The 71897-nt window shown below is 34.8% G+C and overlaps 6 protein-coding genes and 1 non-coding gene across 16 annotated transcripts; 4 read left to right on the top strand and 3 right to left on the bottom strand.

The window, feature by feature from the left end:
* Positions 1-3231: 3231 nt before the first annotated feature.
* Positions 3232-9044, bottom strand: LOC122277172. 2 transcript variants are annotated; one of them, XM_043087068.1, is made up of 11 exons: positions 8565-9039; positions 7482-7626; positions 6956-7023; positions 6426-6496; positions 6048-6314; positions 4805-4968; positions 4662-4717; positions 4500-4552; positions 3896-4064; positions 3723-3820; positions 3232-3640 (listed from the first exon to the last, which is right to left on the bottom strand). In XM_043087068.1, the coding sequence occupies exons 1-11, from the start codon at positions 8755-8757 to the stop codon at positions 3536-3538; spliced, it is 1389 nt and encodes a 462-aa protein (XP_042943002.1). In that variant the 5' UTR covers positions 8758-9039; the 3' UTR covers positions 3232-3535. The 2 variants fall into 2 exon arrangements, with proteins under 2 accessions (XP_042943002.1, XP_042943003.1); XM_043087069.1 differs by lacking the exon at positions 3232-3640 and having other exon boundaries at positions 3721-3831; positions 8565-9044.
* A 4690-nt stretch (positions 9045-13734) lies between these two features.
* On the top strand, positions 13735-16940 carry LOC122276027. The gene is made up of 3 exons (XM_043085438.1): positions 13735-13980; positions 14598-16154; positions 16323-16940. Exons 1-3 carry the CDS (start codon positions 13735-13737, stop codon positions 16938-16940), a joined length of 2421 nt encoding a protein of 806 aa, XP_042941372.1.
* A 17-nt stretch (positions 16941-16957) lies between these two features.
* On the bottom strand, positions 16958-18938 carry LOC122277221 (heavy metal-associated isoprenylated plant protein 28). Its single transcript, XM_043087148.1, has 3 exons — positions 18769-18938; positions 18134-18209; positions 16958-17544 (listed from the first exon to the last, which is right to left on the bottom strand). Exons 1-3 carry the CDS (start codon positions 18772-18774, stop codon positions 17177-17179), a joined length of 450 nt encoding a protein of 149 aa, XP_042943082.1. The 5' UTR covers positions 18775-18938; the 3' UTR covers positions 16958-17176.
* Positions 18939-33160: 14222 nt separating this feature from the next.
* On the top strand, positions 33161-37176 carry LOC122275631 (putative transcription factor bHLH107). Its single transcript, XM_043084769.1, has 2 exons — positions 33161-34006; positions 36535-37176. Exons 1-2 carry the CDS (start codon positions 33680-33682, stop codon positions 37000-37002), a joined length of 795 nt encoding a protein of 264 aa, XP_042940703.1. The 5' UTR covers positions 33161-33679; the 3' UTR covers positions 37003-37176.
* A 1432-nt stretch (positions 37177-38608) lies between these two features.
* On the top strand, positions 38609-38679 carry TRNAG-GCC. The gene has a single exon. It is a non-coding gene; the product is annotated as a tRNA-Gly (tRNA).
* Positions 38680-43572: 4893 nt separating this feature from the next.
* Positions 43573-47102, top strand: LOC122275384 (U-box domain-containing protein 7-like). Its single transcript, XM_043084413.1, has 2 exons — positions 43573-44462; positions 45966-47102. The coding sequence occupies exons 1-2, from the start codon at positions 43972-43974 to the stop codon at positions 46810-46812; spliced, it is 1338 nt and encodes a 445-aa protein (XP_042940347.1). The 5' UTR covers positions 43573-43971; the 3' UTR covers positions 46813-47102.
* Positions 47103-48725: 1623 nt separating this feature from the next.
* Positions 48726-56456, bottom strand: LOC122276173 (long chain base biosynthesis protein 1). Of its 9 annotated transcripts, XM_043085733.1 has the most exons (15): positions 55798-56254; positions 55468-55549; positions 55319-55384; positions 55130-55224; positions 54620-54723; positions 53939-54030; positions 53406-53499; positions 53238-53310; positions 52987-53119; positions 51260-51434; positions 50531-50671; positions 50348-50443; positions 49931-50072; positions 49301-49428; positions 48726-49215 (listed from the first exon to the last, which is right to left on the bottom strand). In XM_043085733.1, the coding sequence occupies exons 5-15, from the start codon at positions 54674-54676 to the stop codon at positions 49045-49047; spliced, it is 1302 nt and encodes a 433-aa protein (XP_042941667.1). In that variant the 5' UTR covers positions 54677-54723; positions 55130-55224; positions 55319-55384; positions 55468-55549; positions 55798-56254; the 3' UTR covers positions 48726-49044. The 9 variants fall into 9 exon arrangements, 8 of the variants coding, with proteins under 8 accessions (XP_042941667.1, XP_042941659.1, XP_042941664.1 ...); XM_043085725.1 differs by lacking the exon at positions 54620-54723 and adding an exon at positions 56297-56456 and having other exon boundaries at positions 55319-55549; positions 55798-55963; XM_043085730.1 differs by lacking the exon at positions 54620-54723 and adding an exon at positions 56297-56435 and having other exon boundaries at positions 55319-55549; positions 55798-55937.
* Positions 56457-71897: the final 15441 nt, after the last annotated feature.

The raw sequence follows: 71897 nt of genomic DNA, 5'->3' as shown, positions 1-71897 counted from the left end.
TAGTGTTATTATTTACTATGATATCAGAAGTGTGTTTTTGATTATTGGAGATAGTTAGAAGTGTCAAAATGTATTATGATCTGTGCCATTAGACTCGGAGGGTTATTTAAAGTCTTATGGCGCAATAACATTTTTTCATATTTTCGGACAAAACGTCTGTTCAAAACTGTAGATATTATTGGATAAAAAGAAATATCTTGAGGTAATTTTCGTGAATATTATTAGGTAAAAATATTTTGAGTTGATTTTTATAGATATTATTAGATAAAAATATCTTAAGTTGTTTTTTTTGTAGATATTATTGGATAGAATATTATGAGATAGTCTTTTATAGATATTTTGGATAGGAGAAAAACACACTCAACTCTCAACTCCAGCCTTATCACCTCCCTTATATCGTCCATAAATACGTCCAGCCAGCACCCATGAACTTATCTTCAATTACACCTTCCAATAAAAGATTATCAAACACTCTCTCTCGGACAGTTTTTAGGAGTTCTTTTGCATGCCCATTTCGAAGCTGTTGTAAGTGTTTTATCATAAAGTCTCCTTCATATAAGTTGTTCCTTTTTGAGTCTAGTTTACATGAATATCTTATTTGCCCCATTTGAAGATCATTTGGTTAGTCAAATATTGTGTAAACTATAGAAAGGTCATTCTGGGAGATAAATTGGAGAATATGTTATAGTTTGGAGTTTTTGACCAAGCTAATGGATAGATATTGGTCCAAAATTTTTATGGAGTATTTTTAACATGTATATGTGACTATTGGTTGAGGATTTTTGCATGATTAAAGGTTTTGATGAAAGATTTTCTTAGATTTAGAAACTTAGAAACTGGAAGAAGAAAAACAGTTTCTGTTTTGAGAAAGTTTAACTCTTTGGTGGTCTAAACCTATTCTAATGACTTTAATAATTTTATTGGAGGATCCTAAGTATCTTATATACATGTTATATTATTATTTTGAAGATATTTGATATTAGTTTCAAAGATATGAAATTTTATGCAAAGAGATATTCAAATAAGCCAAAGTGTGGATATTCTTGGCTAAATTTATGTTTTGGTTAATTTCTAACCAAGTGATCCTGAATTAGAAGCTTATATATGTTTTAGGACATCTTTTTAAACCATGTGATGGTTTGGTTTGAAGATCATATATTTATAAGTCATAGATCAAGAGATTTATCAAAACTAGTTGAGGAAAAAGTTTCTGTTTTTGGACTAAGTGTAAAACCAAAAACTCCAAATGTTATTTTGTGATTTTGGTGACTTTGGTTTGATGATTTAAAGCATGGTTGATGTTAGGATGATATTATGAATATGTTAGAAGTAAGATTTGATTTTTGAAACTCTTGGAGATGTTTTGATTTAAGGTCAAAACTTGTGATTCAAGTGCTTGGATCTTTTTACAAAAAAAGTTTGGTGTTGATTATTAGCTTTTTCTAAATGGATGTTTTAAGTATGGTTTTGAACTTAGGATTGGAAGATGTTTGTTGTAAAATTTTGGTTTAAGCATGAGTTTTGAAGTTGAAAAGAATTGCAACAAAAAAATCAAGGGAAATGGCTTATGGATGTTTCGGTCATAGTGTGTTTTCCATAGTTGTGTTTTGTTTTAAATTTTTCTGAGTTGATATTTAAGTTTATGACAAAATTTACATGAGGAATGTAAATTTTGGAAACTTTTAGAGTTAGTATGCAAAATCCTTAAGTTATGGGTAAAACGGTCATTTTCCCACATGTAGAGAGTAAAATGAAAATTTTACTCTTTAAATTAGTATTTTCCATATTTCAAATTATTAGTGATTTAGTCCTAACTTTTAGAATCACTAATTACAGTTCCTCGTGATCGCACTTGAAGTTTTATAAGAAACGCGGAGATCGAAGTAAGTTAGCTTTTAACTTACTAGCAGTCTACTGTGTATGTGTGCTAAGTAAAGGAACTACAGTGTATGTATGTATGTTATCATATATGTCATGCCATATCAAGTTATCACGTAATTATCTATTATACAGAATTTATTCTGTCATCAATTTTTATCTGTTACATAATATATTCTGTCATGTATTACTGTACATTACAAGTATGTCATGTTAAATATGTTGTCTATTATATGTTATGCCATGTTACGAAATGTTTCTATCTCAAGTTGGTCATGTATTTCAAGTTATGTTCAAATCACAATATGTTACGTCAGGGCTCCAGTCCTTTCGTTTTCCAATCACGTTTCATCTTGAGTACATTCAGTTTGTGTAGAATACATGGGGTCACAACAACTGTGGAGTATGTATTTACACGTAGAATACATGGGGCCACAACAACTGTGGAGTATGTATTTTTCATGTTAAGTCAAGTTTGCGTAGAATACATGGGGCCACAATAACTGTGGAGTATGTATTTACACGTGGAATACATGGGACCACAACAACTGTGGAGTATGTATTTTTCATGTTAATTCAAGTTTCAGAGTAAGTTCATACTAAGTCAAGTTTCAGATCAAGTTCATGTCAAGTCAAGTTCAGTTCATGTTTCAATTTAAGTTATATCAATTATGCTATGTTGTACGCTAAGTTATGCTTTAATTATTTATGAATTTGATTATGCATTTATGCTTTTACTGTCATCCATGCATCATTAGCATGTGTGGAAGTTTTTTGTTAACTTGCTGAGATTTGAAATCAAATCTCACTGTGGTAGTCCCAACTACCATTCCCCCCGAATGGTAGATCTTGTTACAGGACCTGAAGGAGGATCAGGAGCTGACCAACTAGACACAGTCGATTGAACGACGGTGCATCGTTAATGTTAATATAGTAGTTAAATTACTACTTGTACGATGGAGTTGCATCTCCAGTACTTTTGGATCATAACTATTTTGGACTAGTGTTGTGATTTTAGTTGTTCAATAGGTTTTTATGTATGGAGTATATTTTAAGCATTTGAGATATTTTCAATTTGGTACATAGTATTGCTAAAGAAAAAAAAAATTATCCGCTGCGAATATTGCATATTGTTAGATACAGGTAGGAACATTGCATCTTATATGTCATGACCAGGGGCAGGTAACCTTGTGTTGCATGTCTCGATGCTTCAAATTTCCGTTCGATCCCAAACGAAATTTGGGAACATCACATCAACATTGTCAAGAAACTTGAAAATAAAAATCGAATGAATCGTCTTTTCCTCAGAGGTAAAAATCTTTAGCTGCTAGACAAGAGGATAACAATAGCAAGTTACAAATTCTGTTTTGGTAGGTCGCGTATTTCTATTACCATGAAATTCGTAAATGAGCGTCATGGTTTCATCGAATTAACACCGTGCATTCCACATGGAAGTCTATATTGGATAACAAGAGGTAGAAAAAGTCATGCCAATGACCAATGGAAGTGCTTCCCTTTTACATTGAATTGTGTGATTATTTCACAAGTCTCAGCTAAGTTGTACTTAGCGGACCCCAAAAAAAAAAAAAAAAAAAAGAACTGACGAAGGAATATATAGGAGGGGTTTAAGGCGCTATAATGCACGTATCTATGTATGTTATAGGCTGGCAGCAATGAATGAGGAAGATTCTTGTTGTTTTAGGCTGTCTGCAACATGAGCAACCACCCCAGCACCAGCGTTGTGTAGCCACTCATTTTTCACCTAAATTCAGGCAACGAATCAAATTAATGACTAAAACCGAGGAGCAAACATCTCCAAATGAAAAGTTGGGTCGAGTCCGTACATGAATGTTGTTATGGGCGAAAAAGGGCCAGAATGCAGAATGAAAGCTGACATCGACCTTTTTCCATCCTAATTGCTGTAATCCACGTATCATTTCCTCTGTTAACAAACTAAAACCACCATTAGTAGGAATCCCGGCCGTGAATTGACACATCTGTGGCAAATTGATGTTACCTTCCATAATTTCATGGTATTCCACTGTATGCTGTATGCTGGGTTCCTTTTGTGCCGCTTCCTTTGCTTTGGCTGCTTCCGGAGGAAAATGGGGGCCATCAGAGGCAACTGGGGGACAGTACTCTACGTCCACAACATGCTTATAACCATCCAAAGATCGGCGAGGAGGCTTCCAATTAAGTATAAACTTTCAGGATGATATATATAAACAGGAAGATAGATGCAAAAGTTTCCATCACCAAAATAAGGAACTGCTTTTTCTAGCATGGGAAACACTTGCAATGAACCTTTTCAAATTGCTGGTTTCCAACTATAAAGGGATTAAACAACTTAAGAGCTTGTAATGCCAGTTAAAAAAACTTGTCACATATTTTAAGATTTATCAAGCATAGTATTTCTAGCAGCAAACAGCTCCTTCATAAATTCACCAGACCATGGGGACTTCACAAGGAAGTCCACATAGATTTGACACAAAAAATGAATAATAATAATAAGTCGAGAAGTGTGTATGAGTGCACCAACCAATTAATCTTCTCGTAACTAATTAAGGGGGAAAAACCCATCAGCACATCATGTAGTTCAAGAAGAGAATTCAAAAACTCACCTTAGAAAGTTCTGACTCCCTCCTTATGGAGGATGTACGCCAACCAACCATATCTATATGATGTTAAAGATACAAATGCAGAAAGAACAAATGACAAAAAAGTCAACAAAGCCAGCTCATTGACATTAAAAATAAAAGAAGGTATATGCTGCAGTAGGATACGATCATAAGATACATTAGCATAAAGAATACGGCATCGAAAAGTGCCTAGGGAGGATCTGCAAAGCAAAACAGATTAAAAACGTTGACTGCTGTGGCATAGAACAAAATGTGTTTACGAACAATAAAAACCTTTGTCAACTTACATAAATTTTCCATCTTCACAATCAGATGCCATTCGTAGAAGAAGAGGTGGTCTATCAGGTTTACCATCAGTGAGGAACAGCTGACTACCGGTTCGGCCAACAATTATAGGAGCTAGTGGTGGAGCTAGTTTCTCTAAGATGGGAACTCCAAACAAAAATGGAAGCTGAAGAACAACCATGAAAGATTGAATTTGGAAAAATAAAAAAAGCAAACTGAACTGTGTGGAATCAGGTGCTACTAGTTGCACTACTAAGCATGAACAATAATTAACTCTTCAATAATAGATTGATGACTTGGATGAAATTCAATAAAAATGAAATTCAATAAGCATAACGTAAAAGATAATGGGGATACACAACATTATTGACTGCTTGCAATTTAAGAAAGAAAAAATATACTGTTGTTTCTAACATTTTGGTTTCTCACTAATGGAATCCAGTACAACTGATCAAGAAGGAATATTAATATTAATAATTTCTTTAAGAGATGGTAATTATCAGTGTCATCATCTTTGCATTTTTAGTTAATTTCACAGCAGCATATTTCTTCAGTGTCATAATATGAATCCTGATTTCTTTTATCAGTAGACCACTATATTTTAAATAGTTTGGAATTATTTATTCTTCATTTAATATATATATATATTTACTTTTTAAGGATCAGACAAAAGCGTTTTAAGAATTATTGATCATACTAATTGCTATGAGGTATAGACTGAATCTCCTTTTTTTCAGAAAAGAATAGACTAAATATCCTTTCCTTGTAGAAATAGAATGAGGGACGAGATCATGAGTTCAAGATAGAGGGTACAAGGACAAACTGCCAATGATAAAAATAAAATAAAAAATAAAAAAAATGTACCACTTTGGGATAAGACGTAAGAAAAAAGGGTCAAGCAACCAAGCAAATAAACAACTTGAACATTTGGCCATTTGTTTCTGCATGTACGCTTCTCAATATTCCGATACGATGATATTTAATAAAACCACTACCTTGACAGCTATAGATTTAACCTAAAAAAACCATTTACCCCATGGTCTTGAGAAATTGGCAAACAGAAACGAGATGTAATTTAATCTTCTCCTACAGAAAATATTTTTTACTTCTCAGAAATGTAAATTTATCTTCTCTATCCACACAAACAAGCAGACAATCCCATAACACAATAAGATGACCACATACATATAGGAAATATATAAGTGTGAAAGAATGACATGATGAGCTATACCCTCAGGGACAAACCTGTTTTCTCCCTCTCACCCCAAGATGTGGAGTTGCCAAGGTAATAAAATTGATTGGCTCCAATCCAGCAATCATACCTCGTCTTGAAGAGCATGCTGTTTGTGAATTTGCCACTGTAGAACTGGCAGGATCATCAGGTTTGCCACCACTTAAGCCACGTGGTGTATAAAGAACAGCAACAGCATATCTTGCAAACAAGCCACCAAGAGAATGAGCCAAAAATGAGATCTTTTTCAGGCTGTCAGTCTTTTGCACAACTTGCATGACCTGTTCATGACAGTGCAATACCAAGTCATTTTGAAGAAAGCTACAGGTTACATTCGAAATAAATGGAGCTGAAATTTTTGAACACGTTTTTGTATAGATTTGAATACTCACTTCATCAGCTAATCGCTTTCCAGCTCCATCAATTCCAGTAAAGGTTTTAGTATATGTGTTACAAGAACTTGCTGCACACAGATAAAAAAACAAAAACATTAACATTAGGCTTTCAAAAGGAAAATCTTATACCTAAACAGTTTTTGCTATTGTTCATAGAGAACAAAGTTTAAGTATAAGGTTTTTGTCTCATCTTTTATTTTTCTTTCATGCTAACTCTAACCCGGTCCTTTCGAGTTTTCTGTTCCAAATAAAACCATCAAATTCGCCATTAACACCCTTTGACTGATGTATTTATCATTCTTCTTTTATGGTGCCTAACATATCCTAATCAGTTGTGCCTCTTAATTCGAAGGAAAAAAATGGGTTGAACCTCTTAATTTGATACAATTCAGCTCAACTGAGACTTATTGAGTTGATTTTAGAGTAATTAGGAGGTCCAAATGGCCCTATCTCAACTCACTCATTACCAATGGATGAACTTCCCCCAGAAAAGGGGGCAAAAACAGAGCGAGAGAGAGAGGACATGCCATAAATTAAGAAGTTTCTTCCGAGACGCTTTTTTAACTCTGCTTCTACATATATCCAGTCACTTGGGCTGCACTACAGAGAAATCAGTCAACTAAATATACACTTAAAGAGATAAAAGGCCCAAAAAAAAAAAACATAACCATGAAGACATTAGCGGGAACACAACCATGAAATTAGGAAGGTACTGATGAACTAGAGCATCGTTAGTAGTTCATAGATGAAAAGGCTTTTTCACATTTTGAACACAAACATTTAATGTTCGAAGTAGCAACTGAAACAAAAAGAAAAAAGAAAATAAAAGTGGAATATGATCAGGGAAATTTAGAGCAGAAGATGGTTAATGAATGCTAATGCGCACAATTTCCAATGAAGACAGAAGTTTGAAGTCTTTTCTTCAACCGAACAACAACTATACCAAATACGAATAGCGTATGCCACCCCTCAATTACTTTCTTCTATATATTAGCTTTAACTTCCTCAATCTACACTCTCCATGCAATCTTTCATCAAAATATAGTCATATACCTTGCCAAGATGCCATGAACCAGTACAAGAAGATGATCAGGTTCATTTTTTGCATTCGCAATGCCCCTGGATGATGCGGCATTTCCCTGGGTGGTGGTACCCATAGCTTGAGCTTTAAGGCCTTGATGTCTCCAACTATTTGTGCCTGCACAAGTTTATCTAACGTCCTCAATCAAAATGAAAATCGGAGCCCACTCCCTCAAGGTATGACTGGATAATACATCCAAGGCATGCAGACATACACAAACTGACGCACGGGATTTAGTGTTTCAATTTGGGTATACGAAGGTTTACTCGAGTAATTGACCTTGTCAGTGTTGATAATCAAGAACCAGAAAAGCATTCATTGGTCTACAAAAGGAATAAAATGCCCACATTTTGATCAAATGCTCCCCCTACACCAAATTTATAGTACTAATTATTGATGTCCCCTTTTTGAACCGACGTTTTTCTCTACTGATCAATGTTTGACCGATGGAAGCTGTCAAACTAATTTTGTGCCACCTGGAACACAAGTCTACAAGCAATAAAAAAAAGATGGGAGGAGAAGAAGGGAAGATACAATATGAGAAAGGACAAGTTCGGAGGAAGAAATTGGTTACGGCAACAGGGTCCAAAAGTCCAAAGTTCCTGTCAGACTATAAGCTAACGTTTTGAATTTGAAATCTGGAAGGTCGGAATGTTCCTAACAGACCAATAAAAGTGGGCAAAACTCTGGTCTCAAATTCAATTAACCAGTAATCAAGCATTTCCCTAGAGAATGAGTAGATTAATCTAACTTACGGTGTGAATCCCAGAACGACTTCTCTAATATCCCAGACAAACAGATATTGTAGTCAGAAAATATCGCGATTTTTTTCTCCTCGCTTATCTAATATCGACTAATTTGCCAAAAAATACCCCTCTCAATACTTCTATCTCTAGGTAAAAGCTGAGAAAATACATACAAAAAAAAAAAAAAAAAAAGAGTAAAAAATCCTATTTGAAATCCAGTGATTATAACTGTAACCACTCAAGTCTCTTAATGAAATTCTCTTCAATTCAACCAGAGAGAGAAGAAAATATAGAAAAGGAAGTTATTACCGGAAGAAAGGCTCAATCCCTGACCATGATTGAAGGACGAAGACGAACAACACGAAGAAGACGAGGAACACGGCGTCGTTGAGGAGGAAGGATAGGCGGGAGAGCCTAGAGGTCCATGTGTCCCATTCCTTCGGTTAGCATTAAACCTCGGGGAATAACCACACCGCGCGTGAATCAAAGGCGCGGAAGCCATGCACTGCCTATATATATTTATATATATAAGGAGACGATATGCAGAGAGATAATCCTATTTTCTCGATTGAATCAAAGCGAGGTCAGCATCGACGCCATAATGCTCTTTATCAGGCGAAGTCCATGCCCTGCCTGCGCTGCAGCTGCGCGATAGGGTCGACAGTAAGCCAAGCTTGCGGGGTCGGAGGCGTAATTTGCTGCAACGTTGGGCCCTATTTTCTCGATGCGCTGTAGACTCGGACAGATCCGACGGAGAGCGAAAGGGAAAAATCTGGTGCTTCGGGACAAAACCCATTTCGTTGATCCAGAAACGGGGACTGGTGGTAAAGGGTAGACAGTCACGCCGAAGTCTGGTCACCAACCAATGGGATTTGGTGGTTGCGGATAATCGAGGGACCGTTTCAGTAATTTCGAACTCGGTGTCCAATGAGATAACGTCACGTGAAGTAATTGAGGGTAAAAGTTTCCTAACCTCGTCAAGTGTGTGCTGACGTCGTCATTTTGTCTTGGTAGGAAAGCGAGTCGGGTGGCGCCAGATGGACCGGGCCCATTATTGTTGAGAATTTGCTTTCGGCCAGATTTGAAAGGGGGAAAAAAATAATCGGGAAATTGAAAAATCAGCCCGAACCGATTGGGACTGGTTTTTTTGGTTTCAAAACTGGTCAATATTATCCAATTTCGGTTCTATATTTTTTAAGACCATTAGATCGGTTTGCTATATTATATATTTTAAATTAATTTTTTTATATTATATATAATTTATATTATTATATATATTAATGATATAATTATATATTATTACATATATTAATTATATATAAGATAATGTTATTATAATTTATAATATAAAATTTTAATCTTAAATATGAAAATTTATTTGATCATGAGTTTTAATCATAAAATATATATTAATAACATTTTATGGCCTAATAAATTCTAAATATATATTTTTTTATAAGTAGATTAGTAAATTAGTAATACTAAATGCATTAGTATATAATGTATATTAATTAAAATTTACATTTTAAGGCCTAATACTAATAGTCTAATACTATATTCCACTTAGTAATATATTTTAAGTCTATATTTAAATTAGTATATAAATCACTATACTAAATAATTATATATGAAATAATGATATACTAATATTAATACTATCACTATCAATGATATAGTTATAATAAATTAAAATCACTATAATAAATACTAATATATAGTTATTATAATTAATATAAATAATACTAATTTGTATACTAATACTATTAAAAAAGGAAAACCGGACCAAAACTGGTAAAACTGGAGGTATCAGTTTAAAAGAGTAATTGGTCCGTCATCGATTTTTAAAAATGTAAAACCGGTGTATACCAATTTGGTCTCGAATTTTATCCAAAGCTGGACCAAACTGGACTAGTTACACATCTCTGTTTCTCAACTGCACAATGATTTTTTTTTTCTTTTAAAAAGAATAATGTTAGGCTTACAGTAGAGTGCTCTCGTAGGTATTTTTTTTATTTTTTATTTTTACTCTATGATTAAGAAAGTGTTTTTGAATAATGTTGTATTTAAAAAAATATATTTAAAAATATTAAATAAATACATGTGAAAGAAAGTTGAAAAAAAAAAAAACACTTCAAATTATACTAGCGGGAGTTCCTAGTGAGAGCTCCTAGCAGTAGGAGTAGCACCACTTTTTTAGAAATGTTATACATTACTTCAATTATAATGTCCATTTTATTTTATTGACGTGTGATTTATTAAAAAAATAAAAAATATATATATAAACATAATATGGTTAAAGGGAAAATAGAGTTTTAGTTAGTCTTTTTTTTTTAAAAAAAAAAATGTTTTTGGTAATATTTTTTATTTTAATTTTTTTTTTAATAAAATACGTGACACCAAGTGGTGATATCACATTAGTGGACAAAGTGAACGGTATAACTCAGACAATATAGTAGCAATTCTCTTATATTTTTCACAAATAGTACATTTAAAATAAGTTATAACTACAGGTGGACGTCTAATGAAATAAAAATAATTAAAGATATGACCCATCAGTTGGTATAACTGGTATAGATATAAAAAATTCATGATAAATAACAAAAAAATCTCTGTTTTTAATAGTTTATAAGTATCAGCTTCAAGCTTTTAGTTTGAACAATATTGTTTAATTATCAGGTTCCACGATTGTGCTATCTAATTTAACTTGTCCCAAACTTTGTGCGTATAATATGCTAATTATCTACATGATTTTCATATGTACTGACATGAGTAATTTACATACTTTCAAATAGTTATATAGTATTATATATCCTATCCTATTTTATAATCTTTTTATCAGTAGATATTTTTAAGAGAAAATTAAAGATTATTCAGTTTAATCAGCTCTTTCCTAAGTTTTTGTTTAATTGAATTAAACCGAATCAAATTAAATGGAGGCATGCATCTATATCTCATGCATGCGCAACCCAGCTATTTGGCACCTAAACAAAAGAGTAGATGCAAGGAGGGATCGCCGAGAGAACCCCCACAAGATTAAAATACCAGTTTCTAAATGCACTTTCCTTTACATTATTATATTTACTTTAAGTAGATATATAGTTCCATGAAGGATTGATCAACATTATTGATACTTTAGTACTCTTCCTATACGTACGTAGTAGTATTCTTCTCTTCCTTTTTCTCTCTAGAAAAAGAAAGGTGAAGTTGTTAGTGTGTGAAAGACACGTGAGGTTAGTTTCAACAGAAAAGATTCTTTTGGCGGTGGATAGCGGCAGAGACCGGAAAGGAGGGAAGGAGGGAAGAGGTAGTTACGGCGGAGTACGGTGGAGGAGATGAACTTACTAGAAGAAAAATGGAAGAGCTTCCGATTATCGGAAGGGGAGGCAGAAAATCTAGTGTTTGAGGATGATGAGATGGATGATTTACTCTATAAGGAGGATCGAAGTCTGGTAGGAAAGATCTGTTTGACGAGAACTATTAGTGAAGAAGTGCTGAGATCAACAATGGCTAAAGTTTGGAGGGTGAGCAAGGTTGTGGTATTCACTGAGGTGAGTGATAATGTGTTTGTTATCACTTTCAACACACACGCAGATAAGCTTAGGGTGTGTGGGGGTAGACCATGGTTGTTTGATGGTCACTTACTTGCACTGAAGGTGTTTGATAGATTTACACCTCCACAGAAAATGATATTCGAGAGGGAAAGCTTTTGGGTGAGAATGCATAACCTCCCACTAGCCTATATGACAAAAGTTAGGGGAGAACAAATTGGTGGTTCTGTGGGTAGAGTGGAGGCAGTGGAAACTCAGGAGGATGGAAGTGGATGAGGCAATTTTCTTAGAGTTCAAATAAATTTAGATTTCACTAAGCCTTTGGCGAGAGGCAGAACAGTTATGGTGAAAGGGGAGGGGGTGTGGATTCCATTCAGCTATGAGAAGTTGCCCCGTTTCTGTTTTTCATGTGGTTGCATAGTTCATGGAGAGAAAGGGTGTATTAATAAGGAGGTATATGAGGAGGGGGAAGAGCAGTTTGGAACATCGTTAAGAGCTAGTCAAGGTTTTCGGGGGAGATTTTATAAGGGCAATCAAACAGGAGATGAGAGGAAAAATAATAGTAAAATGGATGAGGAGAGAGGGGGTGGTAGAGAGAGGGGTCTTGCGGGGTATAAAAAAGAAAGAGTGGTTATGATAGGGGAGGGTGTTAGTGGTAGAAGGGAGGAGGAGGGGTTTTTGTCAGAAATTGGAAAGGAAAGAGAAGAGGGAAGGAAAGGAAGTGCTATAAAAATGAGGCAGGAATTTGGTACCAGTTCTGTCATAGGGGAAGAGAGTGGTGTAGGGGATGTAGGGGAGGGGGAGATTTTGATGGGAAAAGGGAATGAACAAAAAACTGGACAAGGAGAGACTGAGATTTGTGAAGATGGAAGGGATTCAGAGGTGGAGATAGTAAATGAGATTTCCTTACAGGCTGAGAGTGACATTTCTGAAGGGAAGGTAAAAAAAAGAGGTGAGTGGAAGAGAAGGGCTTGAGCAAAAGGGAGGAAGGTTGAGGTAGAAGTGGAAAAAGAGGAAAATAACAAAAGGAAGGGAGGGGAGTTAAGAGAAGGGGTACTGAATAAGAAGGTAAAAAGTAAGAAGGAAGGGACAGCTGGATTAGTGGAGATTGTTGAATTGGTGGAGGCTGTTATTCAGCCCCACCAATCATTATGAAACTCTTAAGTTGGAACTACTGAGGATTGGGGAGTCCTTGGGCAGTTCAAGACCTCTGCAATTTAGTAGAGGTGAATAAACCCAACATAGTTTTCATTATAGAAACTAAAAGTAGTAGTGTTAATTTTGATTGGTTGAGAAGGAGATTGAAACTTGCTAGGTGTTTTCTAGTGCAGTCAGTTGGCAGAAGTGGGGGTCTATTGTTGCTTTGGGATGATTTGGTTAAGGTGGAGATTGTGAATTACTCTCAAAGGCATATTAATGCATGGGTGGTTGATGAGGGTGAAAATTTAAAATGGTTACTCACGGGGTTTTATGGGCATCCTGAGGTAAGGAAAAGAAAAGAGTCTTGGGAGCTTTTAAAATCACTAAAACCAGAAAGTAAGTTTGGCTGGTGTTCTGTTGGGGATTTTAATGAAATTCTCAGGGAGGATGAAAAGTTTGGGGGCAATCCAAGGGCTGAAAGGCAGATGACTATGTTCAGGAAAGTGTTAGAGGAGGGTTGCCTTCATGATCTAGGATGGAAAGGAGATAAATTTACGTGGAGCAACATGCACGTTGATGACTCTTTTACTAAGGAAAGATTAGATAGAGCTGTTGCTAATCCTAGTTGGATAGGGGTTTATAATGAAGTATGGGTTGAGGTGCTTACAGCAAGAACCTCGGATCATAAACCCATTGTTGTTCATGCTTTGAAGGGAAAGGAAAGGAATTGGGTAAGGAATAAAGGTTTCAAGTATTAAGCTTGCTGGGGCCTAGAGGAAGAATGTGCAGGTATGTTGAGGGATGTGTGGGGAAAGGAGGTGGTAAGCAGGGACTCTCTTAATAAGGTGGATGTCTTGTTGTTAAGAAGTAAGGAGGCTTTTCAAAAATGGAATAGACAGAAGAATAGAGGGGATAGGAAGGCCTTGAAGAAAAAAACAGAAAGGTTAAAAGAGTTACAAGAAGCTGAAAGTAAAAATAATGTTGAGGAAATAAGGGGGGTTAAAAAGGAGCTACAGATGCTGTTGGAGAAAGAGGAGGTGAGATAGAGGCAGAGAGCAAAATGTAATTGGTACAAGCTAGGGGATAGAAACACTAAATATTTCCATGCTTGTGCCAATCAAAGGAAAAAGAGAAACTATATAACTCAGGTGGTTAATGATCAAAACAGAAGGATTCAAGGGAGTAAGGAGATCGAAAGGACATTCAGCAACTATTTTGAGAACTTGTTTACATCTACCAATCCTACAAGTGAAGACATGGATGAGTGTTTGAGATGTATTGATCCTAAAGTAACAAGTGAGATGAATTAGAAATTGTCTAAGCCTTTCACTAGGCTGGAAGTGGAAGAGGCTCTTAATCAAATGGCACCTCTAAAGTCACCTGGTCCAGATGGCTTTGGAGCATGTTTTATCAACACCACTGGAGCACAGTAGCAGATGAAGTGTGTGAAGCTATCCTCACAGCTCTGAATGGTAATTCATGGAATCCTTCTCTAAACTACACTTTTATAGCTTTGATTCCTAAGATAAAAGAGCCTTTGTTGGTGAGTGATTATAGGCCAATAAGCCTTTGTAATGTGCTATACGAGTTGATTTCAAAAACCATTTCAAATAGGTTTAAGAAAATATTATCTGTGATTATTGCTCCTACTCAGAGTGCTTTCATACCTGGGAGGATGATCTCAGATAATATCTTGGTGGCATATGAGCTGTTACACTCTATGAAAATTAGGAGGAAATGGAAGGTGGGGAATATGGCCATAAAACTGGATATGTCTAAGGCTTATGATAGAATAGAATGGGCTTATGTAGAAGCTATGTTGAGGAAGTTGGGTTTCTGTGAGAGATGGGTTTATCTGATTATGAAATGTATTTCATCTGTATCTTTTTCTGTGTTGATTAATGGGAAACCTGAGGAGAAGTTCTACCCTTCAAGAGGCTTGAGACAGGGAGATCCTTTGTCTCCCTACCTGTTCATTCTGTGTGCTGAGGGGCTGAGTGGTTTGCTAAATGAAGCTGAAAGAAAGAAAGAAACAAAGGGGGTTCAAGTGGCTCGAGGGGGTGTAAGCATAAATCATCTATTATTTGCAGATGATTGTATCTTATTTGGGAGAGCTAGGCTAGAGGAATGGAATAGTGTGCAAAGGGTGTTGGGAAAATATGAGAAAGCCTTGGGACAATTCTTGAATAAGGAGAAAACTTCTATTTTTTTCAGTAGCAATACACAAGCTACAGAAAAGAAAAGAATTAAGGAGGCTGGTGGGGTTGTGGTCTGTGGAAAGTATGAGAAATATTTAGGACTTCCAGCTTTTGTTGGAAGGTCTAAATATAACACTTTCAGGATTTTGAAGGAAATGATTTGGCAGAAAATCTCTAATTGGAAAAATAACTTTTTGTCTCAAGCTGGAAGGGAAGTGTTGATCAAAGCTGTTTTACAGGCCATTCCAACTTATACAATGAGTGTATTCAAACTCCCTTTGAATCTATGTGATGAGATTACTACAATATTTTCTAAGTTTTGGTGGGGGAGGCAGAACAAAGAGGGAAGCTACCATTGGAGGAAATGGGATAAGATGGGTGGGCAAAAAAGGATGGGAGGTATGGGTTTTAGAGATTTGAGTAACTTCAACCTGGCTTTGTTAGCAAAACAAGGGTGGAGGTTTATTCAAAATCCACACTCTCTTGCTGCTGTAGTGTTTAAAGAAAAATACTTTAAGGATGCTGATTTTTTGAACTCTAAAGTAGGGGTGAGGCCTTCTTTGATTTGGAGGTGTATAAAAGAGGCTAGTGGTTTATTGAAGGAGGGACTTAGATGGAGGGTGGGAAATGGAAAAAAGATTCAGATATGGAGAGATAAATGGATGCCAAAACCTTCCTCTTTCTTAGTGCAATCTCCTATTTCGATACTAAGGGAAGAAGCTAAGGTGGAAGAACTGATTTGTGATCAGCAAGGATGTTGGAAAGCAGACTTGGTCATGAAGATATTTAAAAAAGAAGAGGCTGAGATGATCTTGAGCATGCCACTGAGTAGAAGCAACCTTGAAGACAAAATGTTTTGGGGCCCATCTACAAAAGGAGTGTTTACTGTCAAGAGTGCTTATTACCTTCAGTTGGATAGACTGAAAAGATACAAGGGAGGAGGCCCGAAGGATGGGGATAAGGATGAAAGATGGAGGAATATTTGGGGTCTGAATGTACCAAACTCAGTGAAGGTTTTTTTATGGAGGGCAGGAAAAGAGTTATTGGCTACAAAATATAATTTGTTCAAGAGAAAGATTGTTAAAGACTCAAATTGTCCAATATGTATCACTGAAACTGAGACAGTTATGCATGCTCTATGGTAATGTGTAGTTGCAAATGATGTGTGGGGAAATGAACAGAGCAAAGTACAGAAATGTAAAAGAAAAGGTGAAGGCTTTCTGAAACTGTGGGAAGGTCTGATGGAACAATTTTCTCAAGAACAATTGGAAGGGATAGCAGTGCAGTTAAGGAGGGTGTGGATGAGACGAAATGAATTTGTTTTTGAGAAAATGTCATCATGTCCAAGGAAGTTAATTGCTGGAGCTAAGGAGAGCTTAGAGGACTTTAGGCAACCTCGGCAAGTGCAGAGCCCAGTGATAGAGGGGAGTAAAGGGATCAGAATAAAAATATCAAAATGGGTGAAACCAAAAGCAGGTTTTTTGAAAATTAATTGGGATGCCTCCTTAGATGTTAAACAAGGGGTGATGGGAATGGGAATAATCATAAGAAATGATCAAGGGGAGGCTATGGTGGCAGCGTGTGACAGCAAAAAATGGGTCCAGAAACCATATATAGCAGAATGTTGTGCTTTATGGAAGGCTATGGAGATTTGCAGAGATCTGAATCTGCAACAGGTGATTTTTGAAGGGGATGCCAAAACTGTTATTACAGCAGTAGATAGTGATAAAGATGTAATGAGTTCTTTTGGTCCTTTGATTGTTGATATAAGAAAGGTTTTTAGAAATAGAAGTGATTGACATATACAATTTGCATATAGGGAGATTAATATAGTAGCTCATTCATTAGCAAAGGCTGCTTTACATATGGGGGGTGAAAGAATATGGGTGGAAGAAGTCCCAGACTTGAAAGAGGTTGAGTTCAATGATATACAGAGGTTTGTTAAAAAAAAAAAAAGTACTTTTCCTATACAAAAACAAGGAGGAAGACGGTACAAAAATACGACAACAAACATCATAATATGTTATATATCACTTTACATTATAGAACAAGCGTGGGGATTATCATCATTGAACATGGTGGTGGCCACTTGCCAATCCTTATCGTAGGCGGTCGGGTATGACGTCGGCTGCTGATAAGAAACGTAACCTCGGTTGTCATAGCCGTGCATATAATCATCGTAGGAATTAGAGGTACTGGAGTACTGAGATGTATTGTAGACCAGTGGCCGATTCTGATGGTAGTAATGGCGGATGATGTTGTAGTAGTCTGGGTCGTGAGGATATGGCCATAGATCGGCTCTCCGTCCTGTCTTCCTCACTGTCTTCAAAACTTTGTCCTGGTCTATCCATCCCATGACAGTCACCTTTTGCGTGACCATGTCTATATCAACTTCGTTAACTCCTGAAATATCATATACACACATGATTTATTAAGGAAAAAAATTGTAAATTTCTAACCAAAAACAAGATCAGTAAGGTTTCACAAACTCGCAAAAGCATATGCAATACACATGATACGCGTGCCTTTCCTGATACTTTGCCATTATATATATTAAGCCTTCCTCATTAAGGAAAAAGTCATTAATGTACGCTTTCTAGTTTCTTTTTTCATAGATCTTGATACAGCTAACTAGCCGTGGTCCAAGTCAGAAAACAATGCAATGATTAGATCACGAGGAATATATTAACGCATCTTTTAAAAAATTGCGACCAATTCCTTTCGATGTGACTACAACAGATGCATGCAGAGACCTACTGCTTACACATATATGTATCACGTATAATATATGCATACATCATGTGTATGGGGGTCGCATGAGAGGTCACAAGCTGCCATCATCTTGTCATGACAGCTTGTTGCCTGATGGATTGAGAATGCGTGCACGTCGATTTCGAACTTTACGATCTCGTTTCTAAGCAAATTCGACTAATAAAATAAAAACAAGATTCGGATATATGATATATATATATATATATAACGTCGTACGTACCATCAAGTTTCCGGAGAGCTTTCTTTATCTTTCTTTCGCAACCGGTACAGTCCATGTGAACTATCATCTCCACTATCTGAAAAAAACAAAAACCAATTTTAGAAATGGGACCTCGTATATGCATAAAGCCAACCATCACAACGAACCGACCATTGCGAAGGCTTGCATATACAGTTTTTTCTTTTTAAAAAAAGAAAAAAAAAGATTTTTCTACAACAGCCATGTCAATACCCCATGGCCGGCATCTCATCAACCGCTTGTGTGCAAATTAAACTAGTTTATTCGATAAAAGGCTTCTTTGGTACAAAACTAGTTTTACTCGATACAAGGAATTGGATGATCCCTGAGTTGCTGCACCTCCTATACTACTGATGATATGATCTAGTCATGTTAAGAAGATTTAAAAAGGTCGAAATCTTTGTGTTGCCCATAATCTAACGAATACGATGATATGAGAGGTCTGCGTGCATGCAAGAAAACTTCATATGATGGATGATGGGGCTATATTAAGGAGATATACAACTGATCTTCATGACACATACAGAGAGAGAAAAACCGGGCACATGCATGCTAGCTAGACAAACAGATCGATCGAATCGAAAAGATGGGATTACTTATAAAGAGAGATTTCGTACCGACATGTTGGGAGTCGAGAAATCTTTAAGGCTTAATTTGTTTACGGAGATATATGATATTGTGAGTGACGATGGAGAGAAACCATGCAAAAGGTACTCATATATATAGACAGCTGAGGGATCGAGGAGCGTACGTCCTTAATCCTAGCTAGCTAGCTAGCTTGTGCATGTGTGAAGGGGATATGAAAAAAGAACGCGTAGCGCCCACAAGATTTTTTGTCCTTAATTAATTCCGATTTGCTTCTTGGCAACAAAACTTGCGGGAAGACTCTTTGGAAAGTGCATAGCAGGTGCTTATAAGTTAGAAATTAAGAGGCCCGCCAGCTCGAAAGCTACCTCTACAAGTAAGAGTCTAGAAGCTTGTATAATCGAATACGTACTCCGATCCGTTGGGGCCGTCAAATTTAAGGGAATAAGAAGCTGCCGAGTAATAATCTATGTTAGAGACTTATCCACATGAGCAACAACCAGCGGCTCCTCGCAAAGCAGTTACGTGAAGACCAGTTCAAATATTTCACAGGATCCTTGATATGTTTGTTTAGATATGTAATCAGTTTAAATTCAAATGTATTCCTCTGTTTTATCTTTCCATGATTTGGTTGTTGTATAACAAAATATATTTTACATCATTATAAATACACACCTATACCTGCGTTTAAGGTAAGGTAGCAATTTTCGAAATATTTGAATTTCTACACATAAGAGTACCGATGGAATATCAGTACAGCTCACAATATACCAAGTCATAAATTTAAATAACAAAAAATAAATTTGTACATATTTTCACGATTGACTTTCTTAAACGTGCATAAATAGTCGACCAGCGGTAAACTTAGAGGGCAAGATGCATGGACTTCTTCTTAAAAGCCGTCATATATATTAATATTAATCATTGGCATGTCGGATGAGTACAAAAGAAGCATGCACGTACGAGAATTTTCAAGGAAGTAGCCAACGGGAGCTTAGAGGCGAAGGTGGACGAATAGTCATTAAACGCGTAATGACAGAAAGCGTGGTGTGGCTGTCAAGGTCAAGAAGTTCAAGCTTGCAGTTTAAGCATCGAAAGGTATTGATCATGTCGACAAACAAAGATATTGATCAGGACGTACGCATCGTATGTGTCGTACATGTATAGATGAAGTGACATTTAGGATTTGTCTAGAATATGTCAAATATTTATGGATTGAAAAAATAGTTTCTATTCTATTCAATTTGGAAAATAAAGATAAAAAATTAAATAAAAATATTATAAATATAAAAAATTATTTGAAAATTATTTTTAATATTATTTTTATTGTGAAATTTAAAAAATTTATATTATTTTTTATATTTTGTTTAAAAATTAAAAAAATATTATAATAATTAAATAAAGAAATTAAAAATTTGAAATTAAAAAGTACGTATTTTTTGTTTTAATGATTTTTGAAAATGAAATTAAGAAAAGTTTTGAGATGAAATGAGTTGAGATTAAAGTTACCAATTGAATAAAATATTGTTAAAACATATTTTTTAATATTATTTTTGTTTTAAGTAGGATTTGAAAAAATTAAATTGTTTATTTTATTTTGTATGAGAATTTAAAATAATTGTAATTTTTAAATAAGATGAAATAAGATGAGTTGAGAAGTGTTGTGAAAACAAACGAGGGTGTCCAAACATGGCCTTACCCCAATGGGAAAGTTCCATTGCATCCAATATGATCAATATCGCTGCAGCCCTTATACCTTGCTTGAAAGAGCTAATTTGCTGCAACTTAATAAATTAGCAGCTGCAGTTTCATGCAGTTTTAAAGAGAAAAAAGTGGGCGAACGTACGTTAACGAATAGAAGAAAAAGAATACAATTACTAGTACTGGATGAACAATGAGCAACGAAACATTTTGTTTGCCTAATTGCAGCAAGCTAGCCATATGTAATGGATGTGTGTCGATCCATGTACGTGTGCCTAGCTTCACTCATTGTTAATATATATGCTTTCCGTACGTTCTTTTGTTAAAAAGGGAATTACATTAATTAATTTTGTTATTTTCCCTCTCATGCATGCTCCATGATGATCTTCATCCATCTTCTTTAATTTTTCTAGTCATTTCCTGCCTTTTCTTTAGCGAATTTACTTACTAGGATCATTAGCAGCTCAAAGCCCTCTTGAAAGACTCGTAAAATTCTATAGGCAAAAAATATTCGTCAAACAACCCAAAATGTTGTCCTCTTACAACCTACTTTTAGTAAAAATTATTTTCTTAGCATTTTTTAGAGGAACATTTCTGCTAAAATTCCTTTATGACTAGGAGATCAGATATTTTGATATCAACGTTGCTAAATTCCCAAAAATAAATATGATCACCACAAATATCCACGGCTATCTTTAGAGTATAACAGAATTCCAAGTAAACAAGAACAAAAAGAAAATCGACCAAAATGAAAGGACATGCTCACGCTTGCACTGTTTAATAAGAACAACAATTTTGCTACGTACAACCGCAGGATGCAATCATCGTGTAACTGGCTGCCAGGTCAACGTCTGACTGAAATTAAAAAAAATATTTGAGAAGTCATCAAGTGAGGGCATTTCGACGAATAAGAAGCTACCTGAAACTCGGGTAGCAAAATTGCTGAGAAGAAGAACGCCCAAACTTGGTTCAAATGAAGGTATTTCAATGAATAGGAAAAAACCATTTGAGAAGAAAAATGCCGAAACTCCTTTTAATAGAAAAGAAAGAAGACCATCTAAGAATAAAAATACCAAAAACCATACCGAAACTCATTTCGACGGAAAGAAAGAAGATAATCTGAGAATAAAAATGCTAAAACCTATTTCAATTCAGAGCATTTCGATGGAGAAAGAGATATCGGTACACCAAAATGCCGAAACTCATTAGAGAAGGAAAAGTCCAAACCCATTTCCAACAGAGAAGAAAAATGCCCCTCGATTGAGAAGAAAAACCAGGTCACAAACACATTTCTTATCTAAACTTATCTATGTCTAAGTGCCTTATAATACTTTCTTCTTGTCTTTTTATCTACTTTTTAAAAATACAGAATTATTTTTCTTTTCTTTGATCGATTGCCCAGTTGTGTGTGCGTGTGTTTTGAGAGTTGAAAAAGAAAAAAAAAACAAAGAAGAATAGAACCTAGGGACGCAGTGAAAGAAAAAGCTTAAGGAAAAAAAAGTTGAAGGAGATGGGAGAAAGAGAAGCTCCAAGTTAGATAAAAGTCAAAACGGTGACTTCACATGAAACACATCTTTAAAAAATTATTAACGATGAAATCTTCTTGAAGTGTAATTTTCATCTCGCAATATGTTGAAAACTTTAAATGAAACGGTGTGTTTCATTTAACTGATATGGCACTGGCGACCTTACGGTTGCACGAGCCGGTTGTATCTAGAGTTTTTCTTTGACCTGTGTGACCTCGTGCCTATCCGCAATGGAACTGCGAAACACGTGCCACGTGGGGCAAGAAACGGCGTCGTGAGGAGTTCAAAAGGACAACCTTGTCAGTTTCGTGTTCACTGTGGCCAATGGTCAACTTTGTCAGGTTCTTAATTAAGCACGTTGTGTTTTATTCCCTCAAAATAAATATAAAAACAAAATCCAATAAGCAGATTTGGGAGAATGTCTTTTCGGACGTTCAAAAATGCCCTCCGGCGTTTGCCCAAAAAATAGAAAACAGCCTTCCCCAAAAGCTTAGGGCCCCCCAATTTTTAATGGCAGACAAATTGAGATAAGCACGTTTTATAATTTTTTACTTTAATATTTTTAAAATTTAGATCTATTTATTTATTTATATGAGTAAAATGAGGACTATTAGTATTCTATATATAATACTGAAATTCACACTATATATGAATAATACCTAATATTCTGTGATTTATAAATTACAGCTCTCTCTCTAAATTATTAAAAGTATTTAAATAAAAAAGTATAAAAGATATTGATACGAGAAATTAAGTCTAATCTGGCCTTGTATATTGAAAAATACATCCTAAAAAATAAATACATCTCAAACCTTTTATACTCTAATGTCAATAATTTAAGAATCTGCAACAAGCACAACGTACTGCAACCCAATGAAAAAAATAATAATAATAATTATAAATTCTAACTCGGCCCGTGATTTGAATTTGAGACAATTTGGGCTGTATGGCTCATGGGAGTAGTACTGAATCTTGGGCTCATATAAATTTACCAAACAAGTCCTTAGTGATGAAATAGACAATTCATGACGTCCATTTGACACGTGTATACATATAAGATATTGGTGCGAAGGTGGCATATGGGTTAGGTGGCATGACTTTCATTAGAGCTACTGACAAATTTGATAATTTGTATAAAGATAAAAATAAATAAATAAAAAGTTCAATTAAAAAACATAAATACCAATTTAGTTTTAACACATAAGAACAGGATCACTGAATTTGGATTGAACCCATGATAGAGTGAAGAGAGTAGAGATGAGAATTTTGAGTTTGAGATAAGAGTTTAAAATATTAATTTTAGTAATATTATTATTTTAGAATTTAAAAAAATTATAGTGAGATTTGAAAAAGTTGAATTATTTATTATATTTTATATAAAGATTTAGAAAATGTGTAATGATAAGATAAAAATTTTAAATTTAAATTGAGAAATCTTTAACCCCAAACCTGCCCTAAAGTTAGGTTTGGTAACTAAGTTCAAACATAAAATTTTCATTTCATCTCATTATTACAATTTTTTCAAATTTTCATATAAAATATAATAAATAATTCAATTTTTTCAAATCTCAATTTAACTTTTTCAAATTCCAAAACAATAATAATATTAAAATATAATATTTTAAAGTTTCATCTAAAACTAAAAATTTTAATCTCACTTCCCAAACCTAACTTAGGTATTTTCATATATTCTCAAAACTTTTCATAATTTTCTTCTCAAGTATCACTCAAATCTAAAACATATTTCAATTTCAAAATTTCAACATTTTCATTTAATCATTATCTAAATACAAAATTCAATACAATTTTTCTAAACTTTCAAATAAAACATAAAAAATAATATAAGTTTTTCAAATTTTAAAATAAAAGTAATATTAAAAAACTATATTCAAACATTTTTTAACTTTACAATATTTTTATTCAACTTTTTTCTCTCTCCTCCTCCAAAACCCAATAAAACATGTTAACTCAAATCTACTACTATTAAAACAAATAGTGTTTAAAAGAATAAAAAACCATTTAAAAGATTATAAATAAGAAAACATACAAGTACTTAAAAATGCCGAAGGATTTATGCAATGAGAAATGCTTTGGCCACAATGGAATTCTATAAAAGTAAACGTATGAATTGATATGATTTGATAAAGCATACTAGTTCGCAAAGTTATTTTTATTCGTGTAAAATAAATCTAACATATCCCATGAAATTATGTTAATTTGTTATAGGCTTTGGATGGGCTTATTTGTCTTGCAAGTTAGAGTTTATATTGCATTCAGTTGTATGATTATTTGAATTCTAGTTGCATTATTTTACATTTGAGTAGTATAGTCTCATGACCAAGTCAAAAGTTGTTAGGTCCGAGTGTTTAGGCTCAAATATTTGTAAAAGTGGGTTAGTGGGAACCATGGAAGTGGAGTCGTGGGGCATCAGTTCCTAATTATCTTGGGTCAGTTATGTAATTCCTACTTTTAAATATTTGTCCAGCAATGAAAAAGATATGAACAATTTCGTTGCAAAATCTTCTTTACATTGGAGACTGATCCTCTCGAATTGGATCTACATCTAAATTACATTATCATCATTACACTGCTTCTAACAGTGGTATATAGAGCCGATGCATCCATGGTTGAGGGTAATATTAGTACTCAGTATTCCCAGTTGGCTGAATCCTTGGTAGTGGTTCAATGTGTTCAATAAGCACAACAAAAAAACACAAGAATCTTTGTAGTAAGTAGTAGAAGGGTTAGCCCAACAATTGTAAGTAGTTGCTACTAATCTGGACAGTTTGGTACGACAGGTTGGAAAAAAGTTAAAGGAACCTCCAAACGACCAAGTTGCAGGCAACAACAACCCACTTCTTGAAGACACAAGAGGCATTTAAACCAAGGCCATACGTTTGGAATTTTCCAAGCTCGATGGGGAAGACCCAAATAGGTGGTTATATAGAGCTAATACATTTTTTAATTATCGTCTACCCCATCCACAACATCGGGTTTTATTGGCTTCAGTCCATACGGAGGGGAAGGCCATAACGTAGTTCCAAGAATTGGAGTCAGCAGGTGGTTTTCCTAGCTTGGAAACCTTTGTTCGTTTTTTACTCATTCGCTTTGGACTATCAGCTTATGAAGACCCTATGGAGGCTTTCACAAAACTGCAACAAACCACTACCGTCGAATCTTACAAATATGAATTTGAATATCTCTCAAACCAATTACATGGTTTAGCCGAGCCTTACAATTTCAACTGTTTTTTGGGCGGATTGCGTGAAGATATTCGTTATATGGTTCAAATGATACAACTCCAGTCATTATTAAATGCATTTGGCATTACTAAAATGCAAGAAGAGAATGTAGCAGCCTTGAAGCGAGTAGTTAAACTAGGTTTAGGTCCTCCAAGGACTTCGTTGGCACTTCCAACTCCTGCTAACAAAGTTACTGCAGTGGTACAAAGGTTGTCCCCAACCCAAATGAATGAGAAAAGAGATAAAAGTTTGTGCTATAACTGTGATGAGAAATGGGTTATAGGACAGGTGTAAGGCAACCAAACTATTTATCATGGAGTTTGACGACTCGGGTGATGAAGAAGAAACAAATTACAATCCTATAATTCTCGAATAAGGAGGGCCTAGTTCTGAAAACCAGAAGAGTGAAGGTGACATAATGGGGCCAGGAATTTCTATTCATGCAATTACGAGTTCACCAAGCCCAAGAACGATGAGAGTGTTCGGCCAAGTCCATGGGGTGATGATTGTTATTCTTATTGATACCAGAAGCACCCACAATTTTGTGGACCCTTTGATTATCACTAAGGCTCATCTTCCTATTCAAATTACACAAAGGTTGTCGGTCAAGGTGGTTAATGGAGCAACTCTATATAGTGAAGGAATTTCTGTTCAAATTCCATTTCACATGCAAGGTATCAACTTTGGTACTGATTTTTATGTGTTAACCTTGGGAGGTTGTGATATGGTTTTAGGTGTGCAATGTCTTGAAACACTTGGATCCATCTTATGGGACTTTTCTCAGTTGTCTATGGCATTTTCCCTCATGGGCAGTAATTACACACTCCAAGGCTTCACTCCAATAGCATTATCCTTGGTGGAAGGTAAGAAGTTTGGGCATGCTACTAAAACTGAAAGAAGGGGATTAGTATTACAGCTACTTGAGGGTCTAGATTCTTTAGCTCCTGGTACTCATCTCCACCCATCCTTATTAGCATTAATAGATAAATTCCAATGTATATTTGATACACCTACTGGCCTACCACCCATTAGAAACCAAGATCATCACATTGATCTCTATGAATGAACCAAACCAATTTGTGTTTGCCCTTATCGGTATCCCTATTTTCAAAAATCAGAAATTGTAAACTCATCTGAGATATGCTTACCCAAGGAATCATTCAACCAAGCCATAGCCCTTTCTCTTCACCCGTTCTCTTGGTTCTGAAACAAGATGGAAGTTGGAGGTTATATGTCGATTATAGGGCTCTTAACAAAGAAACTATTAAGGCCAATTTTCAATTTCCATAGTGGATGAACTATTGGATGAGCTCCATGGACCTACTGTTTTTTCTAAATTAGACCTTAGGTCAGGGTATCACCAAGTACGTGTTTTCTCTAGTGACATTTCAAAAACTGCTTTACGTACCCATGACAGTCACTATGAATTTTTTGTGATGCCTTTCGGAGTCACTAGCACACCAGCTACCTTCCAAAGTTTAATGAATGACATCTTTTATCCTTTTTTGCAAAATTTCTCTTAGTTTTCTTTGATAATATACTCATCTATGGTAAAACTATGGAAGAACATACCCATCATCTTCGATTGGTCCTAGAAACACTCCAAATGCACCAGTTATTTGCCAAAACAATCAAATTGTCATTTTGGGTGTTTCGAAATTGACTATCTAAAGCTGGTGTTCAAGCCGATCTCTCAAAAATTGAGTCTATGCTTCAAAGGCCATTGGCTCGCACTATTAAATCTCTTCGTGGGTTCCTAGGTCTCACTTGATATTACCAAAAATTCATAAGAAATTATGGCCTCATTGCTGCACCACTCAATACATTACTCATAACAAAACTCTTTTCATTAGTCCAATGAGGCTACTCAAGCTTTTCAAGGCCTCAAACAAGCTGTCATGACTTCTCTACCAGTTTTAGCACTCCTAGATTTTATTAAATCTTTTACTATACAGTGTGATGGTTTGGGGAGTGGCATTGGAGCAATGTTATTGTAGTAGGGAAAACCCATAACAGTCATGAGTCAAGCCCTAAGGGGAAAAGCCTTGTATTTATCTACATATAAAAATGAGCTTTTGGCCTTGGTGTTGGCTATACGAGAATGGCGTGCCTATGTGTTGGGCAACAAGTTTGTGGTCTAAACTGATCAATAAAGCTTGAAGTTCTTATTGGATCAAAGGATAGGCACACCTGCTCAAGAAAAGTAGCTTACAAAAATATTGGGGTATGATTTTGAAGTTCACTACAAGAAGGGTAAGAAAACTATGTAATTGATGCTCTTTCTCGGCAACAAGAAAAGGAATTCTCTGCATTAACCACTCTAGTAGTTATATGGCTCACTCAACTCAAATTTGATTATACTACTTCCTCATACTCAATATCCTTACCAAATCAGTTTAACAAAGGGCAGCTCGACAACAACAAATATACAAGGAAAGATGGGCTCATTATCCAGCTGATGCATTGTAGTCCTCAAGGAGGACATTCAAGGTCTAAAAAAAACTCTGCATAAAGCTAGATCAAAATTTTATTGTTGGGGTATGCGCAAGGATATCTAGGCTTTTATTAAAGAATGTGATACTTGCCGGTGTAACAAGAGTGAAAACATCTTAACCCCTGGGTTGTTACAACCTCTTTCTATCCCTACCAAAGTATGGCATGATATATCCATGGATTTTATTGAGGAGCTTCCTCTATCTCATGGCTACAATGTAGTTATGGTGGTGGTAGATTGTTTAACTAAGTATGCACATTTTATGCCTATTACTCACCCATATATAGCCTAAAAAATAACTTTGATTGTTATGGATAATGTTTTCAAGCTTCAAGGGATGCCCTCCTCAATTGTTACTAACCGCGACCCAATCTTCACTAGCAATTTTTGGAAGGAATTATTTAGGCTCCAAGGAACCTCATTGCAATTTAGTTCAACCAATCATCCAAAGTCCGATGGCCAAACTGAATTTGTCAATAAATGTTTGGAGCAATATCTCAAGTGTGTCATGAGTGACAAACCTTGTGATTGGGTTAAATGGCTTTCACTTGCCAAATGGTGGTATAACACCCATCTCCATTCTTCTTCTAAGATAACGCCATTTGAAGCATTCTACGACTACCCACCCCCCAAAGCTCTTACCTTATTCCCCAGGTACTACTCAATTTCAGTCGGTTGACGAAGCTTTACAAACAAGGGAGGAAAAAATTAACCTACTCCAGCATAATTTACAACTAGCACAGGACCGAATGAAAAAATTTGTAGATCTAAAATGCACGAAGAGAAGTTTTGAAGTGGGGGATATGGTTTACCTGCATTTGCAACCTTACAAGCAGCAGACAGTGGTTCACCAAATGAATCACAAGCTCTCACCCCGTTTTTATGGTCCATATAGAGTTCTAGAACGTATCGAGACAGTAGTCTATCGATTGGAGCTTCCCCAAATGCTAGGGTTCATCCTACCTTTCACGTCTCGTGTTTAAAGAGAAAATTGAGAAATCGAAATGTTTACTCTTCATCGTTACCTCTGATTGCCACTAATGGAACATTTATAGCTAAGCCAGAATTCATTCTCCAACACTGTATGATTCAAAAACGAGACAAGACTGAGATTGAAGTTTTAATTAAGTGGAAGGAACTGCCTGAAGAAGAAGCCACATGGGTGGATTATCACACAATTATTGAGGACTTTCCTAACCTTGCGGACAAGATCCTGTAAGGGTGAATGATTGTTATTGGCCTTGAATTGATATGGGCCCTGTTGGATGGGCTTATTTGTCTTGCAAGTTAAAGTTTGTTTTGTATTCAGTTGTATGGTTATTTAAATTCCAGTTGCATCATTTTACATTTCAGTCGTATGGTCTAATGACCAATTGCAAGTCAAAAGTTGTTAAATCCAAGTCTTAAGGCTCAACTATAGGTCTGTAGAGAAGTGGGTTAGTGGGAACCATATTCCTAATTATCTTGTGTCAGTTATGTAATTCTTGCTTTTAAATATCTATCTAGCAATGAAAAAGATATGAAAAATTTCGTTGCAAAATTTTCTTTACATTGGAGACTGATCCTCATCTAAATTACATTATTATCATTATAATGCTGCTAACACAATTTATGAATTTATTTTTTTAAAATTCCTACTGTAGCACTTATTGCAATATAATATTTAACAAATGAATAATAGAACTCACAAATCATAGATCTTTTTTAACGGATGATGGTTTGAATTTAAAAAACGATAGGTGACGTAGGAGCAAACGTGTTTGCGCGCAGGACTCTTGATTAAAATATTAACTCAGTCCCTCCTTGGATAGGTTTATCCATATAATATACAAACATAAAATAAAGACTTGAAAATTTTTATTGGTTTATATATTATTATACGCTAAAAGTAGTACTCCACAGAAAACAGGCGGAATATGGTAGAAGCTGCAAGGCCACCAGCCATGCACCAAGTCTTCCAGCAAATTAGTATGATTGGATAACGGTAATTAAGCATTCAGAATCAAAATTAAAGTTGTTTTGCTGTTAATTGTTGTTTAATTAACAGTTGGAATCTTGATCATGCCAATGTGAAATATTAATTATTAGTTGTTCGAGGAGGAATCGATTGGTCCTTAATTCCTATATATATATTATCATTGTCTCTTTGGCTTTGATGAGTTTATCTTTTCATAATTCAATCAAATATTATAGCCGACAAAACCCCAAAAGTAGTGATGGTTAAAAACTCCAAATGATCGAATCAATATAATGATGTAATTTATTAATTTAGGGTTTCTGACATTATGGCGGGTTGTCTCGGCCAAATGCAGCACAAATATTGAATATTTCTCCTCGCAAGAAAGAATATTCATGCTGATCGGAACTACTTTTATGTATGGAGATTCAGTTCATCTTACATTATTCACTTTCCTTGACGTGAGTACGGCCACTTTAAGCAGCATGCATGCTTCATGATGATGAAGATGATAAAATAGCAAATTATAAGTAACTAACTAGATAGTGTTAAACTGCCCCCACTAATGCTAAAGAACTACATTTGCCAAATGCAAGCTAGCTTTCATGCCGTATTGTTTTGGTGAAGATGATCATCATCTACTTATAATAAGACTAATCTATCTTGCTAGCTAGCTAAGATCTCTAATAATATAACGAAACATAACATATATAATGGCACAAAAGCGGGAAAAAGATTCCAACTTTATCAGAACAGAACTATTAACTTTGCAATGATTTGTTTTTTAATTTTTTTTTTTTTAAAACCCATCTGTTTCTGTCTTTTCCCTTTTTGTCTCATTTGGTAAGAGAATTCAAAACTTAATTTAAATTCACATTTCAAAAGGGCAAAAAAACAAAAACAAAAGGGAATAGGCAAAAGATAATTATTAGTTGCAATATGGGTTGGTATATTATATATGTGAAATGCTACTATCACCCTTATGTCATTTATATCACTCATTTTGTACCTTTGTGGTATCACCTAATTTATTATAAAAAATTAAAAATACAAATTTAAAAGATATAAAGAATTTAGAGTTTTAATTTTCATCTTTTTATATTTTCGAGGGTCATTTTTTCTTGAATATATATTTTATAAAATTTTTGAATTTTTATATACATAATAGCATTACTCATATTATATATTTATATATATATATATATATATATACATGGTCCGTGCTGCGAAAGTAATAGACAAAATTGTAATTAAGAGATTTCACAAACCCGGCCCTGATCAAATTAAATACTCATGCCACTCAAATTTTTGAAGTGACTGCAAATTGGGTGGTAATTTGAAGGAAATTTAATTGTATATTTATTCCAAATTATAATACTAGTACGTGCAGTTGAAAATTTGACAGCGCGCGTTTTAAAGCCAATACAATGAAACAATATTTTCCCTAAATGATATAAGAATTTCGGTAATTCTTCAATATTTTAATTAACAGCACATTTGAATTCTTTATGTTTTTTGAATGATCATAAGAATTAAAACCTCCTAATTATCACATGAAGACATGCAAGGAGATGCTTCTTTGGATCATTCAATATTAATGTTGTATTTTCATATAGCGAAACGGTACGATAATTTCATTTGGGTACAACAATTTAAAAAAAAAAAAAAAAAAAAACCTGGTCTCGATCCTTTCCGAATAAAGGAACATACTTAATTAATTAATGTAATATAAAGAGTTTGCAAGTTTTAAGGGGATTAATCATTCTTTTTTAATTTATCTTTTTGAAAACTTCAAAGTCAAACTATGATTCATGATTCACTCGCAGACAATTTTGAAACTTCATGCTATCTTTTTCTTTTACAATTAACACAACAACGTTCAAATGAAATGTCGATAAAAAGAAAGTATATTTTTCAAACAATCTTTCAAGAGTGAGAACATTTTGCACGTATCTCAATTAAAGCTTCGAAATCTATCTATATTTATCATTTAATATTTCAAGCAAGAGCTAGCTGGTGGCGCGCATCCACATTTATTTGAAACTTTAATTAATTAACATTTCGTTATACTCTTTTCGGTTGCGGATTATTTATACACTAATATTTTAAGGAAAATTTTATACACTATATTATCATCTCACTTACATCCTACTAATTAATAAGACGTGTCACATTTAACATCATTGAATAATCATTTATTACATACTTCTTTATCATTAAATGGTAATGATAAATGTTGTGACACAGCACTATGCCACTATATATGTTGCTTTAGTACTAAAACAATATTCTTCCACGAGAGAGTACCCCTAGATCTGGTTAGCTAGCTAGCTTTATTTAGCATAATTTGATTTGTGTTAATACTAGTAATGGACTCAACAAAGTTAAATTTTAGCTAAAAAATAACCAAAGTGCAAAATAAAATTCTACAATAGGCTCAACAAATGTACAGTGAATTTAATATTTGGCTATATGGCTGGTCAAATTTATTGAGTGAAAGAGACTAGCCAAAGTTCAAAATCAATATTTTAATAGAATAGTAAAAGATTTGTTGAGCCTATTATTAGGTATTGTAAAAAGTGACTAACTAAAATTTGTAAAAGTAAATTTTCTAACTAAATTTTAACTAAAGTTTATTGAGATCACTACTAATGCTCTAAATATGGGTATTCATTAATGTATTTTGGGAATAGAGGGAATACATGATCGAGGGTTTGGCTCAAGATTGTCCATCTCATTTTAATTCCGATTGAGATTTTATATATGGATGCATTGAAAATAATACGTTTTTTTTTTTTTTTTTTAGGATCGATATATTCCTCGATCTAGAAGGGAAAGAGGAAACGTTTTCTTTTTTCTATTAAATGAAATTTTATTAAATGGTGAGACATTAAATAGTTTAAAAAATTATTTTTGTATTCTTCATTACTTGTCATGATTCGGTGATATCACAGCATGCAATTATATATTAAAATTGATCTAATTAATAAGTAGCATTAATATCATTTTTTTTTTCCAAAATAATCCAGTCTTTGGAGTAAATTTAAGAATCTCATGTAACTAATAGTCATAGTGTACATACGTTTTTAAATTAATACAACATAAAACAGGAATATATATATATTATATATGTTGAAAATGGTACACAAGCAACCATTTTCATAAGTTATGAAAATAATAACCCTATTTTATATGAATGATATTTTTATAAAATAATTTATAAAAATAAAATCGTTTTACATAAACATTCTTAGTTTAAAACATCCTTATACGAATATTGTAAAAATGATTGTACGTATGTTATTATTATTCTATATTTATATAAAACGCCGTATAGTAAGAATACGCGTATAGCAGTGTTTCCCTGACGCAAACGGCGCGGCGTGTAAATCCAACTAGCTCCTAATATACATATATAACTATATCTTGATGCATTGGAATGAAATATAATATTGAGAAATTGTAAGTTGAAAAATTATTGCTATTAATATGTCCTTACGTTAGTAACTTTGTGACTCCCTCGTCAATCGTCATAAACCAGTGCTGTTCGTCCCAGCTTAATTGCTTGGCTTTCTTTCTCCGAAGTCTGTGTCAACGCCATTCTGTTTCCTCTTCTTCTTGATCATGCATCGAAGTCCCAGCTGCTAAGTTTCACGGCACCGAATTCTCTTCCCCTAACTCTCATTTCCCGAAAACCTTTCCGTTTTCTTACCTCGGAATGCTCCAGTTCAACACCGTGGAGAAGGAAAAAAATGTGAAAATGTTTTCCCATTGATCTTCTCCTCCACAAACCACCCCACCCTTGTCCTTTAGCCTAATGGAAGGTATGACCAAACCCACAACCAAAACGGCGACGACAACAAAAACAACCACCGAAGTCATCACCACGACCACTTTGATCAGCAGCAACGCCTGTCAACAAAGCGTAAAGCTTTCTTTCTGGTTTTCCCCCAGTGCTCGCCCTCCTGGTTTATTCTCTTCAAGCTTTGGTTCATAGTATTTATATTGTAAACATTGATACAAATGGATTCATACTCCAATTCTTCGTATGGTTATAACCCAAATCGTTCATTCCAGTCTGATTTTAAGAGGCTGTTGGATCCGTTTTCGCATAGTGTAGAGGGGTTTAATGGGATCATGCTAGGCGGGTCAGCGTTGTCTCATTCGTTAATTTTGGATAGCGAGAAGGGAGAGCTTGTGAAAGCTCCGGCAATAGTTGGGAAGAAAGGGGTATCGGAGGCAAAGGCTTTGGCGGCTTTGAAGAGTCACAGTGAGGCAGAGAGGAGGAGAAGAGAGAGAATCAACGCTCATCTTACAACTCTTCGTGGCTTAGTTCCCTGCAATGAAAGGGTAAATTTGTTTTTCTGTACTTTTGATCATAATCAATATTCAATAATATATAATAGCACAAACAACCATGTCGGTCATATTTAATGGTAGTATTGGACACTGATCTGTTCATTTGATCTGTCTAGTATTTCCTCTTTTTTTTGGTTTGTTGGATTCTTGTCTTGCACTTCATGAATCTAAATCGTTGAACTTAAAAAGTTCAAGAAGTTGAGGAAAAAAAAAAGATCGCAAAGAAGAAATAATTCAGACGAGCTTCGTAAACTCAGGTAGCTTGTTAGTGTATATATTTGTATCTTAGATTAGATCATATCCTTAATTTCTTGTAATTCTGCTAGGTTAGAATCTTTCCTATTAGTTATATTTACTTATTTACTTTGGCCATATTCAACTATATAGAGGCCTCCTTTGTATAGTTTGATACATACAGAAATATACACTTCTATGATTCTCCAGAATTCTCTCTGTTTTAACATAGCTTTCTAGTAATTTGCGCCAAAAATTAATAGTGAGTTCTCTCATAGACGAATCATGTAAACTAAACACCCGGCCATGCATATTGTCGCAGCTTCGAATAGGCTGGAAAAGAGAGATCCTCGTATCGCGAGGGAGAGAATGGCATTTAACTGAATCTGAGCCTCTTGGAATTATTATACCTTTCTTTCTCTTTTCCTAATTTCATTTCATAGAAAAAGAAATCACTTATTCGCAGCAACTAATTAAAGCATGTAGGGGCCGTTGAGAGATGCGTTGTCAAAAAACTGTGAGGCCTAGCTGTGGCTGATAATCAGCATCTTATAAAGTTCCTTTTCCAGTCTCTTTTTTTTTTTTTTTTTTTTTTTTTTTTTTTTTTTCTTTTTTCTTTTTTTTTTTTACTTTTTTTCTGTAAGAACAAAGTAAATGCGAGTTAACTACCAGATTTTCAGCCGGTGCTATGCATGAGAGCTGGTTAACTCCCCCGCCCCCGGCCCCGGCCCCCACCCCACAACAAAAAAGGATTATAAGATAATGATGACAGATGTTGGCTTCTGATGCAGTTTGTTCATGACACGATGTATGTTCATATAAATTCTTGAATTTCTTATAGATGCAAACCGCTATGATTTTTTTAGAATTATCTTGTTTACAGTATGTAATGAAAAGTACTCAAGGTGTTTCCTGGAAACGAATTCGGAGCATTCCAAAGTCATATTATTCAACAAACATCCTGAGATGATCTGATGTGCATAATTGAATTAAATATTAATAGTCTTTCATTGCATTATTTGTGCTCTTGGATGATCACCTGATCTAGACCAAGGAGTGGCTATAGCCAACTAGGAGACACGTAGATCATCTTAATATATATAATATTAACAGGTTGTTCAAATTAACACCTAATTTGTAGCTAACATATGCAATAGTTCTTGATGATATTAACCTTTTCTGAAGTGACCCCTGCAACCTGAAAGGTTAGTCAAAAGTAACTTCCCTAACTACAATATGTCTCATTTGACTTTGCTTGTATTAATATATATATATATATATATATACGCAGATTGTTCATATATAACTTCATAGTTATGGATTAGTGAGTTCGGTACTTCCGTTTCTTTTTTCTTCGCAATCAATCTATCGTGCAGGCCTGTCCATTATGCAGGTATATATAAGGCTTGGGAATGAATTAATATTCAAGTATTTTGCCGAAAGCAACATGTGGTTAATGTGCTTGCCAATGTACGCCATCATGTCGAGAGTAAAGAAAGCCATGATTCACTCTTTCGTACTAGTTTAATCAACCTGCTCCCAATCCTTTTTCGGCTCTTTAGCTTATATGAATTATTCAATATTTATTAATTTATCCTCCGAGTCCAGTCTCTCAGACGATGTAGTCTCTAGGATGACATATGTAATATCTGAAAGTGGCTGCGGATGATCACGTTTGGATTGTAGGCACAGATTGCCAGCCGTTGAGTACTAATATATATTTGCATTAGGTTTGTGATACCTACCTTCAAATATTTTATTTTTTTAGGAACGTAAGCAAGACGTTTTTTGGGAGAAGAAAACCATTAATTATTATAGAAGTACTTCAGGATTGGTGCTACCAAGTTAGATACAACTTTTGTTTAGCCTAGCAAACTCTCTACGTTTCCTTGCTTGTATATATCTTCTTGCCTTGCTAAAACTATCTAAGTCAGATTTCAGCTTAGCTCCTTGTTGGAGATTTTCTGTAGCTCTGATTGAAAACTATATATGTAAGACTAGATTGGTCTCGATCGTGGGTAAGAATTTCTTGGTCAATTGCAGGTACCAGTGTTAAAGATCAAAAAGTATGACGTTGCTGATCATATTAATTGCTAGCAGCTTTTGGTAGTAAATTATATAATGACTGAGGTATTCCCAGATCTAAATGATCTACAAAGTTAGCTGCATATGATAATAAATAACTCAAGAAGGTCAGAAAAGAAATGTGCTGATCGATCATCGAGCGTAATTAATAGTACTATGTGTTTTGGGCTTTAACCTTTTGGTTTAATTGATATTCTCAGATGGACAAAGCCACGTTGCTTGCCGAAGTAATCAGCCAATTGAAAGAATTGAAGAAGAAGGCAGTTGAAACAAGCCAGGGTTTTCTCATTCCCATGGATGCCGATGAAGTGAGAGTTGAACCGTGCGATATTGATGGAACAGATGATGGAAAGATGTCATACAAGGCGACTCTCTGCTGTGATTACCGACCACAGCTTTTCTCTGATATAAGACAGGCTGTTGATTCCCTTCAGCCTGAGATGGCGAAGGCAGAAATATCAACCTTGGGAAGCCGGGTGAAGAATGCGTTCGTTTTCACCTGCTGCAAAGGTGGGTGCACCAATATTGAAGAATGCCAAGGGGTTGCAAATACCGTTCACCAGGCCTTGAGTTCTGTACTGGATAAAGCGTCTGCCATACCAGAATACTCACCAAGAACAACACACCCAAGCAAAAGGCCAAGGGTCTCTTTTTTTGACAACTTGTGATGCAAACCCAAACTGACGTGAGATATCTTGGTCTAGATTTTATGTTGATTACACTGAACTATTTTGAGAAGGTAGATCAACATAAATATGACAGTAAAAGGTGAAGATTGCTTGGATTGGAAAAATATTGTGGGCATGTTGATATTTTAGTCATAACTTTGGCTATATGGATCAGAATCGCACATATGATCTCCATTCAAAAAGTTCTTTTTGATGCACAAGAAACACATCATGGTCACTACATTATGCTTGGTGGTCCCAATTTCTTAACTCCGAAATCAGTCGTTTCCCTTAGGAATCTTCATTGTAAGTTTTTTTTTTTTGATGGAAATGTTTCGTTAATATTGCTTTTAGAGATGATTTTTATTCCGATTTGGACCAGGTTTTTTGTGAAATTGATCTTATTTTATTTTTATGCAATAACTGGGATTTTGCATTTTCAAGCAAAATTATCAAAATATCATATTTCCTTAGTTATTAAAACTTGACGTGTTTCAGAATCAGCTTTTCACTTATATAAATAAATCCTATTATCAGAATTTTCTTTCTGGGTTCCATCTTTTATCGATCTCAATTCTTAGTCTCTGTTAATTAACTAGTCGTCAAATATCTTGGCATCACCCTCGAGTTCATCCTCGTGAAAGCCTAGCCTAGCCTAGCTATATGCTATTATATTTATGGGCGATTTAATTTGTATGATACGTTTGTGGCCTTATCACTGGTAACTATATTATATATACATGCATCACACATTATATATATCGTAAATTAGTAGTACTTCAAATATATGGCCAAGAATGAAGCTGCACCATCTAGTACTTCATATGTTAGTGATCACAGGCAGGAGTGTGTGGACAGGTTGAATCTTCTAAATATTTATGTATTGCATGAAATAACAGATCCAATAGACACGTAGCTGGTGGTTGACATGCAAAAATATATATAGAGAACGATTCCCAATATTTCTTCAGCAATATTATACCATATATTGAGACTATTTCATTACATTTAAGTTTTTGAATCCACTGATGCATCATTTTTCCTTGCAGAGTTTTACTAGAGATCACTACTCGATCGTAATATTAACGTCTATAAACTCCAGAGTTACGAGTCAATCCCCTCTTTAATAATATACCCACTTCAATCCTCTATGCCTAATGTACCCTGCTCGACGAGAAATAAAATTATCTTAATTTTCATTAAAAATTGATAGTATTAATTGAAAAATAATTTGTATAATTCTGAAGTGTACAAGTTTTACGGAATCATTTTGAAAAAATATAAGGCACACTTCTGACCCATGTGAAAAAATCCATATTTCAATAATGGATCTCAAATTTTTTAAAAAGTTTGTGCGAAACTTACATACATTATAACTGAATTTATAATTCTCTATTTATTTTAAAATATTAATATCTTGATTATTAATTAAGCTTTTAAGAAGAATCATATTGATAATTAAAATGATCCGAACACTACGTATTTGTCACTAAATTGATATTATTGCTGGCTACCTCTCGATCGACTACAACTTATATCAGTGATTTACATAAACATCAATTTTATATTATTTATAATAAATCTTGTAGGGTCCATCAGTATCAAAGCACCAGTGGTCTAGTGGTAGAATAGTACCCTGCCACGGTACAGACCCGGGTTCGATTCCCGGCTGGTGCAATATGATTTAAATGGTACTTTTGGTCCCAGGAGGTCCCAGATCTGTACATAGTTATTATATATACCTTTCATGGGAATGTTGAAATTTATAGCAAGACTAGCACGTGGCTTCTGCTTTTCTAATTTGGTCGTGACGACCTGAAAGACTCATAATTACCAGAAGCTGCAAATAGTTGTTTGAATTAAAACCAGAGTCAACCATCACCATATTCGGTTCAAAGGAATATATGGTGATGAGGCAAAGCGGTTTCAAAGGAATATCAACCTCTATCTGCAGAGGAGGATCGATAATTCTACTTCTGCCACAATACACAAATTCAAATAGCATTGTGCTTTAATTTATCTTTGTTTTGTAACTATCAAATTGCACATCTTATGATCATCATGATATGCAACTGATCTGTAGATGATAATCATGTCTACGATGTTGTAAATATTATAAATCATACTAAGAGCAAGAACACCACAATCATAAAATTACAGTTTAGAAAATATATATGTGGAAAATATCTTGAAAGCAAATCTTGATGCTCCACAAATATTAACAGCCAATCTTCCCCTCCTTACTCCTCACAAAATATTATCCTTCAATAGGACAAACCAATAGACATGTATGGAGAGGAAATGGGACCTAGTCTCATATATAGAAAACTTATAGAGTTCTCCCATTAAAAATTCAAATCCCAATAAGGTTTAGTAAATTTTTGGAATAAAACATTTAAGCTTCATGGCCTGAAAACATAATTTACCACATTAAATAGAATATAATCTTATATTATTAAGGTGTAAAAAAGTTTAAATGATCACTCGACATATTGGATTTAACCAAAGTACCATTATAAGTTATATATCTAACCCGTTCTTATAAAACACAAAGCATGCAATCAAATTAAGCCCATATTTTGAAACTATTCTAACATAAGATTGAAACACAATACGACAGTTAAAATTAAGCTGCCTTTTCAACTTTCTTGCCTTCCTATATAGCAACATTAACATGATATATATGATCGCTGGCCCTTGATTCGAAAAATGTAGCCTGAAAACGTATGACCACAAGGCATGATCATGATATGGTCAAGTTTTCAAAAAGAGAAGCAAGATTTGCCAAACTTAATTTTTTTATTATGGTAGTAGACCATGTTTTTATATTTCAACTAATATTAGGCTGAAGACTGAAGTTGGAGGCCTAATAGAGATTCGCAATCAATATAAACCAAGCATCTTTGCTTCATGACTTCGAAGATTTGGAAATGGGTCGGTCAACGATTAAGCTTGATCAATAGCGCGCAACACGTACACTACTTGGTTCCCCTTAAGTACGCGGTAGAGCTTGTTTCTTCAAATTTTGAATACACGCCTTGTAGACGTATGTTTTCATGAATATATATGGTGGGGGGGAAGCTCCGCGCGAGTTGTTGCAAGCGCGCAGAAAAAGTAACAGAATCATTATTTCACAATAGGGCTCGGAAATTCGAAGTCCTCTTAATTCGAGAGATTTGAGGTACAATAGCTTTTGCACTTTTTGACATTAGAGTCGCAAAAAGCATCATGCATAACATGTCACTGTGGGAGATATCATCCTCAATCGCTAGCTAGCTACAAAGTGCTCTATCCTCTGGAAATGCAATTGTTGGTTTGTTGTGGAAACTGATGATCCTTATCTGAAAACTACTTCCACCTTGGCCAATTAATGTTAGTGGATGGGGTGCCCATGTTGGAGTTTCATTTTCTCGTTATCCCGGCCCTCGTGTCACATGCACTATATTGGAATTATGCCACTTGTATGCACATTGCCGATATCTCATTTGATTCGGTAATGCACGAGTGCCGCAGCCAATGAAAACATTTTATAAGATCTGCAGTGTGGGTGGGTTTTATTCATTTATTATATAATAAATAATCTCTAATTATCTAATACCACATTATGACAAGCTAATGGGAGGATGATGAGAAAATAGATAATAAATAGATTTTTTCATATATATATATATATATTTAATGAATTATGTATTGCAGAAAGAGAGAAATTGAACCCCGAGTCCATCCCATGACAAAAGATTATGACATGATTCACCTCACCAGGCTACTCGAGATTGTATGCAACTAATTAATGGAGAAGTCGAACATGAGATAGAGCTATCTAAGATCTTAAGTCACATTAGAGAAAATTTGCATAAATGTTACAAGCGTGGAGAGGATGTGTTTTAGATTTTGGTTTTTGGGAATTTTGTAACTCTCAAACCCTTTCTATAAATGATATTCTTCATTTTCTCCGTCTTAAGTGAGGAGCGATGACATAAAATAAGATTCGGACATACTCTTTTTATTTTTAGAAAGAAATGTGTTCTCTATAATGTTAATATGATATGATTTGATTTGTAAAACACTAACTTCTTGAAATTTTCTTGTAAATCAAATTCTATTTTGACACTTTCTTATGGTTTTGCAAATATAACTATTGATATTAAAAAAACTCATTTCTCCTTACCGCTTGAAGCAATTCAATTTGTAGGTGTTGGGATCATGATCAAAGGGTAACAAGCTAGCTGGTAATTAAGACCCTGATCTTTCGTTAACACGCTGTATTCCTCTCCAGAAAGGAATGCAAATAGTAGTGGAGGTTCTATTTTCATTATAAGGTTATATATGAAAAGTGACAACTATAATTAAGATAAATAATATTATATTTATTAATGATATATTGGTGTTCTTTACCACAGTAAAAGAAGAAAAGTGAATCAATAATGGCTACTTTTGGAGGCTTGGCCAAGCATGAAGTGGGGCAGAGCTCGTTTGTACTTGAAGACGTGCATGAAAACAATTAATAGAGAACACTTTTTAAAAACATAAATCTAAAATCCAAGAACCTGAACCTCCACAGGAAAAGTATATAGTAGTTACCAAGTGTTATTGTGAACACATGGCATTTGGAAACGTGAGTAAAAGACAATGAAAAGATCGAGCGTACGTGTATCCCAAGTCTATAGAGGATTAAAATGGTGGTACACATCATTACTCAACCAGTACCATTGCTTCGCCTTTTTGGGATCAACTCCTCCTGATTTATCAGCCACAAACCCTGCCTTCCTGTACTAAACTATTTCTCACGTGGTAATTAATTTCGATGCCCCAAACCCTGTTTATCAGCATACCTCTTCTTCACCTATCTTCTTGATCAAGATATATCAGTTCAATTGATCATCATATATCTCGAATTAACTCTGTACAAATTATTAAACGCAAAGCTAATCCTCTAAAAATAATACCTCTATTTTATCTGAAAATTTCTTAATAATCTCTAGACACCATCTTATTTTTATTCACTGTAGACCAAAAAAAAAATCAACTTTTTTCTTCACTACGTTACTACGTACACGCCAATTAGTAACGTTAGTATAGTATCTTTTCAAAATCCATATGCCGTTAATGCAAGAAACCACCCAACGTACAATACAATACGGCTATATATCTAGATATTCCATACCTGTTAGAAAAAATCTTTATCCCCTCAATTTAATATTAGAAAAAATCTTACTAATTAATAAATACAATCTATTAAAAAATACTAACATATATATATATATGTTATGTGGATATATGGTATTATAAGTGATCAGTGGAATGTGACGCGGAAATGCCACGCAATGGATCAAAGTCCTCTCGTAATGAAATTCCACCAAAAACTTATATACTGAATTGTATTTAATATTTATTTAGTTAAGGTGGGTCAATAATGGAGATGAGTACTTATCAAATTAGTGGTGCACTAATTAAGACCAAATGTACCGATTATATTCTTGACTTTAATGCTCGGCATGTCCTGAATTTTCACTATTTATCCCCAACTTGTCAATCAAAATTCTTCCTCTACTCATTACTCATCATAATTTCTTATCAATCTTCTATATATATATATAATAGAATTTCAAGCTTGCACCGGTATTTTTATTTAAAATCCACACCATGTGTAATCCCCTCCTTCCCAAAAAGAAAATTGGGGCAACCGCTAAATTTTTACAGCCAAAAGAAATATATATATATATATATAGAGCAAAATCAATAGAAACAGTATTTGATTAACCAAAGTGTGTATATATGTAATTTCCTTTTTGTATTTTGAATGAAAAGAAGTGTTATAATTATAAAAATATCTCACAAAAACAAATTTATTAATTGGCGTAATTTCATATTGTACCTTAGATTTATTTTATCATAAAAATAGTTTTATAATTTATTATAAGATACTAAATCACGTCAATTTATGATTATACTTTTATGGAATCTTTGTGTGGTTAAAACATTTCTCTCGAGTTTATGGCTAAACAGAGCAAGAAAAATGAAAGTACACGAAAGGCACCTCAATTTGATTTTTTACCACTTTTTCCCCTATATTCATATTTCCGGCCTCTTGCAATGCATACCATACAGCTGAATTTAAGACGGAAATAATGAAGGAGAGAGTTTTCGCCCTTGGTGCCGAGAAATCTGGACAACCATCATACATGTTGATGCATGTGAGAAGAAAAGAAGATGATTCAACATCTGTTTCACGGTTCCGCATGCCTGTGGCACGTATATGTAATGACAGGCATCTATATATGATCCTTTACGGGGAAATCGATGCTAGTGTTGCGCATGAACTCTGATTCACATGCCATATTGTATGGCTTGCATTTAAACCAAGTTTAATAAGTCCTATTATAAATATATATATATATATATATATATATATATATATTGCAGGAAACGCAGTGCAATGCCATAAAAATAAGGCTAATTCGGAACAGAGATCTGGGCGCTGAAGGGTCTAAGTACACGCCCTGATTTTTATGAAACATCCAAGAAAATTTAGCACCAAATGAAATTGGGTTTGGGGGATTAATAGGCCCCACCAAGCACCTAGACTAGACACCTAGGCACCCCCAAAGCCGTGGCCTTAATTAAACAGATGATTAAAATGTTCAAAATTAACCATTAATACTATATCTGATCTGCGTTATTAATCTCAATTCTCAATTCGCAATTTGATTAAAATGATCAAAGCCATGATCCCTCTTGGCTCTTGCCTTAAATATCTGCCAGTGTACGAAATCCAAATGCGACAGCACTGTTCTTCTGCATGTGCTTTGTGCACTCTGTGTTTTTGCTCAGAAGTCTCCCTTCTCCTTGTCCCACTGATCCGTATTCTCTACAAAAGAAAGTCAGAGATTCAGAGAACTTTATACTATAAAGAAACAAACCCAAAAACTACTTTCTCAAAAACTCTCTCTCCTCTTCTGTTTCAGAGTTATGCGTCCCTCACAACCTCCAACCATGTCTGATTCTTCTTCATCTTCTTTGCCATCTGCTCCTCCTCCTTCTTCGTCTTCTTCTCCTCTTTGGTTACTGTCCTACATAAAGCTTCGCTTCTTTGCTAAAATCCGGCGGTTCATCCGATCGAAAGCTGCTCGCAAGCGATGCGCGTCGTCGTCGGGGGGATTCGATATGGCGAGCATCAGAGGTGTTGAAAACGAAGTGGCACAGGTTTTAGAGAGCGAGGGTGAAGATGACTCGACCGTGCTACAGAGGTCGGTGAAGAAGCTTCACTTTGGGAGTTGGGAAGAGAAAGAGCAGGCAGCCAAGGAGATTTCGAGACTTGTCAGAGAAGAAGGGAAGATAAGGAAGTTGATGGCGCAGCTAGGGGTTATACCGGCGTTGGTGGACATGGTGGCTTCGGAGGTACAGGACCGGCGGCGTGCGGCGCTGACGGCTTTGATTGAGCTCGCTGATGGAACTTATACGTAAGTTTCGATGTTTTTTCTTTTTGTTTCAACATTAAATTCCTATCATTCTAGTTTTGCTCAAATATTTAAATGCCATGGTGTTATATATTTGTGATATGATGAAGCTGTTCAATTGGTTTGATCCTTGTGAAAAAAAAAAAAAAAAACAGAGAGTGCATCATGGGCCCTCTGTGAAATTACAAGCACTTACAATTATTTTATCTGCATGCAAACTATTTTTGCTTGATAGGAGGTAGCATCCAAGAAAGTTCCTCCTACGCACATATTATTGTTTTTACTTCTTTTGGGAAAAGGGAAATGAAACACAAGTTATATTAAAGGTTTGGTGATTTACTTCAAGTTAATTATGTCAGTTTTCATTTTGTATTAGGTCATGAGTATAGACGGTAGAAATCATATAAATTGACCATACTAAGAAAAAATCGAGCTTTCTGACAAAAGCGAACCCTTGGGGCACTAGCTCTCTGACACTTAGATCAGGGGATGGATCCAGATGATTCACTATTCACATGGTAGTTGTTCTTGCCGGATATGTATCGAGACTTTTCGACCCATATTCCCACAACCAGCTATTTTTTTGAAAAAGATGTTTCAGGGCAATTGTGGACATAATGTTTTAGAAAAGGTTAATTAATGTATATTGGGTCCTGAATCCTGATGCAGCAATAGTGGGAGCAGCTCATGCTCTAGGATGTTGCATTAGTTATATATATAAAATGTTTGTTTTTTGTTTTGGTAATTGCTCACTGCTGAGTCCTTTGGCATGCATGTCCATGGCAAAATATAAGGGTGGGTCAGGGTTAATAAGAACATTTGAAATAAGCACCCCATAGAAGAACCGCCATGACCAGAGCTTATGTGCTTTATTGCGGATTTCCTGTTTTTTCAGAATGATCCCTTTTAGTTTTCTTTACAAAAGTTAAAAAGGAAGGTACGTATTAGAGATCGCATGCAAATACATACATGAGCCCTTTCCTTCCATAATAAACTGAGCAAAATGTCCCATTGAATCAGAGGGCCGCCACTAAGGTGCGTCAACTGCTCCCACTAATTAGTTCAAAGGTGGTCGGAAGAGTTGGAGAGGCAACAGTGTTCCTGAACAGACATTTTTGCCTTTTTAGACATAGAAAATTACAGCTTATGCTTCAATTTCCACACAGATCTAGGCCCCCGGAATCTTATTGACTTCAGCAGCTTGAAGTTCTCTATTTTATTTTGATTAGTTTGGGGAGCACTGGAGTATTCAATTAAGTTATTAATGCAATAATGGATCCCTCGATATAAGCTACCCTTAGTATATATATTATTTTTGCTTCTTGTGGTTTAATTAAACAATAAAAGTTTCAGTCGTATATAATGAGTACTCCTTTCCATAAATATATATATATAATGAGTACTGTTTGTTCTTGTTTTCAACCTTGGTTTGACCAGAGTTTTAATATGTTGCGCTTTCTACTGTTCTTATCTTTGTTTCTGAACTGTTCTTTCTTCATCCCTCAGGAACAAGGCGCTTATTGTTGAAGCAGAAATCCTATCCAAACTGCCAATGAACATTGATACTGTAGATGAATTAACGAGACGCGAATTTGCAGAACTGCTCTTGTCATTATCTTCTCTTGCCAATACCCATTTCCCTCTTTCCTCGACCGAAATCCTCCCATTTATCTCGAGCATTCTCCAGTCGGGTTCGAGTTTTGAAACCAAAGAGTCATGTTTGGGTACTTTATTCAACCTCTCCACCGTCTTGGACCATGCAGGACCTCTGGTCTCGTGTGGATTCTTACACAATCTGTTGATGCTCTCCACAACAAAAGAACTTTCAGAGAAAGCCCTTGCAACACTAGGGCACTTGGTGGTGACTTTAATGGGAAAGAAGGCAATGGAAAATAGTCCAATGGTGCCGGAGTGTTTGATAGAGATTTTGACATGGGAAGATAAACCCAAGTGCCAAGAATTATCAGCTTACATTTTAATGATTTTAGGTCATCAGAGCTCAGCCCTTCGCGAGAAAATGGCCAAGTCAGGAATTGTCCAGGTGCTTCTTGAAGTATCATTGTTGGGTAGCCCTCTCGCCCAGAAGAGGGCAATAAAGCTATTGCAATGGTTCAAAGATGAGCGGCAAGCGAATATGAGGCCACATTCCGGACCACAAACAGGAAGGATTGCAATTGGTTCGCCCGTAAATCAGAGAGAGGCTCAAGAAGGGAAGAAAATGATGAAGAGTTTAGTAAAGCAAAGTTTGCATAAGAATTTGGAAATGATAACGCAGCGAGCCAATGCTGCAGCTGACTCCTCTAAGCTTAAGACCCTTGTGATCAGCACAAGTTCTAAGAGCTTGCCTTACTAAATTTAGTTTACGATTAGTTGACAGTTATAGTTCAAATTTTCAGGGTTCTATTAGAGATGCTATTGTTTGAAACTGGGAAAAGGGATGTTTCCTCTCTCCCCACAGAGGGAGTGAATGAAATCCTAGCCACAGAGATGCACTAATTCCTTCATTCCTTGTGCAGCATGAATAATAACAATTGTATATCCTGGACAGCAAAAGGTGAAAGTTTTCTGGAGATGGTAGAACAATAATCCTTTCCCTAGTTAGGAATACATGAATAAGAAGAGGTATACACAGATGTTGTTGAATCAATCGTTTATTTAAATTTTTTTTCATCACTTGTTATGGATGCCAAATCTTTCAACTATACTGAAACTTGAACAGATGGAAATAGGTAAATTTAATTTATATTCATTTATGATTGTGGTTGAATGTGTTATCAAAGTGAAAGATTAAGTACAGACAATATTAATTATCTCAAAAATCTTGGCTTATTGGTTATCTTCTGTTTAGTTGTAGTTACATTAATACGCTATATATCAGAAATGCTCGTTCCCAAAGAATCTGCCTAAGATGAAGTTTAGGAATAGAAAATGGACAATGTGATGAATCCAAAAGTGTATACCATCAGCCATGGGCGATGAGGCTAACTAAGGTCATCTTCTCTCTGTACAAGTTAATGCGTTTGTAAGAGTTGGCCGGGGCCGATGGAGAGACCTCCTCCCATTTTACAGCGTCTTGGAATCTCATTTCCTTTTGTGCATCTACATATTCCAATACAGTTGTAGATTTGCCTAAAAGTCCAAGCAATCATCAATTGAGCTTTGATAATAAAACAATCGATCATTATCCCGAGCTAAGTAATTCCAATTGTAATTAACCAACTGCTCAGGGCCTAAAGAAGAAAACACGTTTGCTCGAGTATAACTCGATTTGATATTCAGTTAAAATATTATCAAAGAACAAGTACTAATGTTGGGTAACGTGCGGTGCAATTTTAGTAGTTTTTTTTAGTTAAAATACATCAGATCAATCAATGTAACTAAAGATTTAAAACAAAAACATAAAAAAAGGCATTATTTAAAAAAAAAATTGAATATTACTCTCCTACCAAAATCAAAGCGTTGAGACATACTTTTTACTACTTCTAAACACTCTTCACTACTATTTATTATTTTATTATTATTATTTATCTATTTATTACTTTTTTCTACTATTTAATATTTTATTATTACTTTTTATTTACTTTTTCACTACTATTCACAACATATCTAAACACCCCCAAACCCAACCCAAGTTAATAATAGTAAAATACCTTCTCTCGCAACTAGGGAGATCTCATGCCTATCACATCTCGGAGAAAAACCAATCCAGTTCTGTCTGACATTGTATTACCATTGGTGAAGCTATATATGTTATGAATAAGTTTTAAAATTTAAATCTTACAAATTAAATTATATCATATAAATGATGAATGACCTAAAGACTTTCAAATAGCATTATTTATATGTTATATATTGAGTCTATAAAAGTAATTTTCTCCACTGAAATTTACAAAATAATTTCCCAATATGAAACACCCAGAAACGGATTTTGAAACTGTTAAAGGAAAACGTAAATTTGCAAATACGGGAAGCTTCCTATATATAGATTGGTCATTCAAAGGAACTTCAGAAATAACTCATTATAGCCTAATAAAGGGGTGGTAAGAACTCGAGGTTGATTACACAAGGAATTTTTGCCAAGAAAGAGGCCATCCAAACACAGAAAGTAAAAGAGTTCAATTGTCATCATCTAGCCCAACTTGAGCTCATAATTGAAGTGTTAAAGCATTCACGTAATGGTAAGATAGTCCCAACTATAACCTTTTCAAAATGCTTCCACAGCATAGCATTACAAGCATTTTATTAAGAGAAGATGCATGAGAGATCTGGAAGAATGAATAAAATCTTTACATTTGTAACATCCAAAAGTTGTCCACAGTACATCCCTATTCTTAACCCACTAACAACAAGAATAAAAATCGATGTAAGAACAGAGTCTATATTAACCATACTCGCAGGTTAAAATGCAAAAAATCTGCCAATCTAAATAATCAAGCAAGAAGTAGAACATAAATTATCAATGCCACAGGCCTTAGCCTACATTACAAAATTGTCTAACAAATGAAGGTGTCTAAAAACCCTGAAAAGGTCCAGCAGGTTCACACGCACACACGCACAGAGAAAGAGATTCATGCACAACCCAATTTTAACTCTTCAGCACCTGTGCTGCAACTCTTTTCAATGATCCAGATGCCTTCTGCAGATCGGATTCTGAATGGCCAGCAGAAACAAACAATCTGATTCCCACAGCTAAACGACATTTATCAAGCGTCGATCTTTTGGAAGCCACCACAAATACTGAATCTTCCTTCAACACCTGTGAACACAACAATTATGCAATGAAAACAAAAGAATAATAATTGGCCAAATCGTGAATAGAAACCAGATAACTATTAACTTACACGATCGGCAATCTCTTCGAGAAGAGTTAGGTCATTTTTAATGGAACCTGTTGACTTCTCTAGCTTGAGAAAAACAATGGGCGATTCTGCATTACTTGCTATTGAGAGGCCTGGTATATCTGACAATCCTGCAGTCACCAACTACATTTAGAGCTAAAAAGTGTCAAGGAATCACACACACACACATATATTGGTAGACTTTGGGGTGGAAAGTATTAGGAGAAAATGAGCACAATAATTTGGCTTTCAATAGATTTGATAATTACTACTGGTTGATGCAATTGCATGTATTTCAGGCATATATCTTTTTTTTTTATAAGTTTTAAGGCATATATCTAAACTGAGCAGACATTTTAAAAGCTCCAATTGATTGCTACATCCACACAAATTACCTACAGCCATCCAACCTACAAATAGCCAAAGAGACTGAGCGGAATCCCATATAATAATGATATCATGTCCCACAAAGCTCTTTCACTCCACACGTAATGCCTTATCAATGGTTGTTTCATGTACCTATGCTATCATAAAAAATAATAGGAGGTACAGGTGTCATGCATTAAAGTCCTTCAGCACCATTTATTCTCTAAAAATGTATTCAATCTTGCTTAGCAGTGAAATAGAACCAACCTTTCCATAAACGGGCAATGTTTTCCTTCAGTTTCTTTATCAGATCAGGATTTTCCTCCAGGACATCAATGGCAGTTATTGCTGCACTCGCAAGATATGGGGGCAAAGAAGCAGAAAAAACATATGCAGAACTGCTCAATCGCTGCAAAAAATTAGCATAGACTGAGACATTAGCATTCAAATGAGTGTCATAATCTTTACTATAAAACAAGCACTACCGTTAAAAAATAGTAGTATAGGCTGAAATGTTAGGCATCATCAGCACCATTTAGAAAATGGGTGTTACCATCTTTACTTCATAACAGGCATCATCACCTACTAAAATATTGATACTATTTTTGCCTGGTTAAGACTTCCGACCAACCAATAAAATACTTCATTTACATGGTCATTCTTATAAATTATTATTTTGCATACTTGATGATCAATGACTCTAGCACTTCCGGTGCAAAATCCTCCTTCTGTGGCTAATGCATGTCCCATGGCAGCAGTGACAATATCTATCTTCTCAATCTGCAATATCACACCACCATAAAGCCAACAGAAATGGGTCGATTTTTAAAGAAGAAAAACCGGGGCCAGTTAAGTTTTCGAACATACCGGAACCCCATAGTACTCGGTGAGACCCCTTCCAGAACTGCCAAGTGCACCAAATGAGTTGCTCTCATCCAATAAAACGCGGAAGCGATATTTCTCCTTCAATCTAATGATCTCATCTAAGGGAGCTATTTGGCCAGAATTCTGGGAAGTTTGTAATCAGCATATAAAGTCAGCCAAAGGAGAAGAAAAAGCAGGGCATATAGCAAGGTAGAATAGCAAGCAACACATTGACAATGATACCATTGACAGGGCAACTTTTGAGAGTGATGACCATATTTCAGGCAAAGTAGTGTATAAAAAGTCCATTTAAAATTACAATTGACTCCAACAGTTCAACCCTCTCCCTTGAGGAATAAATTAATGAACTAGAAGCATTTATACTATTAGCATAAATATTATGTTCCTTCAAATCTCAAAAGAACTGGAGAAAAAAGGCAAACATTCCAATAAGAAAGATTGGAACTTTTAAAACCGTACCCTTCCATTTATTGCCCATCTACCTTCTACTGCCAGAACTTAATACTAGCAATAAAGGGAGAAACCAACATCAGCAACATGCTACATAAAAGTGAATACTTCAAGGCATCTTCTATGTTTGCTCACAAAGTCATAGGACATAAATAGAGTTAACGTGTAAAATATTCACCAAAGATTAAACGTGAAATCATCCTAACACACATAAAAGATACAAAGGTAAAATATTTATATGAATAGTGCACAAAAATCTACCTGGTACACAGCTTCAACAACAATGTAGCGCCGCAATTTCTTAGCCCGCTTATTCTCTGCAGTGATTTTCTCAAGAGTACTCCTTAGAGATTCCATATCATTGTGCTTGAAATACACAATTGTGCTTCTAGAGAGATGAAGGCCATTTTGTATTCCCCAGTGGACTCCTTCATCCCTGAAACAGGAACAAATAGAACCACCTTAAAATAAAGAAACAGATAGACGCCAGAAATCTGGTGCAGGCTATTTTAACAGTAAAAACTCCCAATGTATGCCCACAATATGAAAGGCACCAGGATAACTGTCACGAACAGCTAAGGTGGGCAATTTTTTTTTTTTTATGAGTAAAAATATTATATATATTAATATCAATAATATCAATAGGAGTAAACAAGTACGCTGGGCGTATAGAAACACCTAGCCCATACTAGAGAGCCCTAATGACCAATAAGCCCGTGAAAATTAGAAATCTATCCAAAATACACCAAGCCCGAATGGGAACAAAACACACCTCCCCAACCCCAACCCCAACCCCAACCAGAAACTCCCTCTACAAGGATGGCATCATAATGCCCTCCCTTTAGTCTTCCCTTGATTCGAACTACTTCCCTTAGCATCGTAGTTGATTTCCCAAGAAAGACGCTTTAACTCCCTGCTTTTCTTAAATCTTGATTTGGTTTCAAGCAAGGAGCCGTCTCAATCGCAGTGAGCAGTGCTGCAAATTGGCAGCTAAGGTGGGCAATTAAGACAGGTTATAAGTTAGAATAATATTCTTTTATCAGAAAATAAGCAAGCCCAATCCATCATCACATTTGTAATACTTTTTGAGGAAATTCTTTTGTGCTCGCAATGATAATTTTAACTCATTAACTACACTATCATTTCCGGTTGTAGGGATGGGGACAGGAAGCTAAACATTGCTCGGGTTTATTTGGATGGAGGGAGACAAGAGGAGATAAAAACAAAAGAAGGGAATGATTTTTTTGTGGGGCCTGAGGGACGTAACGGCACCCCTGTTTGAGTATATTTGGTTAGAGGAAGAAGAGAGAAGACGAAAAAAAATTGTTTTAAAAGCTCAGTAGTTCGGAAGTAAACTTTCACTTCCACATGAGAAGAAAAACTTGGGCATATTGTTTATTTTATTTACACCCCAACTTCACATTAACACCATTGTCACCCCAATACCACTACTAGTCACTGCTATGGTCTACAACACACATGACATAAATAGGGATTTAAGTGCCCTAGAGTTTCTACCCGAAATTTTGGGCTTAGAGTAGGAGGGAGATAGACATATAAAGTGAGCCCCCACAGTATTTATGGTTGTGGAAATAAATTTCTCTGGCAGAATTAAATGTTCAATTAATGTTGTGGAACCCAGTTTATGTGTCTACAACTCACGCACTCTAGGCCCTAGAGTTTACGCAAGAACTCTAGGGGATCTATATCCATAAATAGCATCTTCACCACCTCTCAAGTCACCCCAATATAATCGGGACCTTTGTCTCGCTGCCGCCACAAAGAAAAGCATCTTATCATCACCCCATTGGTGCCACCCTTTCTTTGTAAGTGTCCCCCCCCCCCCCCCAAAAAAAAAATAGCAAACATGATTTACCTCTTAGAATTGGTTTCAACATACAATATCACTAATTTCTTCTACCATGAATATATACGCATAGGGAAATGGATTCAGGAGGAATTACATAGTTGAGATTATGCATACTCACACTACAATGATATCTCCCCTTTTGCAAAAAGCTGGAATTGCACTGAACACGGTGGACAGTCCATAGGAATAGAGAATTGAATCAGGAGTTCCCAAAAATTTTGCTATTCTGGCCTCACAGTCAAGGTGTACATCTGGTAAGAGGGAAGAATAAAAAAAAAATGTCAAAAGAAAACTATTTTCCCTGTGAAAATCTGGGTGCAGAACCTCCAATCCGATTCATATGAAAATTAGATCCAAATTAAAGCTTACCAATTGTTCCATAGAATCCACGAGGACCACAAGAACCAACACCGTATTTCTCCAATGCAGAGGAACATGACTCCTGAGATAGAATATGATCATAAATCCACCATAAAAACATAGAAATTATCACAGCACAAACAAATAAATAAATAAATAATGGGAACTGCATCTCACAAGCAATTTCTCATGTCCTATCAATCCAAGATAATTTGCTGAAGCAAAATTGACAACTTCTTTGCCATTGATTATTGCATGCGGCCCTGCAGCACTGCCAGAGAAACAAAAAATGCAACTCAGGAGCAGCAATGCCTTGAGGCTTTTTACCAAAACACTTTTCAGTTCTTATTCAGAAATCTAATATTCAACTTATGAAAGATAATAAATTCCATAAACAAAAATTATTCGTTTATGTAATGATATACCCAAGACAAAAATTATAAGTATAAATTGATTAGGAAAACACAGGCAGTAACAATAACTCCATGTACGCAAAGAGCTAGGGCAACATGAGAAGAAAGAGAAGAAGAAAATATGTAGTATTGGGGAAGAAAACTTACTTTAAAGAAGAAAACAAGAATGAAACAAATAAATTGAAGATTTTTTTTTTTTTTTACAAACTAAAAGTGGGGAAGAAAAGAACATAGGTAAAAGTGTCATTCTGACAGGAATCTATGAAATCCTCTACACGGATATTACAACTATTTCACCTTTCTAACATTGGAGGTTCCCTCTGCATCTCTTCTGTAAGAGGAGGAATGAGGGATTCTGGGACCCATTCATCACATAGCTCATCTATTTCCTACAAACATCAGGCAAAGTTTTCTTTAGTTTTGGTGAAATACCACAATGAAGTATAAAAATTCTTGTAGGTTGATATACAACTATTCATAATTTTGTTCCAAATACAGTTAATTAAAATAACCAGATGCAACTTTTATGAAACCAGGAATGCAGCTAGAGTATGGTAGTTAGGACAACCAAACTTCATAAGCTCTGTCATTGAAGGGGTTTACATTTACGCCTCATTTGGTTACATAGATGAGATGAGATGAGATGAGAAATCTGTGAATAGTAGTGAAATAATTTGTGAATAGTAGTGAAATTATTTGAGTTAAGATTTTTATGAGGTTTTGATAAATGAGAGAGAAAAAGTTAAATAAAAAAGATTATAAAGTTAAAAGAGGGATTAGAATATAATTTTTTAATATTATTTTTATTTTAGGATTTGAAAAAGTTGAATTATTTTTTGTGTTTTGTTTGGAAATTTGTAAAAGTTGTAACAAATATATTAAAATGTTGAAAATTTGAAATTGAAAAATGTTTGTGTTTGAATGGTCTTTGAATGTTGAGATGAGATGGTTTGAAAGGTTTGTGAAACCAAACCACACCTTAATATGCTCGAACTTTAACAGGCCCAAATCCATAATTTTCGGTGAACAACTCATTTTTTACTTTGGCAAAATTGAATCAACAAAATTGGGGCCTTCGGTCCCTGGATGAAACAGATTTAAGCAAGCACAAAAATTAGAGACATGCAAATAGACATATAGAACATGGTGACAAATTCGTGATATCCTATAGATTCAACTTTCACCTTGATTTCATAATTTAAATATCATCCCAGATTCAACCCATATAAAATTTCGAACATTCAAAATTATGCGTGCAGTTTGATTATCAAAAATTTTGTTCTGCAGAGCGTGATCGGCCAAGTGTCAAACAAAAGGAATATTATTTGAATTCGATATGTATATGCTAGTCGTATCATATCTTGCCAACACTCCTCATCTCAACTTGACCATGTTATAGAAATACTAAAACAGTTCAAGTCAAGATAAATCAATAAGAGCATCCTCTCGGTCAACACAAAAAGTATGGATTAAAATTGTCCCACAAACCTTCTTGGTTAAAGGCCTTTTCGGGGGCTTGTAACTTTTCAGGGAAAGCAGGAAAAGGATGACAACCAAAAGAAGAACTTCCACAAATAGATGCCCTTTAACCATAAGAACAATAAAATCTGTTAGCCAAATTACTAGGATCCAGAAGGTGGCAAAGACATGGTTAGCTTTTGAGACTTCTGAACTTACCGCCGATATGTACTCCAAAAACAACAGCTCGCGCAGAAGGAGCATCTAAAGCCAAAGTCACCCAATCTAAAGTAGTATTCACTATTTTCAGAACAGCAGATGCCATAGTCTCGATATCTCAATTCAGATAGTCTTCAAAAAACACTCACATCATAGACGAGGACATTCCTTTCCTGTAACTACAATCTCTTGAGACTCGTCGCAGCAATAAAAGGCTTAGAGATCTGGATCCTGCATGTAGTAATTGTTACTGTCCCGTTGTTATGGTAGTGAAAACCATTACAGAATCAACATAAAAATACGATTATCCACGAAAAAAAATGTGAAGTACTATGATAGAACAAACGTCCGATGCTACAGGTGTCTGATAGCTAAAATTGAATCGATTTACATACATATATAAGTAAACCCTGTTTAAAGGTAGAGAATGATATCTTATATCATCGAAGTGGTCTCCAAGAAAGAGCAAAATGAAATACCTGGACCAGACCAGGATCGATTAGAGGAGAAAATCTAAAGAGAGGAGCTGCAAATCGACAAGAGTTCATTCGCCTAATCGCCTAACTTGGATCATAAGAGAGATTGATAGCTCATACAGACACCCGGATTGAGATCGGAGCTGATAATAAGAAAATTATTGAATACCTGAGCACACAAAACTAGACGAATTGAAGTCAAGGGATTGGATTTTGAAGTCAAAAACTAGCAAAACTTCGAAGAAAATTAATTTTAAAACTCTGATTCAAAACAGAGATGAGAACCCTAGTTTTTACAGAATCGGCAATAATATTAAAAGAAATGAAATTGGGAGCCTCCCAAACACGAATAGGTAAAAAAAACAGAGATAGAGATTATAATCCATGAGTTGATCCAAAATAAACCCAAAAAGAAAAGACGGAAATCTAAAGAAATAAAAAAGGGGGAAAAGAAAATGCAGAAGGAAGAAAGAAATCACCAACGATGAGGTTCAAGATTGACCTTGGCGAAAGAAATCGGTGGGCGACAATGGACTTTGGAATTTGGCTGGCCAAGTAATCTTATATACTATACAACAAAAAGTTCGTAATCTCCCCTTTGTATATGGTTAGCACTTGGAGCCGGTCGGGGGGAAGTGGATTTTACACCAGCCAATCAAAGGCTGCCACACAGGTATCTCTACATATTTCTATCTGTACCCTCGTACAGATGATAAAAACAATTTCTTTGAATCTTTGGTGACCACGTCCTGCTCCCTCACTCTCCCCTTATCCATCCGTTTCTCGGCAAAAGTGAATAAAATGAATCTTCTTCTACCTCCAAGTTGTCGTGATACGATTTCAATTTTTATGACAAATGGAGAAGTCTCAACCACAGCTCCTTGGGTCACTGTCATAAGGAGCCTGATTTTTTCTTTTAATTTTTTTCCAAAGCACGTTATTTGAGGTTCTAATCATGTGAAATCCGCCATTCAACCTGCGAATAGTCTTTTGTATGGTCATTTCATCTCCATTCAATGCTCGACGATAACATCTTTAACTAGAATTCTCATAAAGTTTTCATAGATTCTGCTCCAACACCCTCGCACTAGTATGAAATACTCTCGTTTTCTGGAGTATGTGCTCTAAATCCTTTCCGCATCTTCTCTTGTATGTATGTCTTTCAAGTCCATCGACCTGCTAGTTCTCCGAGATAGATAGATGGATACGGTACATGGAAGCAAATAAATGTTCATGGTGTTCCATGATTGGATTACTAGCCTTTGAATCGGTATTTCCATTGTGGCCATTTACACGCGGGGAGGGTTTGCGCCAGGGAGGGGGGTCTGCACAAGGGCTGCCCAATTTTAGATCTACTTGTGGAAGGATGGAAGGAATGGCGAGGAAGGAAGGAATGCATGCGAGTTTCTCTGATTCTCTGCGTGTGAGTATAGGTGTTTGGAGCATGCACCTCTATGTGGCCAAATTTTATTGGTTGGTGTCAAAAAGAAATAGTCACTTGCCAAATTTTATTGGTTGGTGTCAAAAAGAAATAGTCACTTGACCGGCCTTGAGTTTTTCTCTTTGTATATTTTAAGACTAAGGCTACAAACAGCCATTGTAACAACATACACAGGACACTCACTATGTGGTTGTATCTGTTTTTTTTTTTAACACCCAAAACGCACATTTTGGGCAAGATTTGAAAGTCGGTTTTCAACCTTTACTCCCATTCGAAACATCCCGCGAAAGACCTACCCTCCTCCCTTGATAGCAACCCATGCCAGCGACGTTGTACCCAACGGCACTCGGTGACGCCGTCTCTCCTCAACGATCGTGGGAAGCTCCTCCATGTGGCTAGCACTACCGCTCCCCGTGAGCCTGTTGAATGGAGTAACTCTGATTTGAAGGCCAAAGACAATGCTCCGGTGGAGCTCTGTTTCGTTGCCGCCCCTTCTCAGCTTTTGTGGTAACATTTGAATGTCCATTTTTCCTTCCATACTGGACGTTCTTCTTGTTGTATTGAGATAGGTGAATTTAGGGTTTTGTGAGATAGATATTACGGCATAATTAGGGCATGGAGAAAAAATACAGAGTATGTTTTCATTTGAAGGCTACTTTATGCAAATTGTAAAATATGCAAGCAAGAGGACTTACGAAGAAATGCTGAAGCAAGTTTAATGCTTTGAAATAGAATGGATTTCCCTGAATGTTACTTTCATACTGTAAAATATATTTCTTGGTAGGATATTTAAGAAAGAGCCAAAACAAGTGTCATGCTTTGAAATAGAATTTATTTCCACAACTTTTGTTTCATTTGTCGGTGTGTAGGTTTTTCTTGGATTTGGAAAGCATCTTAAGTTTATGCAGATTACTATAAAGAATCAAACAAAAATTAGTAAGCTAATTAAGTGAGTCATGTTGACCCATAATCATGCAATTTAGTAATAGGAGTCTAGGTTATTTTTTCTCCTAAGGTCATTTTCCTCAAGGACTTCTTCCAATACTTAACACCATTCTTCTTGTTTCTGATATGCCATCATATCAAAACAAATGTAAGCAAGGTTGAATAGTCCTAAGAATGATTCAGGTCAATTTTCTGTTTGTTTAATACAAACGTACAGTTAGAAAGATAAAGAAAAGGAAAAGCAACCTCGGATAGAGTAAGAACTTTTAGTTTGATTGATTTTGGTAGATATGGTTTTTGGTTTGAAAAGCACGATAGCATATTTAGATAAGCATATAACTTCTTTTTTTGTCTTCTTTTGGGTCCTTTTTACTTTTTCAGCTAACGAGCATAGAGATGATATATTGATTTTTTCTTTCTGTTTCTAGGAAACTTTCCATTTTCTGAGTTGAGATATGGATATTGAAACCGCAATAGTAAAACATAATATTGTCATGAAGCCTCACTTTTTCTCTGAAACCAAACAGATCAATTAATTAACTAAACCTGATTTTGTTTGTTCTCAGATATTTTCTTTACATTTCCTTGCTTCTAACTATAATCAATCATATAAAATTTTTTCTTTGTCTTCATTCTTGTTTTCATAGATATTTTATTCACATGTTGTTTTGAAATATTTTATTTTTGTTTGACTTTCAAATATTATTTTTTTTATAAATGATAAAAAAAAAAAGATCAATTGTCAACCCTTACCCTTTATTTTTTTTTTTCTTCTCAGCATCCAATTGTCCACTTGATAATTGTGTCCCCAAAATCCACACAAGTCGTGGATAGATAATAGCTGTGTAAAGGTTCTAACTCACCAAAAGTTTGAAAAGATCTTAATTGGTAAATTAATGTTATGTGTATGATCCAACTCAGCTTCATTGCCCACACTAATTACCACTCACAAGAGTATCAGCCCGACGCATGTCCATTTTAAGTAATAAAAGAGATGTAGACCCCGCCCTCTAATTGAAATCTAAAGTATTATAATTAGCTCAAGACTTTAATCTAGCCACATTCAACCCCAACACTGCACATAGAGCCAAATGCAATCCCAACACAGTTACATCGAGTCACATGGAAGCTTTAATTTGAAATTTTGTATCCCACATTATGCCACTTTTTTGTATTTTCTAATGTCCTTGTGAAATCAGACCTACTTTTTTGAAGAATTTTTCAATGGGCTCTGTTAAAAAAATGTTATTTCTTTTATATTCAAATATGCATCATGCCAACATATATCTTAATGCAACATTTATTCAAAGGTGTGTTGTCAAATACTAGAAAGTGTTATTTAAGATACACAAATGACTATAGAAATTATTTTGCTTTATGAAATGAGAATAACCCCTTTTTAGATTTGAATTACATAATTACGAATCTAACTAATTGCATAATTACAGAATCCTTTTGTTTGATGTAAATATGCCTGACCCTCCGCCAAATAATCCGGTAGACTTTAGCCTATTTGATGATTCATTTCAGGCATATTTATTTGAATTTTTAAATTACAGACATTTACATGTTAATTTTTTTAGAGTCATTCCATTTTTCCTAACAACGTACTTGTTTAATCATATGCCACCTTATGTGCCTTACCCTCCACCCCAAGTAATCTAGAGGAATTGAGGCAAGAAGCGCCCTCGGCGTCAACTGTTCCAACTAATGCAAAATTTGAACAAAATCTTGGAAGTCCATTTAGGATGACGGATGAAAGTTTTTATGACGCCGATGGTATTACAGTTTTGTTTGCCTGGATTTTACGCTATTATTGTTTTTATGTTAATCCATCCATATGTTTTCCTTCTTAGAAATATTCTTCAACCTAAATGAAAATTTAGAGGGTAACATCGTTGTCCCAGATTATAACGTATAAGTTGAAGCACCAAGATCTGGTATGGAATTTGACAGTGCGACAGAGGTTATGATCTACTATAACCAATATGCCAAGTAAAAAGGTTTTGGGGTACGAACATTTAGGACTAGAAGAGATGATGATTGGAGGCCTATGTATGTGAGCATTGGTTGTTCTCGTAGCGGGAAGTACCAACCTAAGGGTAGTAATATCTCAAAGCCATAGCCAACAACTAAAACAGATCGTAAAGAGAAGGTAAATGCGACATTGAACAAGAATGATAAGTGGGTTTTCACCACTGTTGAAAATGTGTACAACCACATAACTATGAGCACCAAGAAGACAAGAATTTTACGATCTCATAAGTATCTAGATGAATATAGTCAATGGATTCTTGAGCTGAATGATAAAGCTAGTATACAAATGAATAAGAATTATTATTCTCTTGTCGTTGATGCGGGGGGTTTTAAGAATCTCCAATTTCAAGAGAAAGATTGTCAAAATTTCATTAACAAAACTAGACATTTAAGGTTGAGTAAAGGAGGTGGCAAAGCACTTAATCAATATTTCAAACGAATGAGAGATCAAAATGATGGCTTAGTTTCTAACATAGACGTGGATGATGAGAGAAGGGTACAGAATGTGTTTTGGGCTGATACACGAAGTCGAGCATCCTATAAGTATTTCGGGGACGTTGTAACTTTTGACACAACGTACCTAACAACTAGGTATGGGATGCATTTTGCTCCATTCGTTGGTATTAACCATCGGGGGCAATCCATACTATTAGGTGCGGGATTACTTTCAAGAGAGAATACACATACTTTTGTGTGGTTGTTCTGAGAGTGGTTGGATTGCATAAATGATTGGGCGCCCAAAGTCACCATAACATACCAAGATCGAGCAATGAAGAGTGTTATTGCCATTGTATTTCCCGAAACTCGCCACAAATATTGTTTATGGCCTATAATGCGTAAACTTTCAGAAAAGTTAGGATCTCATGCCAAATTCAATGCAGGGTTGAAGATTGACCTTCAGACTGCATTATATGACTCACAGACCACCACAGAATTTGAGATGAGTTGGGGTCAAGTACTTGCAAAGTATGATCTAAAAGGCAATAATTGGCTTTGATCGTTATACGAGAAAAGGTCTTTCTGGGTTCCAGCTTACTTAGAGAATGTATTTTTGGCTGGTATGAGTACGACCCAAAGGTCTGAAAGCATGAATGCATTTTTCGACGAGTATATCCATTTCGGAACAATGTTAAAGGAATTTATAGACCAATTTGATAATGCTCTTATAAAAAAGGTCAAGGTAGAAATAATTGTGGATTTCAATTTTAACAATCAAACTATTCCCTGTGTGTCCCATTTCAACATCGAGGAATAGTTTCAAAAGTTATATACAAATGCAAAGTTCAAAAAAGTCCAAAGAGAGTTGTTGGGCCTAATGTATTGTAATTGTTGGTTGGTAAGCACAGAATAGTGCATTTTAAAATCCAATGTCTTGGATAAAATATCTATTAATGACCACATCAAAACGGCCCAATACTCAATTTACTATAATGAGGAAGAGATGGAGGTCAAATTCACTTGTGCACTGTTTGAGACGTGGGATATTCTATGTAGGCATGCCCTTAGAGTTTGTCAGTTGAAAAAGATTAATGTGTTGTCAAATCATTAGGTCTTGGATCATTGGAGAAAGGACTTAAAAAGGAGATACACATTAATCAGAAGTAGTTACGATGACCAGTGGGATAGATCAAATGCACGAAATTATGAGCTTATAGTTAAAAGATGTTCGCAATTAGCAACCAAAATATCCTCAGATAATGAAAAAGTCAGTGCATTCCTACGTGTTGTTAATGAATTTGATACAAAATGTGAAGGTTCAACATAGGAGTCGACATTCGAATAAACGAGGGCCAAACCAAATGAGGTCTTGGATAAGGGTAAGAAAGTGTTAAGCCCCAACATGGTTTGAGAGAAAAGGAGACCCCCAAGTAAGAGGAAGATGCCACCCGTGGAAAATGTGGCAACAAAGAGAAAGAAACCGGTAATAGTTTTAGAAATTTGCACTGTTAATACTTAATATTATAATTCTAATATTTTTCTATTTTTGTTTTAAAACTTAAACTTGCAGGAAAATCTTGGTAGATGAAACACAATTGGGTAACACCGCAAGATCTCAACAACACCAATTTGCTGATGGGGTTGGTGTTGGGACACAAAATTCCATTCTTACACAATCAACCCCACAGGGCAATGAGGTTAACAATGTAATTTAAATAAATGAAAACCATGTATAACAAAATGATGTAAATGTAGTTAAAGAAAAAGCGTACTTCAGTCTTCGTTTCTAATTATAGTTGTTTTCTTTTAGATGGGTGACCATATTGATGCATTGTTTATAACTCCATGGTGTTGAGCATAAAACATTTTTTGAAGCTCCTAGTTGGCATCACAACAACCCTAATCCTTTTATGATTCACTTCCATCAGGTATTATTCTTTTTTAAACATTAACTTTGCACGGCGGCAGGAAGTTAATTCAATCCTAATTTTTATATTTATTTGTTTTGTCTATTAAGTTAATTCGGCCTTCCTCTTCACCCAATACATTGACTACAACACTTATGTCATGGCTACAAGAAGTCACCCAATACATTGATTACAACACCAAGATTTTTCTTATATCAAATATATTTTAGTGCATTTCTATTCTTCACTGAAAAAAATATGGTCGTTGGTGGGATCTTAAATTATCAATATTATATTATATATCATTCCGGAACAATTGGTGATGAAATTATCATCTTGTTCTTCTTGTGGGTATATTGATAGGATTTACCTTGCAGGTTGACTAGGGAAATGATGGCCATTATTATTATTATTATTATTATTATTATTATTATTATTATTTTTGTGCCAGAAATGCAGGGTTTATTCAGAGCTTTGTTGGTTGCTAGATTTGTGGTGGCTACAATCATACTTTTGTAGTAGATGGTGTCTCTTACTGGAGAATCTAGCTTAAAGAGGATAAACATTTTGGGTTGTTATACAGAGTAATTGTTGTGATTTTAAGACACATGATACTTGAGGCAAATATGTCTCGTTAAATGTATTTATCCAAGTTTTATTAAACTGAAATTTTAAATGTTTTTGTTGATCCTGTTTTGCACTTGGTATCCGTTCACTTTAAATGTTAGTCACAGTCATTATGTGATATGTTATTTGTTAAGCTTCAATGAGGAAAAAGAAGAAGAAAAGAATTATTCAGTTTCTAAAGAGAAGATAAATTTAGACAAAGTATTTGCATACTTTTGTTCACAGTTTACAGCTCCTATTGCAAAAAACTACTAAGCTCCAAAAGTTTGGATTCCCATACTAAGAAGACAATGTCCCAGTTTGCTATTTACATACAAGTTATCCAAATCAAGCCAAAATAATTACAAAAATGACAACCCAATACAAACACAATAATTTATGTTTTTCCCCTCGAAGAGTTGTCTCTTACTTTCGTACTTTATCTTCCTTTTTACAAACTTCATATTGCTTTTTACGAATGTCATATTGCTTTTTACAAACTTCATTCTCACGCACCAATACGTCATTCCACAGCTTCCAAACTTTACTCTCTCGGAAACGAATGTTCTCCTCTAGCAAGTAAAGTATATTCGCCCAAACGAAAAATTCACATTTCCTCACTTCTCCCTGCGCACAATAATAACATTTTAAATGATAAAGCATATTTTGGGAAATGAAACTCAATTTGCTAATTAACATGATAAGTTGCTTTACCGTGTTATAATTTGGGCTGGCTAAAAATTTCCTTTCAGGATTTTTAGAAGTGTGCGACGTCTTTAGTGGTGCTTTCGAACCACACCAACAAGTTAGTGTTTTCAAGACAAAATCATCAATTACAGACAATGATGATTATGTAGATGCCATTCGTGATTCTGAAAAAACTGCACATGGGTTCAGATTAGTAAATAGGCCAATTTCATAGCATACAAAAGAGTTAAGAATGTCAACAGTTACTATTGAATATCATCAATTGTAACAAATTGGGTCGACTACTAGTGAAGCTGCCTCATTCTAAGGAATATGTATTGCCCCAATTCAATATATAAGGTTTCCCTATCCCGGATCCACCTTTTCCTCTATGCCTAAAATTTTATAACAATACAATACAAATACCGATACCAATACAAATACAGTGTCATTTCTTGGCATTCCAAAACCAGCACCCTACCCACAGTTCTGATGGTTCTTATGTGTTCCAAAATTCCCCTTCAATTAATGCCTTCAACAAAGATGTAATCCATAACCATTTAATCTTATTGGATGCACGCCCCTTTACAACTAAACTTGAAGGTGCTTGCTATTTGGAAAAAGAATCTTGATCTTTTTACATGGATGCTTTTGATGATTTGAATATGCCAAAGTTTCTAGAAAATTAGTTGCTCTAGGACACATGAGTTTGATTTTTATTAGGTAGAGCCAAAGGAAAGCAGAAAAAGTGAATTGAAAATATTAAATAGACCATGATGGGGGAATCAGTTCCAATCCTCTCATGCTTGGCTAATGATAAACTATACGAATGAAAGATAATTGTAGCCCATGCACAAGCCCTAGTCTTTTAAATTCAGTTAAAATCTTATTGCTCTTGATAAATTTCTATAAGGATAACATAGTCTAAGATATACCACCATCCACATTCTGATCCTAAATTCTTTTGTAAAGTGTCAAAGCTAAGGGTTTTATTAGTGTTTTAGAGTTTACTTTTTTTTTACATTTTAGTTGTTTGTCATTTTTATATGAAACCTTCTAGGTCATTTTATATTTTGCTCCATTCCATTATAGGTTGTTATGGGAAAGCAATGAGCATTATAAGAGGAGAATCACATAAAGGGAAAGGATTATTCTGGAAAATCTGTAAAAGCTTGATTTGATATAATGGAGGTTGGAAGCCCTCGAAGCCTTTCCTTCCAACATACATATGACACTTGAGAAATTTTATCAAACACATTCTGTGTATTATTTTCCTTCATAATAGAATCCTTCATTTATATTTCATCAGTTTCCTTATTACAACACTACATCACATTACCCATTACAAATGGGTTTATTACATATTTCCGATGTTCTTTATTTTTTGTAAACTTGTTCAATCTTAATTTCAAGCTAATATCACTAATTTACAGCTAATATACCTAAACCCTAGATATAAACACAAATAGAGTAAACACAAAGAAAACAACGATTGTATGCCTAAACCATAGAATTACAGAACAACAATGGTTTTCCAAAAAGTTTTAAGAAGATTACCTCTCACGAAGATCTCTGGACGTAGTTTCGTAGTTCTGGACTCACAACGTCACGGGATTGAGATGGGGAAATCACATCAGGTGGGAAATCACAATGTAATCAAATGAAGGGATCTCGAAATCACAATGCACATGAGGGGGTTGAGAGAATCATAGAGAATGAGAAGAAAAATGTATCGAAATCAAACATAAGCTTTGCACTTCCCAGAGAAGCAGATTCGTCAGCGCCACTTCGTGATTCACAAACAAAAAATAGAGACGACGGTTCCCTTGAACTTGGGGGATTCACAGTGAAGAAAAAGTAAAGCGAGCTGATTAAGGAGATACAAGGGTAGGGATTATGGTCTTCGTTTCAATCTCGAGAGATGTATGGTTTTGATTGAGGGTTTGTTTCGAATTCGAGAGGGTAGGGATTGAGAGAAGGGGGTGTGTGACTGAGAGCAGAACCAAGTTCGTTGTTAGTGACCGGTCTACATGTAATGGCTTCTATGGATGCAGCCAGACAGTGGCTGCTCCCTAGACTTATTGATATTTTAAAGGAAAAAGCTGGTGAGTCTCTAACTTGTATTGTTACAATGTACTGCTAGACAAAAATTTTATTTTATTTTTCTAATTTAATAATTAAAGAAATGATTTTTAAGTGTATTAATATATATTTTTTTATTTTTTTAAAATATTTAATTATATTAAAAAAATATGAAAAAAAAAACTAGGCGGCACAGCTATATTATAATAACAATAAAATAAGATTTTCAAATTAAAAAAATAATAATATAATAACAATAAAAAGTTAATAATACACTATATTATCATATTTTTTTTATCCGATTATGCTGCTTGACCTTGAATTAATTTTTACTGTTTAAAATAATAATAATAATTTATTCTCAAGCTAATATATATAACACGTCTAATAAAGTATTTATATGGAATAATTTAATTTAAAAGATAAATTTTAAATTTTAAAATTTATAAATTAAATCTTATCATTTAAATTAAATGAGTGATGTGATTTTAATAATAGAATAATTCATTATCTAAAGAAATAAATTATCAGGACAGATATAACTCGATTAAAATTGTTGAGAAGTTATGACAAAATATTTTATTTACATACTTTTTTTTTTGGTTAATCATTCAATAAAAAAAATGAGACTATAAATGGATATTCATGCGTCGAAGAAAGATAATTTATTAGGAGAGTTACGCTATACAACCTCACATATAGCACAATCTCCACACTCCACTTACGTATATGTATTTTTTTAAAAATCAAACATGAGTTTTACCATTTGCAGTAAATCAAAATTCTGGCATTCTCCCCCCTCCCCACCCTGTCCCCCCTCCTTGCATTCTCCTCTCTCCCAGCTCGGTTCTCTTCCATACAGCTTCGTCACACAGTATGCGGTGTTGCTTCTCATGCTCATCTTCCTAATGGCATCATTTGTGGCCGCCAACAGTGGTATATTCCAAAAGAAGGATTTGTGTTTTTTTCTCTTTCTTTCCATTCCATTTCTGTTTCCTAGCATCCCATGTCTAGTATGTTTTTATGTTTCTATTTCCATATCTCGTATCTAGCTAGCTGCTGTATATTGCTTTCATTAATTTGCGAGAAGGTGAAAAGAAAGAGACGTTTGCTTTCATTAATCTGCAAAATGTTGCTTCATGAGTGAAGAATGTTGACTGTTGAGTAGTTAAATAAATAGATGATTTCATTAAACTTGTGATTTATATATCCCTTTTACCTCCATACATCTTGGAGACATTTTCAATTCACGAGGAATTATACTTCTATATATTTTTTTGTGAAAATTTTCAGTTAAACTCAATGTGCAAAATCCTAATACCTTAATCGTAATATAAATACATCAATGTGCCCAATATTAGTTCATCTTAAACATTCTCTAAAGAAAATTTTGAAAATTTTGATTTAATTGTAATATGCAATTTGCATTAAAGTGAGATCCTTGATGCATATGAAAAATATATTTTAATGAAAATTTGTCAAATAGGACTTTGTTTGGGTAACTTAAATTTACAATTTTCGTGACAATATTAAAATTAATGTTTGTCTTGATTTTAATCTAACGCATGATAATCAAGACCTAACTCCAACTTAGTGCCAATCAATTAAGCCTTTTATTGATTGAGATCTCAATTTGAGCCTTTTATTGAGTGAGAGAAATGCATGCTTGGTTTGGTTGTTATCATGTTGCAGTGGCATGATAAGTGTTATGGGTATGTTGAGGATTTCTTATGCTGATATTAATTTACTTGGTAATGCTTGAAATAACGTGATGAGCGAAATTAATTAAATTAATGTATGAGAACAACAAAATTCAATTAAATCAATGTATATATAACAATAACAATTAAACCAACTCAGTGAATAAGAGCAACAAAATTCAACCAACTCAGTGTATAAGAGCAACAAAATTAAACTAAATCAGTGTATAAGTGCAACAAAATTAAACAAAAAACAACAAAAAAATTCAACCAAATACGTGTTACCACGAGATCCTTACAGGCCTCGATGTGAGAGAGAGAGAGAGAGAGAGAGAGAGAGAGAGAGAGAGAGGTTTAAAGGGGGTGAGGGAGATGGGGTTGGGCTCTTCTAGGATTTCAGGGTTAAAGATTGAAGGGATTGGCTGAGGGTGGAAGGCTTCATAGAGAAGGGAGAGTGAGTGTAGCTTCAAGCTTCACAGATAACAGTACAATGCAAAGAAGGAGCCCTTGTTGAACACCACAAGTCGAAGACTGAAAGGGGATTTTCTCTTAAAGAGGAAAAAATAGCCTCCTCTTGTTGAACACCAAACAACATATTCGAAGTGGTATTCGCAAAGAAGGGAGAGTTTTTTTTTTTTTTTTTGGGAGGGGGGGCTTCAGGCTTCTCATCTGGGTGAGGGGACGGGCGATGCACAAAGAAGGGGGAGTTTTGGGGGGGTGGGCTTAGGGCTTCGTCTGGGTGAGGGAGAAGAGTTTCTTCGTAGAGAAGGGAGAGTGAGGGGTGAAGGAGAAAGGCAGACTGTGACATGAACGATGAGCCAGGTTCGCCACATCAGGTGTGTGGTGTGTGGTGTGTGATAGGCAGACAAGATGTTGACTATAATTTTTGTTGTTAGAAACCATTCAGTTAATAAAAATAGAAATTGACTAAAAAAATAAAAATGTGTTATAAAATTAAAAGTAAAATGATATTATAAGAGAAAACGTTGTTATTCATTACTAAAAACTTAATTTTGTACAAGTGAATAATGCTCATATATATAGGAGTACAAAGAAGGTTTATGTATATCTTAAGTCGGTTTGATGGCTAAAAGCTGTCGTTCACATATGAGTCAGTTGCAACACTCTATCTTAGATGACCACCTATAAAGAATATACATCGTTAAAACTTTACTAAGGAAAAACTTAGTGGAAAAAAAATCAATGTCGAAGAAAAAAGAGTACGGTATTCATGTGTACCGCCAAGTGTTTTAGAATTGCCTCATTAAAATCTTGTAAAGGAAAACCCAATTGGATAAAAACTTAGCGAATAAAAAAGAGTACAATCAGTATAAGTCTTCAAGATATTTACTCCCTCTGAAAAGTGCATGATAATAGATTTTTAAGTTTTCGCATTCCAATCTTCTACACAATCTTCTTAAATATTGCAGTTGGTAATGTCTTAGTAAATAAATCTGCCAGATTATCACTTGATTGTATATACTTGACATCAATTTCACATTTCTTCAGAAGTTTATGGGTATAAAAGAATTTAGATAAAATATATTTAGTTGTGTCACATTGATATATCCTCCTATGATTTGAGTAATACAAGGAGCATTATTTTTATATAAAATTGTTGGGCTATCATTGATCACAGGAAGACCACACTTTTCTTAAATATGTTGAATTATTGATCTTAGCCAAATACGTTCTCGACTTATCTCATGAATTGCAATGATCTTCGAGTGATTTGAAGATGTGGTAAATAGTATTTGCTTGACAGATCTTCATGATATAGTAGAATTTTCATAAGTAAAGATATATACAGGTTGAGATCTACATCTGTGTGAATCTTAAAGATAACCTACATTCGCATATCCAACTAATTGTGGACTTGATTCATATTGATAAAATAATCTTATATCGACTGTATCTCAGAGGTAATGAAGGACATGTTTAATGTCATTCCAATATTTTCGAGTTATTGTGGAACTATATCTTGCAAGTAGATTAACTAAAAATGCAATATCAGGCCAAATGCAATTTGCAAAAATATATCAAGGCTCCAATTGCATTGAGATAATGTATTTCAGGACCACGAATTTCTTCATCGTCTTCACAAGGATGAAATGGATTTTTCTGCACATCAAGTAATTGAATAACCATTAGAGTACTCAGGGGATGAAATATGTCCATATAAAAGTGTTTAAAGACTTTCTTTATATACGTTGACTAATGATTGAAAATTTCGTTTGGCAAATGCTCGAGTTGCAGGCTTAGATAATATTTCGTTTTATTAAGATCTTTCATTTCAAATTCATTCTTTAAATATGTAGCAGTTCTTATGATCTCTTCAGGAGTTTCAACAAGATTTAGATTATCAACATAAACCGCAATAATAACAAATCTGGAGTCTGATTTTTTAATAAAAACATATGGGCATATTAGATTATTCTCAAATCATTCTTTCAATATATATTCGTTAAGGCATTTATACCACAGGGGTCTGAATTGCTTTAACTCATATAAAGATTTTTTAAACTTGATATAATACATATTTTTGGATATACTCAAATTAGAAGGTTCAGATATTTTATATCCTTTAGGAATTTTCATATATATGTCATGATCCAATGATCCATATAAATATGCAATGACCGCATCCATCAACTGCATATCTAATCTTTTTATAACTATCAAGCGAATAAAAAATCTGAATGTGATTGTATCCATATCAGGAGAGTATATTTCCTCATAATCAATCTCTAGTTTCTGCAGGAAATCTTGTGCAACAATTTGTGCTTTGTACCGCACAATTTCATTGCTCTTATTACGCTTTCGTATAAATACCTATTTATATCCAATAGGCATTACATCCTTTGGTGTTTGTACAATAGGTTCAAAGACTTCTCGCTTTGCTAGCGAGTTTAATTCAGTTTCAATAGCTGCTTTCCATTTTGGTCAATCACTAATAAGTCGACATTCTTTAACAATTCTTAACTTACTTTCTTCATTACTTCTGGTAATGTCAATGGCCATCTTATATAAAAATATGTTGCAGACAACAGTTTTATTTCTATCTAAAATTCCTCCAGTACTCATAAAATGTATCGAAATTTCGTTATTTTCATGTACATGTCCCTCTTCAAGAGAAGACAATCATGAAATAACTCTTCAGGAAGTTCTTTCTCAAGAGATTTAGTCTCTTCAGGAGCATCGATTGCTCTTATGACTTGTGTTGTAGGTATGGATTCTTCAGGAGTACCAAACTCATTTTGTATTTTTTTCTTCCGATAAATTTTTTCCTTTGCACCAATAGGCCGTCCACGCTTCAAGCGTGTTTTAGACCTACCTATTGTTGTTTTGACAACTTGTTCTTCAAGGATCACAATCCTTACTGGAATATTAACAACATGAATATGTGATTTTAACACACATTTTGTGTCAGTAAATACATCATATAATTGATTTGCAATATTTTACAAATGAATAATTTTTTGAACCTCTAGTTTAAATTCATTTGTATGATGATCAAATTGGAAAATGACTTTATTTTTTCAAGTAATTTTCTGTCATACTTCAGGCACCAACTTCTCGTCACCTAATATTGGAAAAATGGATTCGTCAAAATGAAAATCCTTAAAACATGCCTTAAACATACTCCATGTAAGAGGCTCAATATATTTAATAACAGATGTAGAATCAAACCCAATATATATATCAAGTCTACATTGATGACTCATCTTGTACATTGTAGAGGTGTAATTGGAACATATATAGTATATTTAAAAATACGAAAATGAAAAATATTTGGTTGTTGACCAAATGCAAGCTGTAATGGAGAATATTTGTGATATATTGATGGTCTAACCCGAATCAATGATACAGCATGAAGTATAGTGTGTCCCCAGGCAGAAATAGGAAGTTTTGAAACTTTTTGATTAATGATTAAGCTAAACCATTTTGAGTGTGTGTGTGAGAAATTGAATGTTCAATATCTATTCCTATTGACATGCAATAGTTATCAAAAACTTGATATGTAAATTCACCTGCATTATCCAATCGAATAGTTTTCATTGGATAGTCAAATAATTGTGCTTGTAATTTAATTATTTAGGCAATAAATTTAGCAAATGCAATATTTTTAGTGGAAAGTAAATAAACATGTGACCATTAACTTGATGAATTAATTAAAATCATAAAGTATCTAAATGGTCCACTTGATGGTTGAATAAGCTCACATATATTCCCATGAATCATTTGTTAGGGGATACTCAT

The sequence above is a fragment of the Carya illinoinensis genome, chromosome 9 (genome assembly GCF_018687715.1).
Source record: "Carya illinoinensis cultivar Pawnee chromosome 9, C.illinoinensisPawnee_v1, whole genome shotgun sequence".
In the NCBI taxonomy this organism is placed as follows: Eukaryota; Viridiplantae; Streptophyta; class Magnoliopsida; order Fagales; family Juglandaceae; genus Carya; species Carya illinoinensis.
Note: the sequence above shows the minus strand (reverse complement) of the source record. Positions and strands in the feature narration are given on the sequence as shown.

Coding starts and splice junctions, on each gene's coding strand:
- LOC122275384 (XM_043084413.1), top strand. CDS start 43,972: ATGCGTCCCTCACAACCTCCAACCATGTCTGATTCTTCTTCATCTTCT. Junction 44,463..45,965: donor CTCGCTGATGGAACTTATAC/GTAAGTTTCGAT, acceptor TTCATCCCTCAG/GAACAAGGCGCTTATTGTTG.
- LOC122276027 (XM_043085438.1), top strand. CDS start 13,735: ATGTTGAGGGATGTGTGGGGAAAGGAGGTGGTAAGCAGGGACTCTCTT. Junction 13,981..14,597: donor TGCTGTTGGAGAAAGAGGAG/GTGAGATAGAGG, acceptor GCTCCTACTCAG/AGTGCTTTCATACCTGGGAG. Junction 16,155..16,322: donor ATGTACCAAACTCAGTGAAG/GTTTTTTTATGG, acceptor GGAAATGAACAG/AGCAAAGTACAGAAATGTAA.
- LOC122276173 (XM_043085725.1), bottom strand. CDS start 55,424: ATGGCATCTGCTGTTCTGAAAATAGTGAATACTACTTTAGATTGGGTG. Junction 50,672..51,259: donor TTGTTGAAGCTGTGTACCAG/GTAGATTTTTGT, acceptor CAAACTTCCCAG/AATTCTGGCCAAATAGCTCC. Junction 49,429..49,930: donor CATTGCCCGTTTATGGAAAG/GTTGGTTCTATT, acceptor TGGTGACTGCAG/GATTGTCAGATATACCAGGC.
- LOC122277172 (XM_043087068.1), bottom strand. CDS start 8,757: ATGGCTTCCGCGCCTTTGATTCACGCGCGGTGTGGTTATTCCCCGAGG. Junction 6,315..6,425: donor GAAAGCGATTAGCTGATGAA/GTGAGTATTCAA, acceptor TGTCATGAACAG/GTCATGCAAGTTGTGCAAAA. Junction 4,718..4,804: donor TGTGAAGATGGAAAATTTAT/GTAAGTTGACAA, acceptor TTTGCTTTGCAG/ATCCTCCCTAGGCACTTTTC.
- LOC122277221 (XM_043087148.1), bottom strand. Junction 17,545..18,133: donor AGCTCTCCGGAAACTTGATG/GTACGTACGACG, acceptor ATGATATTTCAG/GAGTTAACGAAGTTGATATA.
- LOC122275631 (XM_043084769.1), top strand. CDS start 33,680: ATGGATTCATACTCCAATTCTTCGTATGGTTATAACCCAAATCGTTCA. Junction 34,007..36,534: donor TAGTTCCCTGCAATGAAAGG/GTAAATTTGTTT, acceptor TGATATTCTCAG/ATGGACAAAGCCACGTTGCT.